The sequence below is a fragment of the Equus asinus genome, chromosome 2 (assembly GCF_041296235.1).
Source record: "Equus asinus isolate D_3611 breed Donkey chromosome 2, EquAss-T2T_v2, whole genome shotgun sequence".
NCBI classification, from domain to species: Eukaryota; Metazoa; Chordata; class Mammalia; order Perissodactyla; family Equidae; genus Equus; species Equus asinus.
This window is the reverse complement of record NC_091791.1, coordinates 169987773-170059435: the sequence shown is the minus strand read 5'-3', so window position 1 is coordinate 170059435 and position 71663 is coordinate 169987773. Positions and strand designations below refer to the sequence as shown.

Genomic DNA, 71663 nt, shown 5'->3' with positions numbered 1-71663 from the left:
CTGGCCCACATCTCACTCCCAGCCCCCAAACAGAGACCACTTAACCTCAGAGCATAAGGGAGAGGAGGAGCAGGAGAAGGCCCAGCCCAGCCCCTCCTCCCCTGCCCACAGGGGGAGGCTAGTGGCTCCCTCATGTATAACCAGGTGGCCCAGGACATTGTCTCCTTTGGAAAAAAGAATGGGAAACATCCATGTGTCTACACAAGGACCTCCAGCTTTCTACCCTGGGGAAAAATTGCCTCCAGGATTGATCCATCCATCTTCTCTGGGGCAGAAGCCAGAAATGCACTGGGTAGAGGAGGATGGAGGGGAGGCTGCCAGGGACTCACTAAACTTCCACCTTTAGAGTGGAAATCATTAATTCTTTCTGTATTCACCAAAATGTCCTACAGCCTATAGCGTATTGAGTAAATTTTTCAACAATTTATAAATCTTGTATATAAGAATGGATTCAGAAAAGTAAATTCATTTTTAAAATATCCACCTTAGAGAAGGCTGGACTAGAAAGACGTTGTCTGCTGAATGTTTGCCACTGATGAGTGTGCTTCAACTACGGGACAATGTTTACTGGGTAGAAAAGTAATACACGTTCATCATAGAAAGACAGTTAAAGGAAGAACAGACAAATAAGAATATTAAAATTCCCAAGAATTTCACCACCGCGAGATCATCATCATTGGTGCTTAAGCAGGTTGCCTTCCCCCTTTTTTATGTGTCTTCATAATATTCCATTCCTTTAACATAATTGGGATCAGGCTGTTTAGAATTTGTAATCTCTTCTTTTCCACTACTCCCTCATCTGTCATCATACTGGAGAGGATGTTGGGATAATCTGTTGGCAAATACTTATTATCGGTAGGCCCAGGGACATCAGAGCCATGATTCACTGGACCCGGGACAGAGAGTACTTAGTGGATAGTGATTATTAGGATGATCAGCACCCATTTCCCCATCATCTGTCACCAGTAACCAGCATTTCTCAAGGGCAACTCCCTCCTCAGAAAACAGATACTCTGATTGGGGTGGAACAATCCTCCCCTCAGGTCCAGGGGTGCTAAATGACTCAAGAATAAACCACTTAGGCATTCAATTCTGATGGACTCAATGAAGGTTTGTTTTGATCTAGTGAATATCAAGTCCAGGATTTTATTCAAAATTGTGGGATAAATGAATCTCTCTTTGTCACAGCATATTTGCATTTAAACAGTGGATTCTAAATATTCCAAAATACAATACTGGACTTGTGGTCAGAGAGGTAGTGAGGTTGCCATGGGGGATGTCAGCGTATGGCCAGCTCTACACGCTCCTAAGGCAGGTCCAGAATGGATGTCCCACCACAAGGCTGACCCCCACCACAGCCCCTACAGGCCTACACTCTAACCACAGATTCTCAGTCTACTCAAGGTGACCACCGTCTTCTCAAGGGCAGGAGCCATCTCACTCATCTCCTTGGAGAAAGCTTCCTAAATAGTTCTTCAGGACTTCATCAGGATGGAAAAAGAGCCAAGAGCTAAGAAATGGAGACATTCTAGATTCAGTCACCAAGGGCCTTCCGGGTCCAGCTTCTCTGCTGGCTGCAGCACAGGCTTCACTTTCTTGTTCTTTCTTCTTGCTTTCACGCTGTGACTCAGCACTGGGAGTGCAAGTGTGGTTGGTGACAGTGCTACTGTCACCTAAACCAATCCAGAGAACTTCTTTGACAAACCACATTGCAGATGACAGAAGAAAACCAGAGGACCAAAGGTCTAGGAGGTCTGCGATATCTTGAGCCACCACTCCTGCCTTCACCTTGGGGACTGTGTATCTGGAAAGAAGTAATACCAACAGCTCTGAAGGCAGAACTTCAGGAAGGATGCAGACACGCCTGCTTCTGTTAGTGTTTTTTCTGCCTCCTGAGGCTAAGACATGTGAGCGACCATCCCCATTCCACAAACTCCAGCCCATCTCACAAAACCCTCTGGACTCCTCACCCTTCTGCCCAGCACAGTCAGGGGTTTTCCTCAGTTTGAGCCCAAGAACTTTCTACACGCCAGCCTCTATCCCAAACCTACACTAATAATTCCGATGCTTCATAGACACTCAAAAGGATTGCAGGATGGAAGGGTGTTCACTAGAAGGTTTAGTGTGTAAGCCTGTCTCTTATCACCTGGGAAGATGGTTGTTCATAGAAAGTCATTTGGCAGAGGAAGGGAAGCTACAAATGACAAGTAATTAAAATCCTTCACTCCAACCCAAGAAATGGGGGCTCTGAAAAATCGGGTGTGGTAATAAGAGTTGTCCTGGACCCAGCTTAAGATTCAGTTTCATTTCCTGGTAACTTCATCCCCTCACCCCCGCCAAGGAGAGAAGTCCAGGGAGCAGCTGATCTCTGAAGGGGCTGGATCACTGCATGCACGGCGCCCCGTTGCCGTGGCTCTGCTGCCCTCCTGGGCAGCACATTTTCAGCCCCACCTCCCCCTGCTGTCTCAGGCCTTTGGCTGCTCCACACAGTGTCCCCTCTCCAGGCCAATGACCTTCAGTCCCACCAGCAAGATCCCCACCAAACCTAAGCCTAAATCTAAGTGAAGGACATTCATTCACTCAGCCAAAAAATGTCTACTGAGATCCTAGGCTGGGTTAGAGCCTGGGACATGAGGGTTGTAGAAAATCCAGCACCATAAACTCAAGGATAGATTATTAGATACGGGCACCAGTTGAGACATTAGCAGAGGCTCAGAGGGCTTAGGAGACTCACTGAGACAGAAGGCTTAGCTGAGCCCTGTCCACAATCCTCTTGGCTCCACCATCGTGAAGACAGCTTTTATCTCCTCCATGCATCCTCTGAAGTAGGGCAGGGACAGCAAGCACCATCCTCTCTTTTCTCACAGCGGGTTCTCAGGCTTGACATTCAGAAAAGCTTATTCTACTGCATGGAGAACCTGGGAGGACTCTCCCCCGATGTCCGCAGGGCACTGTAGACCCCACCTTCAATCACAGCCTTTCAGAGCCTTCCCTCCTGACCACAGCCACTCCCAGAAAGCCCATCTTCCAGTCTTTTCTATCAGAGGACACCATCAGTGGAGATGAGGCCAAGCCCCACTCCCACCCCTATATGGCATGGATTCAGATTATAGATGAGGAGATGCCCAGTAGATGTGGCAGTGTCTTCGTGTGACAGGACTTTGTTCTGATGGCTGCTCACTTCTGGGGAAGGTGAGGGGCCGCAGACAACTGACACCTCCTGAGACCGCTACAGGGACCCCTTTCCTCTGCCCAGGGGCTGCAGCCCAGTGGAGCTCCCCCAGCTCCTGGTAACTCAAGGCCATGAGAGCTCATGAGAGGAGCCATCTGAGAGCATGACTGGTCCATGTTGAAAATTTCATAATTTTTAACATAATATTTAACATTGTAGTGATTTAGATGTCACACAAGTTTATGAAGCAGGAGTTTTGCTCCTGGCATGAAGCTGGGAAGTTTTCCACGTGACTTGTGCCTGCATGATTGACCAGTTTGACAATATTTCCTGTTTCAGATAAACGCCCTAAACCTTAGATTACAATAAATGATGTTTTGGGGTAGGAAGGAGGGTAACAATTATCCTTTGGGTTAATGAGATGAAGAAGACTTGAAATAGAAGGCACTCCCTACCCCAGAGTGGTAAACTTAAGTTTTCTGTACCTCCCAGAAGAACGTTTTGGGGAGTTCAGTCACACAGCCACACTGTCATGCAGAGAGGAGGTGAGTCCCCCGCCTACGAGTAGAAGGTCTGAGAGCAAGCTGCTCTGCTGCCTCCTCTCTGCCATGTGTTCCCAGAGCAGCCACATCTGTCGTCTGCTGCTTCTGAGGCAGGTGCTGCCAACAGCGTGCTGCACGTGGACTTCCTTACATCACCTTTGAAGTGGAGGGAGAAAGCTACATTACCATGGGCCGTGGGGGCCACAGACCTGAGCAGGCCAGTCCTCCTTCCGGTTTCTTTGCTGTGCAGACTTTGTTTTTTCCACTTAGGCAAATAAATTAGTATTTTCCATTTTGTTTTGTGCCTTTTTCATCTCATTAAAGAAACGTCGCTACCTTATGAACAAAAATATAGTCTACATTTTCTTTTACACTTTTAAAAATTTGTTTCTTACATGCAGGTCTCTAATAATCTTTTATTTCTATTTAGTGATGGTATGAATTAGGGATGCAACTTAACTTTCCCCACATGAATAACTGCTTGTCCAGCACCATTGATCAGAGTCCATCTTTTCTCTACTAATTTTTTAGGCTTCTGTCATCTACGGAGTTGAAATGTGAGAATATTTTTTTCTGAACTTTCTGCTCTCTTCCACTGGTCTTTTTTATTTTTTCTTTATTATTATAAATTTTTTTTTGATGAATAAGATTGATCCTGAGCTAACATCCATTGCCAACCTTCCACTTTTCGCTTGAGGAAGATTGTATTTGAAGTAACATCTGTGCCAGTCTTCCTCTGTTCTGTAGGTGGGACACTGTCACAGCATGCTTTGATGAACCAAGTATAGGTCTGAGTCTGGGGTCTGAACCCGTGAATCCCTCCCAGTGGAAGCAGAGTGTGCAAACTTCACTGTGCCACTGGGCCAGCCCCCCATTTTTTTTAATCCTTGCATAAATACTGCATTGTCCTAATAACTATAGCCTTGTAACAAATATTGATATTTGGTAAGGTAAGCCCTCATCTTATTCTTATTCAATTTTTTCTTGGGTCTTCTAGGCATTTTAATTTTATATTTAAATTTTAAAAACAAGTTGTTAAGTTGCTTGAAACTCTCTTGGGCTTTTGATGAGAATGCTATTGCATCTGTGAGTTAATTCTGAGAGAAGTGACATCTTTAGGAATATCGAATCATGTCATCCAAAGGCAAAGTATATTTCACCATTTATTTTCCTTTCCTTTTTTAAAAATTATTTTCTCCAAAAAATTCTCACACCTATTATTTATTCCTAAATATCTTAGAGATTTTGTTTCTAATGTAAACAAAATCCTTTTTTATAAGTATATTTTATGATTATCTACTGTAGGTGCCTAGAACCTAATTGTTTTTTTTACACTTATTGTATATCCAGCAACATTGCTCAACTCTCTTATTAGTTTGCAGATCCTATTATATTGTCCAATGATTTTTTTCACTACTAAGTGTCACATTGATATAAAGCATACCTTGGCACTCAAAATTGAGTATAGGTATAAAGTTTAAAAACCCCAGCATTTGAAATATATCACCTCTCTTTGTTTCTATCAATTGATGTAATTTTGACTTGTGCCTGCCATACATTTGAGCTGGCAGGGAACTTAACCTTAGTTAGCCATTCTTGAGACTAACTTCACACCAGGGTCATGTCATATAGTTCCAGGGTCTGAAACATGGCTGAAGCCTGGAGGCTTGGAGACCTCTCTCTGGTCACATGTCTTCAGTACAGTCAGTTTACTGCTGACACACGGCTCTCTCTGTGCAGTCTCCTCCCATCCCCTGGGCCTCTACAGCATTCACGCACATTAAGTGACTTCCTCTGGAAGGTGTGATAGGAGGGTGAATCCAAGAGAGGGCTTCATCAGAGCATCAGTGGCTATTCTGCAGCCAGAAAATCAGATTGGAAATAAGACATTGTGATGGGAAGAAAGCAAACTAGTAAAAGGAAGATTGAGGGAGGGAGAAGTCTTCACTCTTATCATCCCATAGCCATACGTCATAAGTAGAACTCCTTCTCCAGGCATGAAAGGAAGGGACAAAAGGTGAAAGAGAAGTTGCCCTTTGAAAAATCTCTCCTAGAAACACTGGCAGTGACTTTCCTGGGCTAGAATTGTGTCATCTGTAAACCTCTACATACAAATGAGTGGGAGGGTGAGTATGTGTAGCTGGGTACATTACCGCTCTGAGCAAAACTGGAGTTCTTCAGTGAGGAAGAAGGGGAGATGGATATGGGGCAGGTGACCAGCAATGTCAGCGACAGAAAAACATTCTCCTTTTTAAAAGTGGGACACTGGGTTTCCCAGCCTTCTCCACAAACATGAGCCAGGAAGTCCTTGGGGCTGGTTGAGGGATCATAATAAAACTCATCTCCTAAGGCAGACGAGTATGGACTCTGGAGTGAAATTGCATGCTCAGATTTGCAACGTATATGTAACAGGACACTGCTAGAGCTTGGAGCTGTACGAGGTGTTTTGGTGTGGTGGTTTTGTCACCAGGGAGGAGACTCATGTGACTAGACCTGAGGTTGTGCACAGGAAGAAATCTGCCCACCCAACGCACCAAGTCCTCGGGTGGTGACAGCTGAAGAGTTAGTGGAAAAAGCCACAAGACTGTCATCTTACTTCTTCACCACAGTGTCTTAAACATCTCTAGTCTTATGGTGTCTCCCCAGCCAATGATAGACAGCCTGCTCTGAGACCACCAGGAGGTTGTTTTCATTGGGTGAGGGACATGGGGCAGAGATCTCTCTGGATTACTTGCAGGGGCAGAGTTGGCTCTCCACCTTGGACTTCAGCAGGAGCTTTCTCCCTCAGAATCTCAGGAAGTAGGTCCAAGCAGTGGCAAGTTTCCATGGCCCTCAGACCCACCACCTCACCACCTTCTCCTTCATTCCTTGACCTGATGTTTCTCGTTAATGGCCTGGCCACTTGTGGGGGCCCAGGTGAGCTATATAACCTTCTGTATGAGACTTTTCTTTCCCAATTTAACTCTGAAGGCTGCTCAAGGATACTCTCAATGCAAGAAAATCACTCAAGACGACTCCTTCTCACCACCTCCCTTAGGAGGTGCAGGAGATCTGAACTTGTCCTGAGTTGAGGGCAGCTCTAAGGGGACCAGAAGACAGTCACCATGTGGCTGGTGCAGAGAAGGGTCAGGGGGGCTTGTAATTCACAAGGATACATGCAATACATTACACTTTCCCCAAAGTAATTTTGACTTGGATGAAGATCTTCCATGTAGTGGGTGCACATTCTACAGTCAGGCAGCTAAGCTTGAATCCTGGTTCCACCAACAGCTAAAAGCAGCCATGGAAAAGTTCCTTAACCTGGCTGTGCCTTTGTGTTCTCAACTGTAAAAGAGTGATAAGAATGCTACAACTTCTGGGATTGTTATAGGATTGAACGAGTTCATATAAAGCACTTAAAACAGTACCTGATGAAGAATAGGTGCTCTATACACATCATCTGCTCATCATTATCCCATTCCTATGGCACAAGGCCCTCAATAGCTCACAGCTCCCACCTCACTGAGGTGCTGATTCCCCCAGAGTTTCTCTAAGAAGAGAAAGCTGGACTGGACCAAAAAACAGGAGGGAGAGCTTGTTTGCTTCAGAATGTAATACTCCCAATCCGTCAACCCACATCTCTTCTTCACACATTCAAGCACACTCCATATACAATCTCACGTACACAATCTCAATGGAGGTGTGAGAAAAAATGGAGAAAAGGAAAGGAAAAAGACAGGATTCAAAGGAAATGGCATCTGTTCATGTAGGAGGAGCGCAGAATTTCTTCAGGATCACATTCCAGGGGAGGTGATGGTTGTCTTCTTCTTTCATGTCCCCTTTTCTCCACCTTGCTTTGTCCTAAAAAGATATCAATTTCCTCTCATGTGGATTATCTCTGATTAATGCTGTATTTATTTTCTATTGCTGTGTAACAAATTACTACATATTTAGCAACTTAAAATAACATCCATTTGTTATCTCATAGTTCTGTAGATCAGAAGTCTGGGCAGGCTTAGCTGGGTTCCTGCTCAAGGTCTCTGGAGGCCAAAGTCAAGATGTCAGGCAGGCTGGGCTCTCATCTGGAGGATCTGGAGGAGAATCAGCTGCCAGGCTTATTCAGGATGTTGACAAGACTCAGTTCCTGGCAGTTGTAGCACTGAGAGTCCCATCTTTTGGCTGGCTCTTATCAGGGGGCAGCTCTCAGCTTCCAAAGGCTACCCTCAGTCCTTGCCACATGGGCCCCTCAATCTTCAAGCCAGGATCAAATCCTCCTCAGCCTTGGAGTTTCCAAAACTTCATCCTCTTTAACCAGCTAGAGACAATGCTATGTTGTTGAAGGTCTCATGTGATTAGGTTAGGCACACCAAGATCATCTCTTTTACCACACATAGTCATGGAAGTGATATCTCATTATATTCACCAATTCGAAACACGTTCAAAGGGGAGGAGACGACACAAGGGTGAGAGTCACTGGCACTAATTTTAGGATTCTGCCTACCACAAGTGCTATGAATTTCAAGAGTAACAGTGACAGCTTTTAAATGAAGTGAGGGAGAAAAATGGGGCAGGGATAGTTCAGGGTCACCTGAAGAGTATACATTAGGGAAATCTCCCTCCTGGGACATTAAACCTTTTCTATATCAAGTTCAAATTCACCTCAAGGGCTCAGACACTCAAGAAACGTGAACACTAACCCAATTAGAAGGCACATGGGCCTTGATAGAAGCAAGAGCAGGTTCCCGAGCAGGCAGAACTGTGAGCAGGCCCAGGGGGACATAAGCCAACACTCACCTGGTTCTGACCTGGGAGGTCATGACACAGAAGCCCCAGGCCTTAGAGATCATGAGATATCAGCAGAAGATCAGGACATCCAATAGACATTCAATGGGTTCAGAAAAGGAATATTTTCTTCTCCGTGGGCTTCGCTAAGAAATTTGAAGATTGGCTCAGCCTCCAACGGGAAGGAAAAGTCTAGGCCAGTGGGAGACAAAGAGGAGGGACTTAATAGTTAGAGAAGAGACTGAGCCCTGCGATCTGAGACTGTCAACTGAGCATTCCAGCTGAGACCTTATCCACCAGTTGGAGGGGCCCAAGAGAAGGGTCAGTTCCCCTTTAGTAGAGAGATGAATTCAGACACACCAGGACTTACAGATCTGAACTGCTTGCATTGTAGACATTAGCCAATTTATGTATTTATTATAATAATGAATACAACAGATTTCAGCAAAGTGCCTTGTTCTAACTCAGCCATCACATTGTGATAATTTTCTGACAGAAGGAAGTAAACGGTCTTGAAGAAGGAAGGAGAACAGATGTCAAGCTCAGCCAGAGGAGCTGGGCTTCCCCAGAATCCTGCCCAGGGCAGCAGCTGCTCCACAGGCCAGGTGTTTGCCCTTGGAGGCGGAAGGTGAGTCAGAACTCAGGGGCCCCAGACTCTCTCTGCTTGTGTAGAGTCTGCTATCTCACTGGTCCACCTATATTTTTCTTCCCCTGTTGTCTTTATTGTCAGAAGCAAATAATGGAAGAAAATCAAGAGCTTTTGTTCCCAGCCAGTGCAGTACTAAGGTTTAGAAACCTCGGGGGAAGTCTAGACTCCATCTGAGCTAAACTGTGAGCTGTCTGGGTTTTGAAACAATGAGGGGAGCAGGAGTAAGCTGGTCATTCTTAGTTTTGTCTGTTTTTAAACTTTAAAAAAGTAGTTTATCCTATACCAGCACTCTGCAAACTGTTTATTATTTAACATTTAAAAAATGAATTGCATTTTTTAAGAAAGAAATATATTTACTTGGTGTAAAATTTAGGTTTCAAAAGCATTAAAAAGTAAAACTACTCCTTTCACCTCTGACTCCTTAGTCATCCTGGTTCCCTCCCTGGGAGAAACAAATCAATGATATATTTTTTGGATTTTTCCATGTTGATACACGGAAGTATAATTCATTCATTTTAAGGGACGCATATATTCCAATGTATGCATTTAACACAATTTATTTATCCATTCTTAGGAAATTTAGGCTTTTTCCAATCTTTTGCTAATAGGAAAAGGTTGCAATGAGCATTCTGTGATGTGAATTTCTCTAGGGATATGAGGGTATATCCTCGAAGTTGAAAGGCTGGGTTAGAGACAGTATGTACCTTCACTCTTCTTGGAAATTGCTCAGTTGCTTCAAAAGTTATTGTTCCAGTTAACGCTGCCAACAATACTTAGTATTATACAGGTTAATAATTTGTGTTAGTCTACTAGGTGTGAAGCGGTGAATCACTGTGCTTTTTATTAGCACTCCCTGACCACCAAATCGTCTTTTCAAATATTTCTTAGCCATTCGAGTTTGCTCTTCTGTGAGTTGTTTGTTGTATCACTTTCACATTTACATTTCATTGTTTTCCTTAAGGAATTTCAAGACTTCTTGATATATTCTAGATGCTATTTTTCAACAGATCACTGTAAATATTGTCTCCCAATCCATAATTGTTTTATGCATTATGCTGTTGCCTTTGGTTAAGACTTAAGTTTCCAAATACTCCAATTTACTCATTTCTGTCTATTGCCTTTGAATTCCACATATTTTCTGGAAAATAGAAGAAATTAACTTTTGTCAAAAGGTTAATTTTCCTCATTATTTCTCATAATGCTCGGGTAACCCAGAACTCTAGGTGTGTGGTCATCTCAAGATAATTACTTGGACATATCAAAGAATACTTTCCATCTTCAACTGTACGTTTGCATGACTGGTAAATATGACTGCCTCAGGAAGGTCTTTCCTATCTCCTGAAAAGGGCAGGTTAACCTATCATGTTCTCTTATAGTTGTTTTTCTGTCAGATCACCTGCCGCTGTTCGTAATCATATTCATGTATGTATACTTGGCTAATGTATGACTCACTCTTTGAGATTAGAAACTAAATCTGTCAGTGCCACCGTCTGATTTCCTGGGCTTTGTAGAGTACCACACACAGAGAAAGTACCAAACATATCTTTTTGAATGAGAGAATTGCCTGGTCTTGGACACTCCATTTCCATCTCTATTATATAAAACCTTTCCCTTAGGGAGTTTTTCTCCAGTGGTCCTATGAGTTGGCTTCCCCATACCGGCTCAAACAATGGAAAGGTTCAGAATTTGCAGGAAGTCACATCTCTGTTTTTGCTCGAAGGCCCACTGTGGTTTTCTCTTTATGAGGTTACCTAGTGGCAAGTGTGAAGAATCAACAGCTCTTCCGACACAGAAGATCTTAGAAGGGTGATTTGTGGTGACAGCAGACAACTGCAAGTTTATGGTTATTGGCTAATCAAAAGGAGTTCTCAGCCTTAATTCATCCCCCCAGCATTTTGAATTTTCTCGATGACAGATTTTCAAGGGATAATTTTATTCTTATTAAATTTAGGGCATTGAAAGGAGTGTGAAGGTTACACTATGACTGATTAGGCCACGTTGGAATGTCTGCCTTCCATCTGGATGCCATGGCACAGGGTTAGCACATATGCACCCCACTCACAATGCTCCATTGTCTGCCTGTCGCAGGTTTTCCTGAGTATATCATATACCCTCCTCTCCTGAGTCAGGCTAGAGTTTGCTTCGGAATTGAGAATTCAGATGAGAATATTGACGTGGCGCATCAGGTGTGGGGCATACAGTCGATTTATATAATGAAGGAAAGATGAGAATGGAAATCACTTAGGAAAGAGGAAGTTCACTGGAATTCCTAAAGACAAAAATTCAGTCTTTATTTCAAAGGTCAATACTAAGATTACACAATTGGTCTTCACTTCTAGAATGCCATGTTCCTGGAAATGAAACTTAGTGGTGGAAGGTGGTGATTTACAAGAAGGGGGCTGCACATCACACCATCTAAAAGCCATCCAAAAAAGGCAAAGAAGATGAGAGCAAATGCCAGAAATGAAATATCTATAGAGAAACAGAAAAAGTCATGGATCATGTTTTTGTTGCACGGATTGAAAAAAATGTGAAAATGTGCTAATTTTTGACTAGTCAGTTTTAAGAGATACGTCCAAGGCTGGTACTCTGGAGATCCCAAGAAGCTCCTGGAAAGTCATTCTGCTTTCCAGCACTGATTCTTCAAGAGTCTTCTGAGTACCTACCAAATAACTTATAAACTATCAGTTTGTTTCTCACCACCTTCTCCTTACTACTCCACATCCATCCCATCTTAAAGTCCACATCTTCTCTGTTTTGCATCATGTCTTATCATCTCCATCATTTTTGACAACATTCAATAAAGCTCTCCATGTGCACTGCTCCCAAGGTTGTCATCCAGCAGCCACAGAGCACATCCAGTTATTCTTTGGTTGTTTTAGTCATTCTCTGGTTAGACAATCACACAACTGTAAAACAGGAAGAATGAAGTATGTGGAAGAGAGGAAGAAAATGCAACCTCTTTTGAGGCCAATAGTTTTTTTTCTGGTGACTTTGTGGGACTGAGCCCCAACTCTTCTTCTGTTACTAAAGTATTTGCTAATATAGACGTCTCATTTTCCCCACGAGATGCTTTGCGTTTGGAAGGAACAAGTAATGCATCCTTCCCTCAGTGTGGCTGAGGATCTCAGAATGCTTTTTGTAAGGCTGCCATGCTGGCTTTACTCTACCTAAATAGAAAGCAGGTAGGTGAAATTTCTGGTCCGTTTCCCAGAAACTCCTTGTAAAAGGAATAAGAAAAGGCCTTCCATTATAAACTGTGGTTAAACAGAGGGGAGAAATATCCCAAGACTGCCAGAGGGGAATCCCACGTGGAGAAAAGAGTGTAATGGAAGGATATCCAGGAGGATTATTTTGTTTGGAACTTATGAGAAGACTCCTTCTGAACTTGAACTTCCAGCCTGAGATACAAGGAAGAAATGCCAAAAATGGTACTTTCCCACTTTGTTCTGTTGTAACTCCTATAGAAAGCAGAGCCTGAAGCAAAGATTATGGTGGGAACAATTTATTTGGGAGGTGCAAGGCTGACAACGATTGTGAGGAAAAAGGATTAGGTCAAGGAAAGATGCAATGCAATGAGATATGTGACATTATGACAGTTGGCCACTACTTCACAGCAAGCTGCTAAGAAAAAAAGGCAAGCTTCTCAGCAAACTTAGTCAGCACACGGAACTTCTCCAGAACAATTGCAAAGTGTGTCACAGGAAGAGAGGAGCATTCAATGTCTGAAACAAAATCTGAATTGATTGCTTGCTAAGAGAGAGCTGCATTTGTAAAGAACAGTGTTTCTGAACCAAGCAAGAGCAAACCTTGTATAGGATTTGGAAGCGTGAAATCCACAAATTAGTGAGCTTTCAGCAGTGTGAATGTTTTGGCATTTGCTGTCTTTCATCTGTGGCACAACGGACATTGGGATGAGGTTGTAGCCTCTGGCTGATATGATCTGGCTCCTCAGTTGTCCCTCGGGGAACCAAGTTCCATGCCTCATGGAGCTTACTCTTTTATTCAAGACCAAAAATGAAGGGGCAACTAGTAGAGATGGGGCATCAAGTGAGAGGAAAAAAGAAGAGAGAGAGAAAGAGAGACAGAGAGAGAGAGTGCGTCCAGCTGGTTTAATCATGAAAGGAAAAGGGGCTTTATCAGTAAGTTAGAGAGTGACTGAGAGAGTCTGGTCCTGGCCAGTAAGGACTAAGGAACAAACTCTTCCTGGGGAGAGGGCCTAAAGGGGGTTATCCACAGGGAACAATATCCCAGAATAACTGGGAATATCAGTTCTTCCTTCTCAGTTTTTCTTAAAAATGAACAGGTCCTTTGAGCCCAAGCTGCTACCCCCATACTGTATCCAGCAGTTTCTGACTCTTGTTGCCCAAAACCTGGAGAAGCCAAAGCTTTTTCCGTGTCCAGCTCAGTGAGGGACCATCACAATGACCTCTCTCTCTCCTGGACCCACTACTTAGCAGTGGTTTGCAGGTGTGCCCTCTCAGGGCAGGAGAGGAGCTCGGCCTCTGTGCCCTGATGATCTCCCCTGAACAAGAGAACCCAGGGCTCCAAATACAGGAACAACCTCAGAGTCATAGCATCAGGCCCAGGGAAGGGGCATTAAAGGTAGAAAAAGAGCCAGCAGGGCTGCAAACCCTCCCCTTTGCAGCCCAGCCCTGCTCCCTCCCTCGGATCTACTCTTCATATTCTCCCCCTTGAATCTCCATACACTTCCTGAAAGGATCCACTTGGGGTCATTCTCAGACTCAAGCCTGCCCAAGGGAAAGAGCTGGAGAACACCAAGATCGCACACTGTGCGCAAAGCAGCCCAGAGGGAAGAGCTTTCTTGCAATCTTGTGGAAAAGATGGAAACCTTAGGTATCTTCCTAGAGTAGGGGTTGGATAAATGGTTTCTGTAGGTTTTACAGATACCATTTGTTAGATTCAGGAAATTTCTTTCTGTTTTGGTCTGATAAGTTATCTTTGTTATCATGAGTGGATATTGATTTTTATCAAATGCCCTTCTGTCTAGTGAGATGATATGATTTTTCTCTTAGATCTGTTTGTGTGGCAAATTGCATTGTCGATCTTTCTAAGTTTAAATGAGACCTACACTATTGGTGAAAACTTAACTTGCCTGTGATGCTTTAACCTTTCTATATTATTGGACTAGTTTTGAGAGTTGATATTGTTTAGGGTTTTGTGTCTATTAATTGTACATGAGGTTGACCTGCACATTTCCTTTCTTATCCTGTTATTTGTTTAAAGATTATGCCAGCCTTATAAAACGAGATGGTAGCGTGCCTTCTTTTTCTCTTTTCTGGAAGCATTTGTAGATTCACAGTTTTCCTTCCTTGCGTTTTGGTAGAAATTAACAGGGAAGCCATCTAGGTCAGTTCCCTATGTGGAAATTTCTTAGGGCTGATGCAATTTCTTTGATAGCTCCAGTATTACCTAAGGTGGCAATTCCTTCTCGAGAAAGTGTTAGGCAGTGATATTTCTATTTTGTCTAAAATTTAAAATGTGTTAGCATAAAGTTTTTCATAATATTCTTGTCTTATCATTCAATGGTCTGCAGCTTTGTAAAAATATTCCCTTTTTAGTTCCTGATCTTAAATATTTGCACTTCCTCTGATTTTTTCATGATTAGTTTCTCCAGAGGCTTGTCAATTTTATCAGCCTTTTCAAATAATTAATATTTGCTTTATTAAACCTCTCTGTTGTATCTTTGCCTACTATTTCATTAACTTTTGCTGCTTATTATTTCTTCGTCCCGCTTTATTGAATTTATTCACTTATCAATTCCTAATTCCTGGGGTTATATGATCACCTCAATAATTTCAGTTTTTTGTGATATGTGAGTTTTGAGACTATAAATTTTTCTCTACCTGCGTTAGCTGTGTTCTACAATTTTTAATAACTACTGTTATTGTTATTATTCAACCCCAAACATGTTCTGTTTCTTTTTAAATTTTATTTTGACTTGTGGGTTGTTTAAAAGTGTATTTCTTGTTTCTAATATTAAGAGGATTTTTCTATTTACCATTTTATTGATTTCTAGCTTAATTATGTTGTGGCCAGAAAACATTCCAAAGATTTACACTTTAGAGTTTCTCAAGATTTGCTTTATGGCCCAATATATGACCAATTTTGGCAAATGTTTTGTGTGTATTTTTAGAATATGTTAATATTGGATGCAATGTTCTAAATCTGCTATTAGATCCAGTTGGTTCCTTGTTCTCTTTACATCATCCATATCCTTATGGAATTTTTTTGTGGTCTACTTGCTGTACTAATTCTTGAGGTGATGGTAGGTTTATTTATCTCCTTGCCGTTCTTTCAATTTTCGTTTTATACAGTTTCTGGCCAGATAAAAGGTGCATTAAAGTGTAAAATCATTTTGTCCTCCTGATGAATTGATCTGTTTATCGTTGTGAAAGGACCCTATTTCTCTTCACAGACACTTTTGATTTGAAGTCACTTTTCTCTGGTATTTATACACCTACAATGGTTTTCTACGGTTACTGTCAATAATGGTAGATCCATTTCCTTTCTCTTACGTTCAGCTTTTTAGACCTGTCTATTGCACAGAGCACACATTTATGTTTGTTTTCACAGCTGCCTTGATATCCTTTGAATTGTACCTGGCGTATTCAGGATGCTTACATTTGACGTAGTTATGGATACATTTGCTTTTAAGTCTGCTCTGACTTTATGCTATGTATTTCTCCCAACTATTCTATGGGTTTTTTCCCTCTTCTTTCTTACTTTTTCTTGCATGGATTCCTTTTTACCTTTCCTTTTTTCCCTTCTACTATTTGGAGGTTATACATTGCTTATATTATTTTAGCGGTTACATAAAAGTACAGGATGTCTCCACAACTTATCAAAGAATAAATTTAATCAGTAGGATTACCCTTCTCCCTGAAAATGCAGGAAATGCAGGACATTTAATCTCATTTACCTTCTCTCAAAATTGTGGATTTTAATTCCAGCCTGTTTTGTTAACACTTTGGAAATTGTGATTATCATTTTACATAAACAATGTTCATTTTTCTTTAATAGTGTCTAGTTACTAGGCTAGTTTTGTTTTTGCTGTATCGTACTCTAATAATTTCTTCAGATATTTCTTCCTCTCAAGAATCCTCTTTTCTGTTGTCTTCAATGTGCAAGCAAATCCACCCACTTCGTTTTTAATGTTGTTATTTTGTCAGGACTGATTACCCTGAGAAATTCAAGGTGGGGGTTGAAAGCATGTAACTGTTTTTCCAAATCATTTTTCTTCCCTTTTGTTATGTTAAGGAGATGCAACCAATCACCCTGAACCAGATCAAACCTCACTAGGAGACCTATGCCTATGACTTTGGCCTTATTTTAAGTGCTAACATCTCTCCAGGAGGAGCTTAGGCCTTATTAACCTGCAGTATGTGGAAGCATGTTTCCCATCTGAGGCTGTGCAAGAAAATACCCTGTGCTCACTGTGCTTTTTTTCTTTTTGGAGGAACATTGGCCCTGAGCTAACATCTGCTGCCCATCCTCCTTCTTTTGCTGAGAAAGAGCTAACATCTGTGCCCATCTTCCTCTACTTTTTATGTGGGACGCCTGCCACACCATGGCTTGAGAAATGGTGCCATGTCTACACCCAGGATCGGAACCGGCAAAGCCCAGGCTGCCACGCACAACGTGTGAACTTAACCCCTGCACCACTGGGCCAGACCCATCCACCTCTCCCTTTTGGAACTCCCATTCTCCAACTGAAATACAAGTCCCTGCTTCCCTTTGTTCGGGGACGCCATGACTCCAGAAATGATTCCTCATGGTCTCCCATTTGCTGCAAATACACCTTAACATGTGAGTCAGCTCCTTCTGGTGGAGAGTCTGATTTCACTGGCCAGGAGGAAACCCACTTTGCTTTCGGTAACAATTTCATTTTTTATATTTGGAAATTCTGTCTAGTGTTTTATCCATTCAGTAATGACACTTCATATTTTCCTGTTCCCTCCAGTCATTTTTAAGATTGCATTATAATATGTGCAAGATAATTCCAAAATCTCAAGCACATGGTTGCTGATCTGTCCCTACTAAGAGTTATTTCTGCTGGCTCTCATTCACGGTGTCACGTTTTCATGTGTACTTTGGTATTTTGACTATGTGCAGCTTGATACTTTTTAAAAGATTTTGTATGTGTGGTGGGTACAGGCCAAGGGTGGCAGGCTTCCCAAGGCCTGGAATAAAGGTATCTTTTTCAGAGAGGATTTGCAATTTCTTCTGCCTGGCCCCGGGTGGCACTTCCCTTCTAATCCACCTGAAAATCAAGACCACTGCTGGAGACCCAATGAGAATCTCATCTGTAAATCTTCAGGAAGGCTGTCCCTGGTCACAGCTTTTCAGAATCCGGTTGCTTTTCCCTTTCCTCCATTTTCCTGCATTGTTCAGTACCAAGGCTCTCTTCTCTGTTGAGGGTAGATTTAGTTCTGCTCACCGTTATGCTAATGGACGGCCTGTGGGGCCCCAGATTAACATGAGGAGAGTTTCTTACTTGAGTCTCCATATTGATTGGACCCAGGGCCTTCACTTTTATCACTCTTTCCCCAAGAAATCACCAAAACCGAAGGCCCAATTGTTTACATGGCAAATACCTTCATGACAAAACCAGCTTAGGTTGTCTTGACTTCTGCTTATCGTTCCCGGTTTCAGAATTAAATCCAAAATTTAACCTGACAGTCCCTTGCTGTCTTGTCAGTTTGTCAACGGTTTAAAAAGGATGTTTCCCCCGTTTTTTCCCCTAAATTTTTTTCATTCAGTGCATTGGTTCAAATAACCTGGGCTGCTATCACTAAAGATGGAAGTCAGGGTGTTACTTTTGTATTTATTCAACCAACCTTGATTCGGTTTCTCATGTGAAGGACATAATTAGAACTATTTCACCTCGTCACTGCCCTATCATTTTGCCGGTTATTCTTTACCTCACAAAATCACAGAAAATAGTTCAATGACTACATTTTAGTGGAGTCTTGCCACTAAAAGAAAAGATAGTTTAACCTCAGTGAGCAATCTTCAAATTCATCCCAGGTTGGTTTTCTTCAGAGGAGGATTCCTACAAAAAGCTAATCCAATCTGGTGTGCAAACTCTTTCCTGACTTTGGGATCCTATCCTCTTCCTGAACTTCAAAAATTCCCTTTTCTGGATTGGGTGCATTCTTGTACCACTTAGAAAATCTATGGGTGTCCAAGGGGCTAACTCCACTTCAGATCACTGATGTTTGATGGTCAGGCCAACAAGCAATGGAAAAGGGAAGAGAAAGGCCTGAGAAACCTGCTGAGGGGAGTGTTCTGACCCAGTAGACGTGGGACCAAGCTTGGAGCAAGAGAGGGGAGAGAAATCCCCCACCCACCCCTTCGTCCTCATGAGGAGGGGTTTAGCCTCTTCTTCCTCCCCATAGATTGCTGGCACCTGATGGGAACCCTGGCCCCATCTACCTGTGTAAAGGTGAGATCCCAGGGATGAGAAGCACAGTGATGAAATGGTATTTCACTGTGGTAATGACTGTGGCAGGGCAAGAACCAGAGAGTGGTTAATGGGACAGTAGCCTGGATGTCTTCTTCTTTCCTTAGCAAGTTTCCCAGCAAAAAGGAGATACAGTTCAATAATTCAATGCCATTTGTTAAAATGTTTATATTATATTGATACCAGGTCAACACCAGGTTGACATAAGGGAAGCCACATTGTAGAAAAGAAACCATAGTGTAACTTTGAATGACCTCTGATTAACTAGTCCCGGCATACCCTGAAGATTTTGTGAAGCCTCCCAGCTACTTTAAGACGATAACTTTGTTCTTTTGAGTTCCTTAGTAATATGATGACCCCCGGGCAAGAGCCTATGCTGATAGCCACCATCAACAATAACTGAAAGATCAGAGTATAGTGCCTTGTTACATTCTCTAATGCATATCCAATAAAACAAAGGACTATCAGGAACTGGGACCAGATATCCACCCCCACCTGGAGGTCAGATGGAGGCCCCACCCAGACACCAGCCAGCATCCCCACCTGGAGACCAACCCCCTATATAACCAGCGTGTAGTCTTTGCTCTGTAAAAGACTCTTTTGGATGTGAGTCCACCATCATCCCTCTTGCTAGTAAGCTATAATAAAGAAATTCTTTCTCTCCTAGCACTTTGCCTCCTGACTGTTGGCATGTGTTGCAGTGAGCAACCTCCCTTGGCCGGTAACATTATGACTCAATAATTCTCCTACTGGGAATATATCCTGAAAACAGAGTGTCAAACACACAACACACTCACGTTCACACATGCCTACAATAAACAACAAACTTTGAGCATAAAGATGCTCATCTCAATATTATTTAAAATTGTCAAAATTTAGACACAACATAAATAACAAAGTGGAAAGCATTAACTATGGTATATCCACATAATGGAGTATGATATAAACATAAATATGATTTTTAGGAACATTACAGAAAACCAGGCAAAAAACCTTAATTGACTATTTGCATACTCTCACTCCCAAAAAAGAAAATTATTAAAACATCAAGTTAACATTTTAGCCTATTGGACTGGCAAAGATTTAAAAAAATGACAGTACTCAGTGTGGGCATAGGTGAGGAGAAACTGCCATAGAAATCTTTTGATATTGAGTACAAAAATTGGCACTATCCTTTTAGATAGCAATTTGCTAGTGTGTGCAATAAGTTAAAAAAATGCAAATATGCTTTGAACTAGCACACCCAGTTTATGTACTTATTCTCAGAAAATGAGACAAGTACTTAAAGGTTGTTCATTGCAGTGTGCTATATACTAGCAAAAAATTTAAAAATGAGAGCAACCTTGAAATAAAGCAAAAAGGCCATCAGTAAGTAAATTGTTGTAAGTTCATATATCACATGCAAATGACAAAATAGAAGCAGCCATTGAAATGATGACTAGGGTTTCCTGACATTCATATATGACCAAGTGACAATAGCAGGTTACAAAATCTCATGTGTGTGACAGTAACGTCACCAAGATGGCAACATAGGTCATTCCCGACTTTGCTCCCCCTCATGAGAAGAACAACTAACAACTATTCACGGACAAGACACCACTGAGAAAATCCTAGAACAGAGGACCGAGGCTGAAGCACCCCCTGCACTGCAGAGACCAAGACAAACCATGTTAGAAGGATGACGGATGTTAACTAAATTCATGTGATGACTGTTTCACAATATACGCAAATCAAATCATTGTGCTGTATACTTTAAACGTATGCAGTGCTATATGTCAATTATACCTCAATAAAACAAGGGAAAAATCTTATGTGTAGCATTATCCCTTTTTTATTTTATGAAGTATACAAATTTGCATAGTAAAAAGCCTATTAAAATGTACACAAAATGGTTGGTGGTGGTTGTAACTGGCTGGTGAATATTAGATAATGCTATTCTTTTCCTGTTATCTTGGCTTATTGGTATTTCCTTTAATTATATTTTTGTGTATTTTGAAGATGAAAGAAGAGGACATGGACCAAGAAATGCACTTCCTGAAGCTGGAAGAGGCAAGAAACAGATTCCCTGGGAAACTGATGTTGAATTTCCGGCCTCCAGAACTGTGAGGGAATAAATTTCCACCCTTTTAAGCCATCAGGTTGGTGAGAAATTTTTTCGGTGGCCATAGGAAACTAACACAGCGTCTCATCTGAAGGTTTGTCTTTGGAAATCATGTCCCCTGGGGTACCTGCCTCAGAATAGCCAACCCAACTGACAGCAGTAAGTACAGACAGGCACCCCCTCATGACTGTCGCTCACGTGGATACTGGGTATTACACTATGCCTTTGTGTGAAGAAAATGGTGGCCATTCCTCCAAGTCTCTGCAGCCCCAAGCCGGGGATTAGCCCCAGGGAGCCGAGTTCAGGCTCGCACCTGTGTGAGAGCACGGCCTGCGCAAAGCCAGGCAGCTACTCCAGAGGTACAGCCTCACAGAAGCTCAGTGGGCAGGGCCCAGGCCAGGGTCAAGCTGGGAGAACACTCGAGGCCAGGGCTGGACCCCAGGACTGCCCCTGATCTCCCACGCAGACCCAAACAGAAACCACCTACCCCAGGGAGATAGGGAGAGCAGGACCACATGGAGACCAGCTCAGTCCTCCTTTCCTCTGCATACAGGAGGCTCTGGGGACCCCTCCTGTGTAACAATGCCACGCAGCACATTGTCTCCTTTGGATGAAAAACGGAACCCTTCCAGGTCTTCACCAAGATCCAGAGCTTCCTGTCCTGGAGAAAGAGATCAATGAGAGCCCCCTCTTTGACTGACCAAATTCTTGGGGAAGACTACAGACCCCCCAGATTCTTGGGGAAGGCTGCCATGGCCTTAATAACTAGATGGAAATGATTGATTTCTCTTTTATTTATTGAACAATAGTCACTGGGTACCAGCTGTGGGAAGGCTAGCCTCTGCTTACATTTCTTCCCTGTTTTCTGCATCCTCTTCTCCTCACAAACCCTTGCTGTGTTATCACCCAGCTTGATGCTTTTCCACACCTCTTCCTGGCTGAGCTCTTAACATCCAGCACCACAGCCCCTGTGGGCTTGAATTGACTCATAGACCATTCACTCACAGCCTCGGCCCCTTTCAGCCTGTCTCTTGTTCACCTGTGGTAACCTGGCTTCTGCCCTAGGATGTTTGCTGCCCACCTGGGCTATAGCTGCCAGTCACGTAAGAGAGGGAGTCTTTGCAGAGGGACTGAGTAGCACTATTTTTGCAATCAATCAGCAAAGAAAGGAATATCGAGCACCTGCTATGTGCCAGGCACTGGAGGCTCAGAAGTGGGCGTGGCAGACACCAGTCCTACCCTCATGAATCTTACAGCCCAAAGGACTTTCATCAGAATTTCCCCAAGTCTCCTTCTTCGTCCAGGCTGGTGAGATTGTCCTGAATCTGCGGGGGAAATCCAAACAAATGAAAATCATCTTGTCGGAGAATAACAACATCCATCTGTCTTACCACTTCCAGTTTTCACATGCACTGTCACATTTGTCTCCAGAACAGCAGTGTTTGGGATTGGAAATGAAGATGCCAGTACTGTGGTCAGTGGAGCCCCACCTCCGGATGAAGGAGAGATACAAGGAGGAAAAACTCAACCAGGGCTGCCATTTCTTTATGGTTTACATCTAGGGTAACCTATGGGTAAAAAGTTCAGTACAAACTCTGACATGGAAGACATACCACACTTCCTCAGCTTCCTTAAATCATACCAGATCAGGGAGGCTCACATGGTGCCAGAAAAATGGGAAGAGCCTCCAACCCACAGGCCACCATGGTTACTGCTCCATGCTTAGCATTCAAGGCCACAGTGACCCTCAAAGTTGGCCAGCTCTTAGCTTAGAGGCCACATATGTGATAAGAGCCTCTGTGTTGACACTGGGCTCCCTGGGCCTGGTCAGTGGAGCTGGGCATGCAGGGCAGCCATCCCCTCCCAGATCTTAGTGCTTATCTGGGTGCCTTATCTTGATGCTTATCTGGCTGTAGAGTTCAGTCCAGTCACAGCAGTAGATGAATGTCCCCCGACCAAAACACACACACACCAAACTTATTTTCACATGTGGTAAAGGTTGCCTCTGTGTTCTCATCACCCTAGCAGGCGTGCCTTCTCACATCTTATCGCCACCAAGACCTCTGTAGCAGAATATCTTAATGATCTTGCCCACTTCCGTGACATGGGGAGAACAGTTGACTTCACACAGCTTTTGTTTGAGGGCTGAAAATCCGCCTGAAGCAAAGATATTCCAAGATCATGCTCAGAAAGAGAAAAAGAAGGGAACAAAACAAACAAAAATACAGGATTATACACACAAGCACACACAAATATATATGCACACAGACAGGCAGATATTTGAGTGTGTATCATATATGAAATATGCATATGTGTGTGTATGTACATATGGATAGATACAGGTATAGGTGTGGATAGATGATTTTGAAAAGCTACCTTGGCACACACATAACCCGTTTGAGGAGAGATTTCTATGGCTAACAATGTTTACAAAGCATCTGCTGTAGCCCGATGCTCTTCTGTTAGAGGAGGATAACGAGACCCAGAAATCGATATAACTGAGCAGGAGCTCAGGGCTCTTAAGCTCCAGGACAGGTCGCTCCCAACTGAGACATAAAGGCTCAGAGCTGCGAAGTCTTAAGTGATCTTATGTCTACACCCAAGATAACCTCCCTGGCCCCTGAGGAATCTGTGTGCCAGCCTCTCTCCCAACAATTCCGTGGAGAGAAAGCTCCTGGGCCACCTGAGCAGCCGTTCTAAGAGAACTCTGACTGTCAGAACACTCTCCTTTGCTGAGCTAAACCCTGCCCGCTGTGGCTTCCACCACCTCTTAGAGTGATACAAAAGAGAGTTTGCAGCTGGGCATGCATGCGTGCTGTGCATGTATGTGTGTGTACACAATTTCTGTAACCATGTGACCTTGAGCACATCACTTAATCTCTCTGGGTCTGTTTCATTTTACAATGTGATTCCTGAGAATGCCCATGCAGAGAGTGGAGAATTCAGTGAGATCACATATATGAATCACATATGCCTGGGAACATAGTGAGGTGTGGATTCATAGTAATGCCCTTTGCCTTCTCTCTTCCCTGATGTCCCCCAAACTGTATTTGTGTTAAAAAGCAACTATCAGATAACAGCCCATTTGAAGATAGCATGATGCACACCCCTCCCCCACCCATTTTTTTCCTACACAAGTCAGCTGGGAGTTGGTGTACCACTGGGGACCCTCCCTTTTGGGACACTCAGCAGAGCCCAGGGTGGGCACCCTCTTGGGACAAGGCTTTCCTCCTCTTATCTGTTATATCCTCTATGGGGTCAACAAAAATGTCTAACTTCCCTGCCCCCATGAGACTTCTGGAAAGATGAGATTTCTGGGAGGCAAGGGCCAAGCCAAAGACACAAGCCAATGCTAATCCCACTCATTCTGGTCCCCATTATCTTCTCAGGAGTTATCGAGTGTCCCTCATGAGTAGGTATATATGTGTAGGTATTTAAGATGCTCATAGCTGCACAACTAAAGTCTTAGCATTTGATGCCCAGAGGGCCAGAAAGCTGACTCCTAAAAACCTCAGTGGTGGAGTTCAATGCCTTCATGAATTAAGTGTGGTCCAGTAACAGATCCATCCTCCATTTTACAGGCATAGGAACCTGAGACAAGGCAACATTGAAAATGTTTAGAGTTTTGCAATCATATACTGGAGGTTCTGGCAAATTAAGCCAGAGAGAATACAGACAGAATAATAGTCTTTGGTATCTCAGTAAATTATCCAGTTGCAATTCCATTGGTCAAATGCTCTCAGTGGCCCAGCAGGATTCTGCAATGCCTGATTTCTCATGTGCAGCCTTTGAAGGGCTGGCTAGAATGGTCCAGATCTTCTGCTTTGTCCACATGTGGTTTCAGTGCTACTTCCTAGTACTTGGTCAGAAATAGAAGTTTAATAGCAGTGCAGGAGGTAGGTGCCCTACTACTAGGAGATGTCATATCAAGACTGGAGGAGAGAGAGAGGACGTGACACAAGAATTCTGATGTGTGAATTATATTTTGCAAACACAACACTTCATTATACCTACGCTGAGCTATGAGACAGAAATAATGAGAAATACCCATCAATTTTGCAGTCATACACTAGAGGTTCTCCTAAATGATTCAGCAGCACCCCCTTACCTACCCCAAACCAAATCATTTGCCACATCCCGTACAGACATGGTAAGAAAGCACACAGCACTAGCTTCTGAGAGATATGGGAGAAAAAAGAACTCATTTACTCCAGAAGGTTAAGGTGTAACCTTTAGGCCCTGTGGGAATGAATGCTTTGGGGAAAGGAAATGGCCACTCGGGGCAAAGTTCCTGGAAAGGTAAAGACCCTCAGATGGGGATTTGGGGGGGGGGGGGGACAGTCTTGAGTGTGATCCAAGGTCACATCAAAACTGACATCACAACCCAGAACATCACTCCCTTCCAACCTGCTCCCACCCAGAAGTGCGGTCAACACATGCCCCCAGTTGGGAGGAGGTGGGCACACTGTTCTCACCCAAGCCCACTTCTCCTCCCCCTTGCTCTATAGTCCTCTGTCTACTCTCACCCCAGACATTGACCCACACCAGAGCTTTACTAAATTATTCCCAACCCAACATCCACACGTTGCTCTTTGTTGATGGCTGGGCAATGATTAGAGTAGGCAACAAGCAGAAATTAAAGGGTGGTCTAGTGGTTACCAGAACTCTGGAAATCTCATAAATTTATATCTGTCTTATAAACATTTTTCTCTCCCCAGTCCTGCCCTCTCTCCCTTATCCTTACCACTACAGAGGCAAAAGGGAAGTACAATCTTCCCCACTCTCACTCATAACCTAGGTTCTCCTTCACTGACACGTCTTTCCCCGAAAACTCTTTTTGATGCCCTGTAAACACCCCTGAAATTCTGACTATCATCCCAGCTTCCTAATAGGAATGTAGAGACAACTCCTACCTAAGGCAGGAATCTCTTCTCAAGAGCATGGCTGAGTCTCATGGTCAAATTAAATAAGCTAGGGCCCTTTATGCCTGTAGCTTCGGATTTCAGGTCGAACTTAAGAGAATGATCAGACTCAGGGAAAGTGGTTTATAGCAGCAGACTCAAATGCCATGTATGAGTGCAGGAGTGTCATGTCATTGTGCCATTGTCCTTGCTGCAAGGAATGGTCCTGCCCACGTCCAATAAGTACTAGATGTGATTTGGTAAGAGGCAAAGGCCAAGGGGATTGCCACTCATGGGCCAAGCATGACGTTCTCTTACATGTCGGAGAAGAAAATCAGGAGAATGAAGAATAAAAGCAAAGGGAGTGTGTGATCCCAAGGACCTTTTCCATCACAATATGATGGAATTTCCATCACTGTATGGTGGACACTGAGGAATCTTTCTTTTCTAAGAGAACTAGAGTCACATATTAAAGATATAGATAGAAACTTTTACTCCTCAGCACCTGCTTAAATTTCCCCCGGATTCCTTGAACTCTATATGATAGGGTTAAGCTTGTAGAGGTGTGGGCAAGATCCCAGACTTTGGAATCAGATCCCTGCATTCTCATCCCAAGTCCCCCTCCATTCTCATGAGCTGAGTCATGTGGAACAAGTCCCTTAGCTCCTCAGGGTCTTAGCTTTCTCATTTGTGAAATGGAAGAAACATCGGTAGGAACTCAGATGGTGGGGTGAGGATCTGTGGTTGGTGTTCAATAAATATCAGCCGACATTATGACATTGGATATTATTGTCTCATTTGTTTGACAAACTGAAGAATCATATCTTCTTTTCTAGGTATATTTTTATTATCAACTTTCACTTCAATCCAGCTTCTTAAAATTACAAGTAACAAATGCTTTTCCCCATCTTTTAGTTGGTCTCTATTTGGTCAAATCTGAGAAGAAATTTAGTCTCTCCACTGAGGCTTCTTCCAGGTAGGATTCTTTCTAGGAAGGCACCTGTATTATACCCTTTTCCACTTGTCTGCCACCTCAGTAAGCATTCCACTCCCTTAAATCTGTATTACTCCTTCTGGATTTGGGAGGATGTTCCTCCGTGACCTTGGCCATTTGACTAGCCATTGAGGTTAAAAGAAAATTTTCCTTGAATTTCCCACTCTCTGCATTCTTAGGAAGATCAGTCTATCCTGTCAAGGTGGCTATGTTCAGGGCCCTAGCCTCACTGTTAAACAACCAACCCAAGTTGGGTGAGGGCCAGGAATGAGGGTGGTGGGAAAGGGCAGGTCCTGAGACTCAGAGGTTTCATGTCCTCCTCTAACCTCTCCTTCCTGTGTGAGGAGCTGGTGCTTTCCAAATATACTAAAGCAAGGGAGTGATTAATGAAATTATGGGAGCTCTAGCAATTCCGAGGAGAGGCATCTTGGACTGGAGTGGACATAAAGCCCTGAAGTTTTCTAGCTTCAAGTCAGGAGAATGACCCACAACAGCCCAGACACAGAGAACATCAAGGTTCCATAGTGTTGTGCTCTGTTGACACCGTCATGCCTTATCAAGGGACTGACTTGTTACTTGAGACTTCAAACACAACATGAAGCCATGAAGTGTATTCTGAAATATTTCTCTGCTTCTTGTCTTGACAGAGATTGAAGCAGCTTTCTCAGACACAACTACATAGAGATAAGGTAACAGAGACTCCAGTGACCACACAAGCAAGGAACATAGTCCTTGCAAAAAAATTTGGAAGGGTCACTAATCAAATGGATGACTGTACCAATTCACAAGCAATATAACCAATTCCAGGGGCAAGGGGACACCATTATTTCCAGAGCTATCACATTACAATATGCAAAATTCCCAGTTTTCATTGGAAAATTGCAAATACAAAGAAACAAAAGAATATGATCCATTCACAGGGGGATAAAAATAAAATGACAGAAAACATTTAGAGAAGCCCAGACATTGTTTACATAAGACAAAATGTAAATTGACTGTCTTTAAAATATTCAAAGAACTAAAGGAAACTATTAAAGGAACTTAAGTAATCAAGAACAATGTATGAAAAAGTAGATAATATCCATAGATATTTACAAATTGTAATTTTGAAGCTTAAAAGTACAATAGATTTAATGGAAATTCCACTAGAGAGATTCAACAATAGATTGACCAGGCAGAAGAAAGAATCAATGAACTTTCAGGGCAAAGGAAAGAATCCAGTCTGAGGAGCAGAAAGAAAAAAAGAATGAAGAAAATGAGCAGAGCCTAAGGGACCCATGCGAAACTATCCAGAATACTAACAGATGCATTATGGGAGTCCCAGAAGGAGAAAAAGGAAAGAATCAGAAAAAAAAAAAATATTTGAAGAAATAATGGCCCAAAACTTCCTAAATCTGATGAAACATAGAAGTATGCAAATCCAAGAAGCTCAACAAATTTCAAGGAGGATAAACTCAGAGATCCACACTAAGATACACTATAGTCAAACCGTCAAATGACAAAGACAAAGAGTAAATCCAGAAAGCAGCAAGAAGAAGTGACTTATCATGGACAGATGATTCACAGTAAGATTGTCAATGTCTCATCAGAAATCATGGAGGCCAGGAGGCAGTGGGATGATTTATTTAAAGTGATGAAAGGGAAAAAAAGCCTGTCAACCCAGAATTCTATATCTGTTGAAATTGCCCTGCAAAAAAATGGAGAAATACTGATATCCCCAGATAAACAAAAGCTAAGGGAATTCATCATTAGTAGACCTGCCCTACGAGAGATGCTAAAGGGAGTCCTCCAGCCTGAAACAAGGGCATTAGATGGCAACTTGAATCCAAATGAAGTAAAAAAGATCTCTGCTAAAAATAACTACAAAGATAAATATGAAAGGTAGTATTAGTCTATTCTGGTTTTGTAAATCTTCTTTTTGTTTCCTATATGGTTTAAAATACATAAATGCATAATAAATAGTTATCAAATAACAAGTGCATCAAGCAATAATTGTAAAACTTATGGGCACACATGTATAAAGATGGAATATGTGACATTAACAACATAAAAGGGAGTGGAACTGAATAGGAGTTAATAAATATATTAAAAATTGTGCAGGGTAGAAGATCACTTGCGTTTCTATATACCAGCAATGAACAATACAAAAAGGAAATTAAGAAAACTAATCCATTTACAATAGCATCTAAAAGAATAAAATATTTAGGAATAAATTTAACCAGGGAGGTGAACAAATCATATGTTGAAAACTACAAAACATTGCAGGAAAAAATTGAAGGACTAACTAAACAGAAAGACATCCCACGTTCATGGACTGGAAGACATACAGTGTTAAGACAGCAATACTCCTCAAAGCCATCTGCAGAGTCAATGTCATCTCTATCAAAATTCCAAAGGCCGTTTTTGCTGAACTGGAAAAGCCAATTCTAAAATACATATGGAATTTCAAGGGGCCCCAAATAGCCAAAACAACATTGAAAAAGAAAAACAAAGTTGGAGGACTCATACTTCTTGGTTTCAAAACTTACTACAAAGCTGGAGCCAGCCCAGTGGCGCGGTGGTTAAGTTTGCATGTTCTGCTTCTGTGTCCTGGGGTTTACCAATTCAGATCCCAGGTGCGGACCCACACACCACTTGTCAAGCCATGATGTGGTAGGCATCCCATGTATAAAGTAGAGGAAGATGGGCATGGATGTTAGCTCAGGGCCAGTCTTCCTCAGCAAAAAGGGGGAGGATTGGCAGCGGATGTTAGCTCAGGGCTAATCTTCCTCCAAAAAACAATCTTACTACAAAGTGACAGAAATCGAAAACAGTGTGGTACTGCATAAGGATAGACATGTAGACCAATAGAATAGAATTGCGAACCGAGTAACAAACCTGAACATCTATGGCCAACTGATTTTTGACAAGGGTGCCAAGACCATTCAGTGGGGAAAGAATAATATCTTCAATAAATGGCACTGGTACAACGTGATTACTACATGGAAAGAATGTTGTTGGATCCCTACCTGACTCCATATACAATAATTAATTCAAAATGGATCAACAGCCTAAATATAACAGCTTAAAACATAAAACTCTTATAAGAAAACATAGAGAAAATCTTCGTGACCTCTTATTTGATGCTAGATTCTTAGATTTGAAACCAAAAGTACAAGCAACAAAAGGTAAAATCGATAAATTGGATTGCATAAAAAATAGAAAGTTTTGTGTACTAAAGGTAGTATCACTAAAGTGAAAAGACAGTCTACAGAATGGGAGGAAATGTTTACGAATCATGCATCTGATAAGGGTTGAGTATCCAGGATATATAAAGAACTCTTACAGCGCAACAAGAAAAAGACAAAGAACTCAATTAAGAAATGAGCAAAGGACTTGAACTGACATTTTCCCAAGATATACAAATGACCAGCAAACAGAGGAAAAGATACAAACATCATTAATTATTAAGGAAATGTAAATCAAAACCACAGTGACATATCACTTCATAACAACCTGAATGGCAATAATCAAAAAGAAAGAAAGAAAAATCACAAGTGTTGGCGAAGATGTGGACAAATGGGAAGCCTTGTACATTGCTGGTGGGAATGTAAAATGGTGCAACCACTGAGGGAAAAAGTTTGGTGGCTCCTCAAAAATGTAAACATAGGATTACCATATGACCTAGAAGTGCCACTCCTAGGTGTGCATCCAAGAGAAAGGAAAACACATGATCCACATGGAAATTTATACACAAATATTGATAGCAGCATTAGTCATAATACCAAAAGGTGGGAAAAACCCATATGTCTACCCACAGATGAATGGATAAATTGTAGTATAAGCATACAAAGGAATATTATTTATCTATAAAAAGAATGAATACTGATACATGCCACAGCTGGATGGACCTCAAAAACATTATGCTGAGTGAAAGAACCCAGATACAACAGGTCAAATACCACTTGATTCCTTTTATATGAAGTATCCAGAATATGTAAATCCATAGCCGGGGCTGGGAGAGGGAGGAGGGAAAGTGATTCGGTACTCACTGTGCTGTGGAGCCACAGCTTACCCAGTATGGTTGGTTGTTCTTCTGGGTGATGAAAAAGTTTCAAAACTAGGGAGAGGTGGTAGTTGCACAATATTTTGAATGCACTAAATGCCACTGAGTTATACTTTAAAACAGTTAACTGTATGTTATGTGAATTTCACCTCTATTTTTAATAAAGGGTCATAGACTTATGTTTAGCATAACTCCCTTTGAGTTTTAAAAAATACGCATACACACGAGAGAAAAATATGTTAGATCATACTTCAAGACATTAAAGATGATTATCAATGAGTGATGGGAAATGAGGTAATTTTAATTGTTTCCTCTTTGCTTAAATTATTTTTAAAATTTTCCAACAATGTTAGGAAATAGTTGCATGTTGAATTCTTTAGTATGTGGGAAATAAATACTGTAGTGATATTGACTACCAGATTTTTAAGAGCATGAGGAACATGCTTAAATTGTAGAGTTAAATGAGGATAAAAGAAAACTGTACTGTGTATATAATATGATCCCAAGTATTTAAAACGCACTGCTCATAGTAACAGGCTGTCTGCTGGTGAGAGGAAAAGGAGTGGCATTGTTCCTTTCTACTTTCCAAATTTTCTTAACGAACATTTATCACCACTATAATCAGAAAAGTGATTTTATTTTTAAAATGTTTACTACTGGGTAAGCTAGGAACAAAGAGGTAGAGGTTTGATAAATGTATTTGGTATGATAAGAGGAATATTTACACTGGAATCATGTATTTTGATACAGAATATTCTTCATAGAAAAATTGTAAAGTACAGAAAATGTAAAGAGGGAAATTAAATCACCAGGCCCTAACCTCTCAGATATGCTTAGTTGTTCTCTGAACAGGATTGGGCTTGGGCTGTTTAGAAACAACAGTCCTTCACTTCCATCATAGCGAGCTCATCGGCAGAGTTTGTTGAGCAAATGTGAGTCTATGATGTGCCGGGCCGGCTCCATCAGAAGTGTGGCTCGCTCGATGGAGAACACAGAATACTGAAAGGATAATGATTGGTCTTTGGTTGCCTGGTAAGCTTTCTCACTTCACACGGTATCAGCAATTTAGTCATCTGAACTTCCTTTGGGGACTCAGCCCTTTCCCAGTCTTAGTCCATGTGGTTTGGGTGGGAATGACTCCAGCCTACCCAAAGGAAACTGACCTAGGCTTAACTCAATTAGTGGGTTCAATTCCTAGGGTCATAAAGATTTGTTAATTTAGGCCAATAAAGTTCAAGTGCAGCGCTTTTGTTAAAACATGGACAAGAGACGTGGACTCTATCACTCTGAGCATTTGTAATTTAAAAAGAGATGTTAAAAATCCCCTAAGAAGGAAGCTGTGCTGACGAATGGGTTGCTACGTGGATTTGGTAGATGGTGGCCGTGCTTTCTTCTCATCTTGTGCATCCCTCTGCTATGGCCCTTCCCATACTGTGCTCTGATGACTGATGCTTCCATCTCCTCCACCAGACAGACAGCTCTCTAAAGGAAGGAGACACATCTCCAATATGTTTGGTCATGGCACAGAGAAGGGCCCAAACACATATCTGCTGAAGAAATCATCCTGATGGACTTAGCAACATGGAAATGAGGCATTGGTGGTTCTATGACTGGGGACTCAGGTTTCTGGAGCTCTAATACCTGTACTGGTTGATACCACAGCCCACAGTCTCCACTTTGTACCCTTGGGTTCCTGCTCTAGGCTGGAACAATTGTTCCGCCCTGAGTCATCCACTGTGGGCTCTCATGTGGTCACTGCTTGATTATCACACAACCACCCAGAGGATGTCATCAGGCAGAAAGAGTGGGGGCGGGGAAGGTTTCATAGAAAGCCGTCTCTGATGAAGCACCACACACCACAGGGGGACTTGAGTTCACTGAGCCCACCTGTATCTCCTTCCTCTCCTCAGGGATAAAAGAGAGCAAGGAGGAAGCACCAGCCTCTCCAACCTGGGCAATCTTCCTGGAAAGATGCAGCCTCTCCTGCTCCTGCTGGCGTTTTTACTGTCCCCTGGGGCAGAGGCAGGTGAGTGACCATCCCCGCCCTCAGATGCCCAACCCCTGCCCCCAAACACAGTGGGCTCAGATCTCCTGCCCCTTCTGCACATCCCTGATCCATCCATCCACCAGCAACATTCTGAATCCCAGCTCCTGTCCCATCTCAGAATCCCAAGTATGACACTGAATAAGCTACCAGCAGGAATGGCAGGGCAGGAGGCTGTTCTCAAGAAGAGTCAGTGGGTGCTATTCCCTCCCTAGGCCCTACGTTTGCCATCTGCAAAGTGGAACTTAACTGGAAGTGCATGGCAGAGGAAGGGAAACTAGAAAAGAGAAAATAATCAATTCCCCTGCAGAGGGCAGAGTGGGCCTGGCTTCCAGGTCTGGGATGACAGATGCTCCCCTCAGTGTCTGCTTAGGAGAGAAGTCTAGAGCTCTGCAGACCCTGGAGTTGGTGGGACCACTGTCCCCAGAGGACTGCTGATGCCTTGCTCAGTCCCAAGGCCCCTCAGTCCCTTCTCCAGCTCTGCTTTTCTTCCCAGGTCTTTAGCAGCTCCCTTCTTTCCAGGATGGAGCCACTGTTTGAAGACCTGAACTTCTCTGCTTTCCAGAATCCCATAAGCACTGGCCCTACAAACTCTCCTTCAGGCCCATTGGGAGCCATTCCTTCATGCAGCCAACAAACAACTTTGGGCCCCCACTATGTGTCAGGCCATGGGAAACAGGCTATGACAACATCTAGATCCCTAAACTTAAGTCCTGGCCACTGGAAAGCAGCACCACCCCAGACATCACAGGACAACAGGGCCTTACAAAGGCTCTTGAAACAAAGCAAAGTCAGGAGAGGAATTTTCAGGAGCCTCTAGCACTTTGCTGTCCTTAAGACGCATATGTTTTCCTCAAATTATCTGTGGAAGACAGATTCACAGGCCAAGCCTGTCTTCTTCCTTTTTCTAGAGGGAGCCCCACTCTTGCCCCTCTCAACTCCAGGCCATCCCAGGCTCCCAGATGCCCAGCAGTACTGAGCAGTCAAGCTAATGCATGACTGATGGACTCACTGGGTGCACACAAGCAGATAAGATTTTTTCCTTCAGGGGAGATCATCGGAGGACATGAGGCCAGGCCACACTCCCGTCCCTACATGGCATTGGTTCAATTTCTGGTTGGAGAGAAAAAGCACAGGTGCGGCGGTGTCCTCGTGCGACAGGACTTTGTTCTGACGGCTGCTCACTGCCGGGGAAGGTGAGGGGCCACAGGTAACTGGCACCTCCTAAGATTCCTACAGGGACCCCTGTCCTCTGCCCAAGGGCTGCAACCTGGGGGAACTCACCCGGCTCCTGGGAACTCAAGGCCATGAGAGCTCATGAGAGGAGCCATCTGAGAGCATGACTGGGTGACTGCAAGTGAGAAATAGGACAGGTAAGCTTTGTGATCAGAGGATCAGAGATGAGAACAATAGGCCGAGTTGAGCAGAGAGGCCACACTGGCCAAATAAAGCCTCTGTTGAGGATGAAATCATGCATTAGGGTCAAAATGCAAACTCAGATTATTTTCACAATATTGCCAGAGTGCAAGAGAAAACTTCTAGGTGACCTACCCTCAATGTCATTGAGAAACACAAGGGACAGAGTCACTCAGTACACAGTCCTCTGGTTGTTTGGATTTCCCCAAGCTCCAGGCCTGCCCTGCCCTTCATGTCTCCTGGGCTGGATCTCCTTTCACTCCAGGTCCCCCTACATCTCCACTCTGCTTTCTGTGCAGCTCTTTCAAGGTGACTCTGGGGGCCCACGACATCGAGAAGCAGGAGACAACCCAGCAGAATTTCTCTGTGAAAGCAGCCATCCCACACCCAGACTATAACCCTAAGAACTACTCCAATGACATCATGTTACTAAAGGTAAGGGAACCTCCCCTCTGCTCTTACTCTCCTGGGTCCAGATTGTTTCCCCTCCCACTGGGACCTGTCCCTTCCCTCCTTCCCATCCCGGCCACCTGACTAGTCCCTGTGGCTCAGGGGAGAGGGAAGTCGGTGCAGCCTCATCGCGGTGTCCAGGCCCAGGAGGCCAGTGGCTTAGCTGGACTTTCTTGCCTCTGTCATCAGCTGGAGAGAAAGGCCAAGCTGACTGCAGCTGTGAGGACCATAAGCCTGCCCAGGGCCAAGGCCCAGGTGAGGCCGCGACAGGTGTGCAGAGTGGCCGGATGGGGGAGAGTCGCCCCGATGGGCAGCTTCTCAGACACGCTGCAGGAGGTGGAGCTGACTGTGCAGCAGGACCGGGAGTGTGAATCTTACTTACGCAATTATTACAATAGTACCACTCAGCTGTGCGTGGGGGACCCAAAGGAAAAGAAGTCTTCCTTTAAGGTGAGACTGGGCATCTGTCTAGCTCGGCTCTGGAGAGAGGGGTGTTTGGGGAAGATCCGGGAGCTGCAGATCCAAACAGTAGGAACACCTTCACCCCCTAGACTCTGATCTTTCTCCCGGGAAGAGAAGGGGGGAACAGCCAGAGTGGGGAGTCACAGGCCTTCTGGGAGCCTACCCGGGGCCTGAGATGCATCCAAACATGGTGCTCCATCCGGAAGATGAATTTGCAACACTCTGCCCCACGCTGGGCACACGTATTAGAAAACTGCTCCCTGGGTGTGCAGCAGTCAAACCAGGTACCTCCTCAGAGCTGGCTCCCATCTTGGTTAAATGGCTTACCCTGCATGCTGAGTGTCAGCCCCACCTTCCTGCTTCCATGTCCTTAAACGGTAGACCGAATAACAGTCCCACAGCGCCCTCATGGGAGAGGATCCGGGACCTGGTGGAGGAGAGGGAGCTGCCCCCTGAGTGAAATGAAGCTGGGACAATGTCCAGGGTCAGGACTGGGCAGCTGAGGAGCCCGCAGGGGCCTGCCCTGCTCTCTGATCTCCCACATGGAGGCCACGCCAGGCGGCCTTCACTGAGAGTGTGCTTGGGATGCAGGTAGGCAGGACCTGGGGGAGCACAGACTCAATCCTCCCTGCTCTCTGTCCACAGGGGGACTCTGGGGGCCCTCTCGTGTGTAAGAACGTGATCCAGGGCATTGTCTCCTATGGACGAAACAATGGGACACCTCCACGGGCCTTCACCAAAGTCTCGAGTTTCCTGCCCTGGATAAAGAAAACCATGAAAAGCCTCTAACTGGGAGAATCAGCCTATCTTCTCTGGAGCTGATCCACAACAACACCATAACTAAATAAATGTCTCTTAGCTGAGTGGGAAGAGCGGGTTTCTTGTTTGTTCACTGACCCTCAGTCACAGGCACCTACTCTGTGCTTAAAAGGCCGATGGCAAAAATCTGTTGATTTCTGCTTCTTCCTCTTCCCCCTCCCACCACCACCTCCCCCAAACATCAAGCTAAGCTGTTACCCAGCTACTTCTGACCCTCATCTTTCTCTGGGTCTGCCCTTCTGCTAGGGCTGACGCTGAGCACCATCAGGAGAAAACATGAACCTCTCTGGTCCTGGGGCTCAGGGTGAACTTCTTACCTCCTTCACTATGTTAGATGGCAGAGAGGAAGGGGGATGACACCATATGTCCCGGACACCAAGCAGGCAAGCCTGGGGCTGCAGCTCAACATCACAGCCACTCACACTGGGGAGGGGAGAAGCAAACTGAGCAGGACATTTCTCTCCCACAGCCAGAAGCTGGCACAGAGTCAGGGTGGGTCTCTGGAGAAGCTCCTCGTTCTCACCCAGCCTGAATCTCCTCCCTGTCCTCCTGTGACCTTGGGGCCCAGCTTGCCCTCCAGTCTTCTGGCTGCCCCTTCTTCTCCATCCCTGCTTTCTACGGAGAGTTCTCTGAGTCCACCAACTCCTGTCCACTCCAAACAAGCCTGATCTGAGCTGGCCCCTTCCTTATAGCCCTCCTGCCTAAGACACCCAGAGCTCTGTGTGGTTCCAGCAGGGCCTCTGCCCTGAGATGCCAGCCTAGCTCATGACCTAGCAGAGAGTGGAACAAGGACCGGGCTTGTCCTGGCAGAAGGCGGGGTCCATGGAGGACACAGCAGGCAGGCTGTCTCTCCAGAGCCCCTGCCCCATCTCTCACCTGGCAAGGTCAGCTCAACCCCTCACATCCAGCCCAGTGTCCCCCGAAGTGCTCAGGGTGCATTGGCCACCTGGTCACTTGATAGCCAGAGTCCCTTTCAGCCTGTCCCTCTTACTCACTGCTGGCCTCTAGGCTAAGACCCCTCACTGGCCACCTAGGGCTGTCTCAGCCTTTTGAGTTAGCCCTACCCTCTCTGCAGTAGGACTGGAAAGGACCACTTTTCCATCAATAAACAAACACACCCTGATTGAGCTCCTAAGTGCCCAGCACTGGGGATCCACAGTGGACCTAACACAGACTCTGTCATCTGAACCTGAGGGACACTGACAGTGGGAGTTTCACCCAAATCATGTAACCCTCTCTCCCTCCTCACGAGTGCACATGGCCTAGATCTCGTGGGAAATCCAGAGGAATAAAGTACTTGCATTCTGTTTCTTTGCTGGTCACGTGTGAGTGTGAGCACATGTGACTCTAGAACAGCAGGCATGGGATTTGGAAATGACAGCAGTCAGTAGTTTCTAGGGGTGAAGTCCCCACACTCTGTCCGCTGGAGCATCCTCTGCACCTAGAGGAGAGGACAGCCCGTAGGGAGGGAGAAGGGCAGCGAGGGCAGCCTTACCTTCATTTGCCTTTAAAGTCAGAGGTAGGAATGTCATTGTACAGCTTCAGATCATAGGAAAAACTGCATTACATACTTGCTTGAAGGCAACTAGAGTCAGACTTTAAACACCCATCCAACTGGACTGGCCGGAAACATGATCCCTGTGGTTACTGTACCTCCTGCCTGTGCAGAATCAAACCAGATTCAGGGAGGTTCACACGGTCTGGAAAACTGGAGAAAGGCCTCTCCTCTTAGGCAACCATTGTTACTGCTACATCCATAGTTTCCAGACCATCCTATTTTTCAATTTTAGGAGGTATTTGACTTGGAGCCCCCACGTAGAGTACGGGATCATTTGCTGAATGAGGATCTCCCTGTCTTGGGCTCAGCTCAGGAAACACTCCCAGCAGCCATCTCTCCAAGGGCTTGCTGCTCATATGGGGCAGGACCTGGGAACTGAGCATTGGTTCCAGCTCTGAGCTCCTGCTCCAAACCCACACAGCACTACCCTCTCACCGAAGGGGTACATATTCTGGCATCATGTAACCCTCACAGGCATGGCCTTTCCCACCTTGTTGTGCACAAACCAGGCAGCAACACAATCTCTTCATGACTGTGGGCACTTTGACAAGCGCAGAGCAGTGAGGACACACAGCTTCTGATCTGGAGCTGAAAAAATATCTCTGCTTCGAAGACATACTAAGAACCTGGCTCCTTGATGGAAAAAGACAGATAATAAAATGCTGAAAGCAAAAGAAAACTAGTATCTGAAAAGTTGCCCAGCTACATGCATATTTAGTTTCACTGTAACATGTACTTTGAGGAAATGGTTCTGTGGTTTTGACACAAGTTTGAGGACCGTGCTGCAGGTCTTCCTCCTGTGAGAGATGAGGGAGGGACACAGTCCCAGGAGGGGGCAGTGTCCCACTGAAGGGACCACAGAGTTAGAACAGAGCCTGGACTGAGCCCAGGCACCCTGACAGCCAGGCCAGCAAGAGCCCTGACATGTGGTCTAACCCCTGCCCTGTGATGACTTCCTGGCATCCCTGAACAAGAGCTGAGCTTCTGCTCAGACCCCTCCCTGGAGAGAAAACCTCTGGGCTGCTGTGCAGCCATTCTGTGACAAGGATTCCAACACCTCGCTTGGTGAGCTGAAGTCTGCTCAGGGGCACATTTGGATGGGGGTGGGTCAGCACCCTAATCATGGTGATTCCTTCAAATCTCCTTTGTCTGTGGAAGTGTCCCCTGCCCCACCCCTGCCTTTGAGGAAACAATCGTTCTGTTCCTCAAGTACCTCTGTAATGAAAATTTAAATAGAAATCAATAAAAGATCTCTGGAATGACCTCAAGGAAATGCCTCTACTCACCCAAACCCACCCCCATCTCCCTTCCTTCCCTCCAGACCCACCAGAAGAGCTGGGTCCCGGGATGGCAGGGAGAGAACCACCAGGCCAGCTCCTGGGGGAGAGAGGCCCAAAGAAATGTGAGATCTTGCTAATTTCTTTTGGGATCCTCTCTTGGGGTGGCTCTGCCTTCCTGCCCACCACCGTACTTCTGCCGGTTCCCCCTTTGTGGACTTACAGAACTCACAGGGTTGATTTACTGTCTTGCTATCCCACACAACACTGCTTTTGTCTGACAAACACATTTCACCATAAAAGAAGTGCATAAAAGAAGAAGTGGTTCCTTTTCATCACAGGCCTATTGCTAGACTACATTCCTCATCCACAGATTCAGGAAGCTCAGTGAACCTCGGGGAGGGCAAAGGAATCCACATGTAAGCATATAACAGTCAAACTGGTAAAAACCAAAGATATGGGGCCACCCGGCAGTGCAGTTGTTCAGTTTGTGCACTCTGCTTCAGTGGCACTGAGTTTGCTCGTTTGGAGCTCAGGCGCGGGCCTACACACTGCTTATGAAGGTGACAAATAGAAATGGTAAGCAATAGGATATATTGGAGCATATGAGGAAGCCATTTGGTATAAACCTAATTTGGCCTGACCTTGTTCCTCCTAAAGGGCCTGACTGTGGCCATTGAGCGTGCATTGTATACCTGCTTTAGACATTCCCTATGGCAAGAAAAAAGGCCCTTGAGATAAAGGTGTAACTTCCCTCCCCCTCTCAACATTGGCATTTCCTTAAGGCTTAAGCATCTTTCCTTAGGCTAGGAACTGATTCCTGTGCTCACCTGTGACCACCCAGCTTGAGACAATAGACTTGCTTCCTGCTGCGGCCACCAAGATGGCAGACCCACTACCTGCTGTGTCCATCAAGCTCTGTGCCACCAGTGCAATCTTGTGACTATTGTGGGAGGGACATTTCAATCATATGTGAAACATCCTGTTTGGGGGTATATAACCACTCTGTACACCTCACTTCTTTGGTGCCCTTTCTTCCTTCAGGAAGAAAGGCCCTGGGCCATGGTCCTCAGATTTCAGCTCAGAATAAACTCTCCCAAATTTTCATTTATAGATTGGTTATGGATTATTTTTGTTGACAAAGCCATGCTGTGGCAGGCATCCCACAGACACAAAATGGAGGAGAATGGACCCAGAAGTCAATACAGGGGCAACCTTCTTCAGAAAAAAAGAAAACAAACATGAAGAAAAAAGGCTGAAAGTAGACAGGGAGGAAAGCAATGTCCTTTATTTTAAGAGAAACAACAATAAGAGTAGCAATAAGCTCTCATCAGAAATGATGGAAGTCAGAAGACAGGGAGATGACATTTCTAAATGGTTGGAAAGAAAAAATAAATAATCAACCTCTTTCTGGAACTCTGTGTTCAGTGAACACATTGTTGAAAAATGAAGGCAAAGTAAAAACGTTTTCAGAACAACAAAGGTATGAGAATTTGTTGCCACTGGGCCTGCACTGCAAGAAAGAGTAAAAGCAATTCCTCAGGCTGAAGGGAAATGGTGCCCAGTGTAGGCAGGAAGGGCAAAAGAGTAATAAAAGTGTAAATGTGACCAAATATAGAAGACTTTATATAAATTTCTTTTGAAGATTAATGGCTAAGGCAAAAATGCTTTAGAATTTATGCAATATAGTAGCAAAATGTATGACAAAAATAATTCAAAGGGTGGGAGGGAGGATAAATGGAAATATTTTATTGCAATTATCTTATATGAAATGGTATAACATTAATTCAACGTAGACTGTGATATGTGAAGGAAACATATTGCAATCCTACAGTACCCACTAAAATACTATATAGAGATGTAACCAAAAGCCAATAAAGAAGGCAAAATCAGATACAACAAAAGCCAGGAAAAGAAGGACAGAAGAACAAAAAATTAATCACACAAATAGAAATCAAATAGCAATATGATATTCTTCAACCTAATCCTATCAGTGGTTGCATTAAATGTAAGCAGATTAAACACACCAACTGAAGAGCAGAGATTCTCAGTCTGAATTAAAAATGCAAGACCAATTTTGTTCTGTTAAGAGGAGAAACTCAAATATAAAGACATGGATAGGATGAGAGCAAAATTATGGAAGAAAAAATAAAGACATATCCTGCAACACCAATCCAAAGAAAACAGCCTTGCCAATGGAGTGTGCTCTTTAATTTTAGAATTTTGGGCCACTTGTGAGATGAAATAGAGTGTCTTGGTAGAACTTTTATTTCTATTTTTTCCATTCCATTTCTCTTAATGTAAGCTGAGTAAGCTGAGACTTCATTATGTTTTAATTATATTTTACTGTGAACTGTCTTGTCTTTTGCCTATTCATCTATCAGGTTCTGGATCTTTTTCTTATGAATTTTCAGATTTCTTTATATATTAGATAGATTAGCTCTTTAATTGTGGTATATGTTGCAACAGTTTTTTTTTTTTTTTACAAGTTGGCTGTCTGTATTTTGATTTTCCTATACTGCTTTTTGACATACAAATTAAAAAAGTTTTTTATTTATATATCAAAATTTATTTATCAATCTTAACTTTAATGTTTCTGGATTTAGAGTCATTGCTAGAAAGGCTTTCCTTTTTCTAAGTTTAAAAAGGAATTTACCCCTATTTATTTCTAGTGCATGTATGGTATTATTTTTGTATATTTGAATCTCTTATCTATTTGGAGTTTATTCTGGTGGTTTACGTGGAATGTGGCTCCAATTTCATCTCTTGACAAATCACTATCTAGTTGTTCCAGTATCATTTATTAAAAAGTCCATCAAACCGCCAGTGATTTGAAATCCCACCTTATGATAAACTACATTTGGTCTCTCTGTCTTTTCATGAGTCAGGCCACGCTATTTTCAGGAAAGAAGTTTTATAAGATGTTTATAATGTCAGACAAGTTTAATTCTCTCCTTACTAGTCTTTTTTCTTTTTGTCACAATTTTCCTAGCTAATCTTCCTTGTTTATTTTCCAGATAAATTTAGAAATTCTCTAGAACTTGTACAGCATTAGGAAAAAAATTGATATTTTTATAGGAATCACATTAACTGTACATATTACTTTGGGGGAAATTATACCTTTTTGGTACAGATCCATCCTATCTGAGAACTAAGGCTATCTTTCTACAACTCGTATATTTTTCTGCTTTTAGGACTATTTAAAAGTTTTCGTCGAATAGATTTTTCACAATTCTGGATGAGCTTTTCCTAGCATCTTGGTTTTTTAGTTGCGACTAATAGATTTTCTTTATGGTTATATCTTCAAACTGATGGTTGTTTGTGTACGTGAAAGCAATGGATTTCCTTCTAATTTTGAAACAATCTCAAGCTTACAGAGAAGCTGCAAGTACAGTACAAAGAACTTTTGTTTTCTTGAGTCATATGAGAGTAAAGTCACTGACAGGGCGCTCTGTCACTTCCCAGATACTTTAGTGTGTAATTCCTACAAACAAGGACACTCTTCTATAACCACAATCCAGCCATCAAACCCAGGAAACTAACACTGACACCATCAATACCATCTAATCTTTAGACATCTAATCATTAGCATTGACATGTTTACTTATTTGATTAATCCCCACAGAGATTTACATAACAAATCTCCCACATCCCCATCGTCCCCTATGTGGGTCCCCTCCTTGCTCCATGCAGGCTCAGACACTCCACATCAGCAGCCCCTTCATACCAAAGCCCACTTGACCCTAATCAGCCTGCTCTGACAAATTGCACCAGCCTGCCCCACTGTCTGTCTCCCCACTTGAGCTCTGATACCACCTACTAGGCCAGCCCCTACTGTGAACACCCTCCTCACCCCACTTGGGCATCCACTCCCTGCACTGGGCTGCCATCCTCACCTCACAAGTGGTCTAACACCCCAAGCTGTGTTGCCCAGTGCAGGGTGTCTGAGCCAACGTGAGGTGACGAGGGTGTCCACACAGGAGGGAGGCCTGACTTGAACACCTTCCCCACCCCACACAGGCATGACTTGAATGACTCGTTCTAGTTCACTGTGGCTCCCCTGCCAGACTCACCATTGGCATTGTGCTCTGTTTCTTTAACTAAGAATCTGTGGTTTTTTAAGAGAATTGGGATCAACATGTTAAGAATCAACACTATTTTCAATTCCATGACTCACTCCTCTCTTTCCATCATGGGGAGATAATCAAGATAACTCATTTAGAAAATGATACCAGGATATCAGAAATGTCGTTCTCTGGGCAGTGGTGTGAAAATACTGCTTTAGCTGCCTAGCATCCATTCTCATTTCACATGGTATCAGTAATTCATTAAGGACAATAACTTTGGGCAGAACCAACAATCATCCATGCTCAGAACACGAGATTCGGACAAGCAGACTCTAGCCGATCAAAGGCTGTGACCTGGTCTTATACAGATCAGAGTCTCTGACCAACTCTACAGACACATAAAGCAGCGTGACAGATGGTGCTTTGCTGGGACTGCCACTGTATATCTCCCATGCCACAGGCTTTTCCTACAGGACCGCAACCCTCCTCCCACTCACAGGCGGGGTCTGTGCCCTTTCCTATTTAATTGGGGCCAGGGGTGCCTTTTGATTGCCCCAAGCAGTGAAATAGGGTAGAATGGATGCATGATGACTTCAAAGTCTAGGAAAGAAAAAGAACACAGCTTCTGCCTGGCTCGCTTTTTAGGAGATGCTCACCCTGGGGAAGCCAAGCATCACATCGTGAGGAAGACCCGACAGTCCCATGCACAGAGACTACTTAAGAGGCCCTCATGAAGAGGAAGCGACGTGGCTTGTGGACAGCCAGGACCAATCACTGGGCATGTGTGAGCGAGCCTTCATGTGATTCTGGCCTCCGGGCATCAATCCTCTGCTGACACCAAGGGGAGCAGAGGGGAGCTGTCCACACTAAAAGCTGACCAAAAAGCAGATTTGTGGGCAAAAGCAATGTAGTTTGTTGTTTTGAACCACTCAATCTTCAGTAACTGGAACCAGCCCTCTTGAGCAATACTGCCACTCCATCTGTAAATGCCTCTGACCATGGCTTACACCAGCATTATCTGATCACTGATGGCTTTGGCTTCCTATCAGAAGCAAGGAATCTCATCTCAATGCCCCCATGTCTCACACAGAAAGGGGCTTCCATAATGATCATCCTCAATAATTATGTCCAAAGAAAGCCAAGGAAGTGAAGATAGTGTTGGATCTATCATCACAGGTTGCTGGGGCTCAGGGACCTGCTACTGGCTGATCAACATCCCCAACCATCCTGAGAGCAGCCAGCAGTTCCTGCTTTCTGTGGGTATGGTCAGCACTGAGACAAGAGCTACGAGTGCTTGTGTGGTGAGTGATAAGCTCTTGCTCCACTCAGGCTCGAGGACTTGATCAGACAGCAGTGTGAGGCATTCAAAGGGAAACTTATATGATAAAGGCCACAACACTGAGGAGATACTTGGAGTTAGATGACAAGGAGGAAGCACCAGCAGCTGTGACCTGGACAAACTTCCTGTGGACATGTCACCACTGCCATTCCTGGTGGTGTGTCTTCTGTTCCACAGGAGAGAGGCAGGTGAGTGACTGTTCCCACCAACAGATGCAGAGCATATCCCACACAGGCTCAGCCCTGCTCAGACACTGCACTCAGACACATCTTAGTGCTGGTCCATCCCAGGAAATTCTGAACTCCATGTCCAACCTCCAGCAAACACCAGCAAAGCTGATGCATGATGAAAACTCAGCAGGAATGGCAGGGCAGAACGCTGTTCTCCATGAGGTCCAGCAGGTGCTGTTCCTCCCCAGGCCCTACCCTTGTCATCTGCAAAGTGGGTTCTTTTACAAAGGCAACTGGAAGGGGGTTGGAAGAAGGGAATGAGAAATAATTAATTCTCAAGGAAAGGGAAGCTTGGAGAAAGGGTCTGACTTCTGAAATCAAAGTAGGACCCACTAGCTTTCTAACTCAATATCCTAAAATCTATCCTCCAGTTCCACTGCCTTCTCCAAGCTTTGTCACTCCAATGCTGCCCAGGAAAGAAGCTAAGGATCCAGTTGATCCCAGAGCTGGCAGGATCCCATTTCCCTTAACACTGATGTTCGGCTGGTTCACTCTCAAGGTCTCTCTGGTAAATTTTCAGTCAATGGGCACAGCAGCTTTGGCAGCTCCATCGTGCCTGCTGCTCAGAACCTACCAGGACTATCCCAACCTACCCTCCTCAGAGGCTAACTGGGAACCATTCCTTTGGGCAGACAAGACACTTACTGGGCACCTATGACCTGTCAGGCTCAAGCAGATACAGAGCAAACACAACCCAGGATCTTGAGCTCATGTTCCAAATATTACAGACCAGCAGCCCAGTGAGGTCTGGAAAAGAAGAGAGGGAGGAAAGGACCCAGAGAATGTAAGGAAAAAGGTTTTCCAGGATCCACTGGGCCTTCATCTTTTGTTCCAAACACCGTTCCTGTCTGCCACACATGTGTCTGCAGGAGGAATTAAGGAATGAGGACTGCTCTTCTCTTTGTCAGAGAGAGAATCTGAGTCTGGAGGGTCACTAGGCAAGCCAGGGTTGCCACCCCAGGAACCTGTAGGACCCCCGTCTTGGTTGCTTCTGGCTGCTACAGACCCCAGGATCTGCCCTCCAACTCCTTCCCACCCTGCTCTCCTTTGTCCTCAGTTCCCTGCTCCAGCCTGTGACTCCATGAGCACGGCAAGCAGGGTAGAATTCTTCTTTCAGGGAAAATCATCAGGGGCCATGAGGCCAATCCTTATTCTTGTCCGTATCTGGCATTTCCTCTGATCCAGACTCCAGAGAAAAGAAAAAGCTGCGGGGGGCGGGGGGTTCCTTGTGTGTGAGGACTTTGTGCTGACAGCAGCCACTCGCTGCTGAGGAAGGTGAGGAGCAGCGTGTGGCCCCACCCATCTGCCCACACTTCACAGAGAACTGCCTTCTCAGGGGCTGCAGAGCTGGGCCACCAGGTAACACAGAAGAGCCCTTCAGAGGACAGGGAAGCTTTGGGGAGAAAGGGACAGGTCAGTGCAAGGGGCCTGTTGAAGAGACAGGCTGGTCGAAAGGCGGCATTGGGAGGAGGCTGAGGTTGTGCTCCATGCCCAGAGTGCACAGGGGAGAAATTCAAGGTTTTGATTAGACACAGGCAACCTCTATACCTTGGTGAGCACCCAGAGTCTGCTCCAGGAACTGCCACCCAGCATGGAATGTCAAGAAGCAGAGGACACGGGGATGCTCAGCCCCAGGGCCCCACCCCTGTAATTCCTCCCCACTCCAGTCCTGCCGTGTCCCAAGTCGTCCTGCCTCCTTCATGGCTCCTGGGGTGCATCTCCTGTGACTGCACGTCCCACTTTGCTCTGTGAAGCTTAACCCACTTCACTCTGAGGCTCCACAACATCCAGGAGCAGAAGAGGACCCAGCAGGTCATCCCTGTGAGAGGAGCCATCCCCCACCCAGACTACAAGCCTAAGAATTTCTCCAAGGACATTGTGTTACTAATGGTAGGGCACATGGCCCCACTGGTTCTTGCATACTTTAATCCAGAGGTTATTGCATCCTCCACGACCTCCATCCCTCCCTCTTTCCCAGCATGACCCCTATACTTGTCTCCGTGCAGTGGAGAAGGCAACCCCATGATGGTCCCTGGAGTCTTTGTGAATTCCTTTCCTCTGCCTTCAGCTTGAAGAAGAAGGCCAACCTGACTGCCTTTGTGAGCCCCTTCAGGCTGCCCAGGAAGAGAGAACTGGCAAAGCCAAGGACGATGTGCAGTGTGGCTGACTGGGAGCACCTTGGTGGGAGTACTCCCTCGGCCATAAAACTGTGGGAAGTAGAGCTTGATATCCTCAGGGATAAGCAGTGCATCTCTCACTACGAAGGCCATTACAACACCGTCACCCAGATAGGTGTGGGGGATGCAACAAAGAGTAAGACTCTTTTTAAGGTGAGATCCCTGGCACTGTCCCCGCACAGCCTGGGGTACAGCCAAGCTTGAGGAGATCTGGGGCAGACAGAACTAGCTATCTCCTTATGTACTCAGCCTGGTCACCAAATCAATCTGTGGTCCTGTCACCCTGCAGGGATAGGAGCCGGTCACACAGCCAATTATAGGCAAAGTCTTCCTGGGGGAGAAAAAGAAGGGAATTGTCAGGGCCAGGCTGGGGCCCCAGAACCGAGGAAGGCCACAAAGGCTGTCCTGGCCCACATCTCACTCACAGCCCCCAAACAGAGACCACTCAACTGCAGGGCATAAGGGAGAGGAGGAGCAGGAGAAGCCCCAGCCCAGCCCCTCCTCCCCTGCCCACAGGGGGAGGCCAGTGGCTCCCTTGTGAGAAACAAGGTGGCCCAGGACATGGTCTCCTTTGGAAAAAAGAATGAGAAACACCCACCTGTCCACACCAGGACCTCGAGCTTTCTACTCTGAGGAAAAATTGCCTCCAGGATTCATCCATCCATCTTCTCTGGGACAGAAGCCAGAAACGCACTGGGTAGAGGAGGATGGAGGGGAGGCTGCCAGGGACTCACTAAACTTCCATCTTTAGAGTGGAAATCATTAATTCTTTCTTTATTCACCAACATGTCCTAGAGCCTATAGCGTATGGAGTAAATTTGTCAACAATCTCTGAATCTTGTATATAAGAATGGATTGAGAAAGGTAAACTCATTTTTAAATTATCCACCTTAGAGAAGGCTGGACTAGAAAGACGTCGTCTGCTGAATGTTTGCCATTGATGAGCGTGCTTCAACTACGGGACAATGTTTACTGGGTGGAAAAGTAACACATGTTCATCACAGAAGGACAGTTAAAGGAAGAACAGACAAACAAGAAGGTTAAAATTCCCAAGAATATCACCACCCCGAGATCATCATCATTAGTCCTTAAGCAGGCTGCCTTCCCCTCTTTTTCTGTGTCTTCATAACATTCTGTTGCTTTAACAGAATTGGGATCTAGCTGTTTAGAATTCATAATGTCTTCTTTTCCACTACTCCCTCATCTGTCATCATACTGGAGAGGATGTTGGGATAATCTGTTGGAAAATATTTATAATTTTTTGGCCCAGGCACATCAAAGCCAGGATTCACTGGACCCGGGACAGAGACTATTTAGTGAATAGTGATTATTAGGATGATCGGCATCCATTTTCCCATCTGACATCAGTAACCAGCATTTCTCTAGGGGAACTCTCTCCTCAGAAAACAGACACTCCGATTGGGGTGGAACAATCCCCCCCTCAGGTCTAGGGGTGCTCAATGACTCAAGAATAAACCACTTAGGCATTCAATTCTGATGGACGCAATGATGGTTTGTTTTAGTCCCATGAATATCAAGTCCAGGATTTTATTCAAAACTGTGAGATAAAGGAAGCTCTCTTTGTCACAGGATATTTACATTTAAAGAGGGGATTCTAAATATTCCAAAATAGGAAGCTGAACTTGTGGTCAGTGAGGCAGTGAGGTTACCACCACTGTGGGTGTCTGCGTGTGTCCAGCACTACATGCCCCTAAGGAAGGTCCAGAATCTATCTCCAACCACCAAGCAGACCCCCACCACAGCCCCTACTGGCCTACACACTAACCACAGATTCTCAGTCTACTCAAGGCGACCACCATATTCTCAAGGGCAGGAGACATCTCACTCATCTCCTTGGACCTAGCTTCCTAAATAGTTATTCATAACTTCATCAGGATGGAAAAAGAGCCAAGAGCTGAGAAATGGAGACATTCTAGATTCAGTCAGTGAGGGGCTTCTGGAGTCCAGCTCCTCTGCTGGCTGCAGCACAGGCTTCACTTTCTTGTTCTTTCTTCTTGCTTTCACGTTGTGACTCAGCACTGGGAGTGCAAGTGTGGTTGGTGACAGTGCTACTGTCACCTAAGCCAATCCAGAGAACTTTGACAAACCACATTGCAGATGACAGAAGAAAATCAGAGGAGCAAAGGTCTAGGAGGTCTGCGAGGTCTTGAGCCACCACTCCTGCCTTCACCTTGGGGACTGTGTGTCTGAAAAGAAGTAACACCGGCAGCTGTGACCCTGGCAGACCTTCGGGAAAGATGCGGCCACTCCTGCTTTTGTTAGCGTTTCTTCTGCCTCCTGAGGCTGGGACAGGTGAGTGACCATCCCCATTCCAGAAACCCCAGCCCATCTCACAAAACCCTCTGGACTCCTCACCCTTCTGCCCAGCACAGTCAGGGATTTTCCTCAGTTTGAGTCGAAGAACCTTCTAGACCTCAGCCTCCATCCCAAACCTACACTAACAAGTCTGATGCTGCATAGACACTCAGAAAGGATGGCAGGAAGGAAGGGTGTTCACTAGAAGGTTTAGTATGTGAGCCTCTCTCTTATCACCTGGGAAATGGATTGTTCACAGAAAGGCATTTGGCAGATGACGGGAAGCTACAAATGACAAGTAATTAAAATCCCTCACTCCAACCAAGAAAGGGCAGGTCAGAAAAATCGGTTGCAGTAATGAGAGTTGTCCTGGACCCAGCTTAAGATTCGGTTTCATTTCCTGGTAACTTCACCCACTCACCCCCGCCGAGGAGAGAAGCCCAGGGAGCAGCTGATCTCTGAAGGGGCTGGATCACTGCATGCAGGGCGCCCCGTTGGCGTGGCTCTGACGTGGTCCTGGGCAGTACATTTTCAGCCCCACCTCCCCCTGCCATCTCAGGCCTTTGGCTGCTCCACACAGTGTCCCCTCTCCAGGCCAATGGCCTTCAATTCCACCAGCACGATTTCCACCAAACTTCAGCCTAAAGCTAAGTGAAGGATGTTCATTCATGCAGGCAGAAAATGTCTACTGAGATCCTAGGATGGGTTAGACCCTCGGACATTAGGGTTGTAGAAAATCCAATGCCATAAGCTCACGGATAGATTATTAGATAGGGTACCAGTTGACACATTAGCAGAGGCTCAGCAGGCTTGGGAGACGCACTAAGACAGAAGGCATAGCAGAGGCCTGTCCACGATCCTCTGGGCTCCTCCATTGTGAAGACAGCTCTGATCTCCTCCATGTATGGTCTGAAGTAGTTCAGGGACAACAGATACTGTCCTCCCTTTTCTCACAAGAGGTTCTGAGGCTTGACATTCAGAAAAGGTTATTCTCCTACTAGGAGAACCTGGGAGGACTCTCCCCGGTGTCCGCACGGCACTGTAGACACTACCCTCAATCATCACCTTCCAGAACCTTCCCTCCTGACCACAGCCGCTCCCAGAAAGCCCATCTTCCAGTCTTTTCTTTCAGAGGACATCATCGGAGGACATGAGGCCAAGCCCCACTCCCGCCCCTACATGGCATTTGTTCAGTTTCTGCTTGAGAACAAAAGGAGGTGTGGCGGTGTCCTCGTGCGAGAGGACTTTGTTCTGACGGCTGCTCACTGCCAGGGAAGGTGAGGGCCACAGACAACTGACACCTCCTGAGACCCCTATAGGGAGCCCTGTCCTCTGCCCAGGGCCCGCAGCCCAGGGGAGCTCCCCTGACTCCTGTTAACTCAAGGCCGTGAGATCCTATGAGAGGAGCCATCTGAGAGCATGACTGGGTGATGGAAAGTGAGAAACAGGACGGGTAAGCTTTGGGGTCAGAGGGTCTGAGGTAAGAGCAAGTGGTCCTGTTGAGGAGAGACACCACACTGGCCAAATAAAGCAGATGGGGAGGATGAAATCATGCATCAGGGTCAAAATGCGAATTCAGAGAATTTTCACAATATGACTTGAGGGCTAGAGAAAGCATCCAGGTGACCTACCCTCAACGTCATTGAGAAGCACAGGGGACACAGTCACTCAGTGCCCAGTCCTCCTCCTGTTTCGATTTCCACTGGCTGCAGCCCTGCCCTGCCCCACGTCACCCGCCCTTCATGGCTCCAGGAATCGATCTCTTTTGATTCCATGCACCCCACCACCTCACTCTACTTTCTATGCAGATTAATGAATGTCACTCTTGGGGCCCACAACATCCGGAAGCAGGAGAAGACCCAGCAAGTCATCACTGTGAGACAAGCCATACGCCACCCAGACTATAATTCTAAGAACTTCGCCAACGACATCATGTTACTAAAGGTAAGGGAACCTCCCCGCTGCTCTTGCTGTCCTGGGTCAAGATTGCTTCCCCTCCCACTGGGACCTGTCCCTCCCCTCCTTCCCATCCCGGTCACCTGCCTAGTCCCAGTGGCTCAGGGGAGGGGGAAGTCAGTGCAGCCCCATTGTGGTGTCCAGGCCCAGGAGGCCAGAAACTGAGCTGGACTATCTTGCCTCTTCCCATCAGCTGGAGAGAAGGGCCAAGCTGACTTCAGCTGTGCGGCCCCTCAGCCTGCGCAGGGGCAAGGCCCAGGTGAAGCCTAGACAGGTGTGCAGTGTGGCCGGCTGGGGGAAAGTCTCCCCAGTAGACAGAGTGTCCGACACACTGCAGGATGTGGAGCTGACTGTGCAGAAGGATGATGATTGTTACTTCCACTTCCCCAACCATTACAACCAGTCCACCCAGATTTGTGTAGGGGACCCAAAGAAGAAGAAGAACAGCTTCAAGGTAAGGTTTCCGGCATCCACCGAGACAGACCCGGGGAGAGAGGAAATGGGGAGCTCTGGGGGATGGGAGTGGCCATATCTTCTTGCCTCAGCCTGAGAGCTTGGGCAGCCTGGGTCCATGAATGCAGTCTTTAGTTTTTTTCCCCACAGCAGATCATGGCTGCAGGGTGAGGAAGGATCAGTCACCCCACAGCAGGGTTCTCACCCAAATTTCCCTGAGGATTGAAGAGAAAGTCTTGGCCTGGGTGGAGCTGCAAAGAAAAGTCAGAGCCAGGCTGGAGTCCGGGATGAGGGAGTTGACAAGGCTGCCCTGGTCCTGCTCTCCCACAGACCACTGACCCCTGGGCTGGAGGGTAGGGCAGGACAACAGGGAGGCCAACTCAGTCCTTCCTCTCTCTGCCCCCAGGGGGACTCCGGAGGACCCCTCATGTGTAACAAGCTGATCCAGGGTATTTTCTCCTATGGACAAAACAACGGGACCCCTCCAGGTGTCTTCATGAAGGTCTCACACTTTCTGCCCTGGATAAAGTCAACAATGAAGCGCTGCTCATAGCAGCTGTGATGCTGACCTTCCTGTGTGCCTGACCACCTTTTCTGGGGCAGAGGCAGGAATCCCATGGGGCAGGCAGTGGGACTGAGGAGCCATAATAAATGGATCTCTAGCGAGTGTGACTGAAGTCTCACTGACTCACTGAACCACTTTCAACACGCAGCAGCATGCTCCAGGCAGCCCTCTGCTGTCAGTTGTGGCTGTCATTCCTCCTTCCTCCTCCAGCTCTCCTTCCCCCTAAACCCCATGCTGTATCCTTTCTGAGTCACAGCTCTGTGGTGCTGAGCCCTGTGCAAGGGCTGAGTCTGAAGGCTGCCCATTATAATAGCACAAACTTCTTCCCCAAAGTATGTTCCTCCCTGGGCTTTAGAAAGTTCTTACCTTCTCTAACCCAACTACCATCACCGACACCCTGACAATTTGGCAGAGAGAGGAGCAGGGCAGTGGAAGGAGAATAACTCCAGGGAGACAGGAGGCCAGGGGGCCAGGCCGTGGGCACTGAGTTTCCTGTTTCCAGGGCTTCTGTCTCCAGTGGGGCAGCCTCTCCCACAGCCAGGACCACCTGCAGCTTCTGACGCTCAGATGCTGCCATGATGGCCTCCAGCCTCACTCGGGTCCCATTTCCTGCCCTACCCTGGGCCCAGAACTGAGCTCGCTCAACCTTCCTCCCTGGCTGACTGTCCCACACCAGCGTCTGTTTTTCTTCTGCCTGCCCTGACCACCAGCTTCCTTCCCTTCTAGCCCACGCTGTTTTGAGCCAGCTTCTCTCTCATCTCCCTAACCAAGTTCCCAAACTCCAATGTGAATTCTCCTCTATGGCTTGTCCCTGTCATGCCTGAGCTGCTGGCCCACCTGATGCCTATCAGAGGACCCAGTACCCACTTCCCACCTGAGCAGAGACAGTTCAGGTCTTCCATCCAGCCTAGCATTCCCAGGGCCATATCCACAATGTCCTTTGGAGTCTCTCAGCAGCCTCAGCCCCTTTCAGCCTGGCCTGTCTCCCCCTGCTGGCAACCTGGGGTATAGCAGCTCAGTGTGCCTGAGGGCTCCAGGGCTGTTGGGCCAGAAAGTACCACTTGGCTGTCCATCAATAAGTCAATTGCTGATCTCTCTCTTTGTGACAGACACATAACAGGCTTTGTCCCTGATACTGGGAAACTTACATGGAGGGGAATTTCCTCTAAATTCCCCTGGCTCCTCCCCTTCCCCCAGGCAGGTCAGTTTTACAGATGGATCGGTATTTGGATTCCACAAAAGCTCTTGCCTTGAAAATAATGAAATTCTCTGTATTTTATCTGTATTGCACATTAGAGTTTCATATGAGTGATCTTGTTTGATTCAAGAAGGGCAGTGTGAAATTGGAAGAGACTTCGAGACCCACAGGTCCTGAGGTTCCCAATCTGTGCTCAGGGGATCCCATGACCAGACAGGATGGAGGGAGAGAGGAAAGAGCCACCTGGGCAGCCTTGTTTTTATTTATTGACATGTAGAAGGCATGAGCCCAGGGCACAAATGCACAAAATGCCACATTTCAAGTCAAGATCCTTCACTGTGGTGAAAATAATAAGAATAACAAGAAGCTTTCACATCTTGAGGTAAGTGGACAAACTGTTCTCGTTTAACAGTGATTCAACCTAAAACTTGCTTTCCCTAGAGCAGCCTGACTTATGACCCACCAGACACTGTACATCTGCTTCAAACATCTTCCCAAAGCAAAGAATGCATTCTTTATTTTATTTATTTATTTATTTATTGAGGAATATTAGCCCTGAGCTAACATCCGGTGCCAATCCTGCTCTTTTTGCTGAGGAAGATTGGCCCTGAGCTAACATTCATGCCCATCTTCCTCTGGTTTATATGTGAGACGCCTGCCACAGCATGGCTTGATAAGCAATGCGTAGGTCCACACTTGGCATCCAAACTGCGCTCCTGACGCATAATGTGCGAACTTAACCACTGCACCCACTGGCTGGACCTAAGAATGCAGTCTTTAAAGACAGGGATGAATGTCTCTCTTTCTCTGACTCCAATACCAGCAGTTCTTTGAAGATAATCTCTTCTTCTCGGAGCACGAAGGTCAAGTTGACCTATTAATGTATATGCTAAACTACAGAAAAACATATCCTTGTGACTTGGAAAAAAATTGCATTCCCATGCTGCTTCATGTATGTTCTTGGTTGTGAAATGGTCCATAGCCATGCTGTGACCACACTTCTCAGGCGAGTTTTCCTCCCTGATGGAGACAGCACTTTCGGGCTAGTCTTCAGCAACGGCTTGATAAACATCACTCTATCTCTCTTATCTAAAGATTAGTCATTGATTATTTTTGTCACCAAGTATGACCCAGATGACCTTATTTTAAGATTCCGTATCCTGCAAACAGCACCACCGATAAATTGCATGTGACAGAATGAAACAAATTCATGATAGCTGGACAAACACTGAGTCAGTTGGGACCAACACCAAAAAGACAAGAACCGTCATGGAGAAGAATAACAAAAAAAATCACACAGATATGAAAAGTAAAATCCAGCACATTGAAAACTAAGATGAAAAGCAAAAGAAAGCTTATTTTTCCTTCAAGACAGTCCCCATGTTCATCCACCAAGCATTCTGTGGGACCCACAGCACCGGCAGAAGCACCAGCAGAGGCACGAAGGAAGAGCTGAATGCACGTGCGGAGATGAGCCAGTGAATAGTAGAAGGGGCAGGAGCCAGGGGACAACTTCGGCTCACAGCGATAAAAAGAACACTCTTGGGAGAAGCCGTCACAAGAAAGAAATGGACCCCAGAACGTCAGCCATGAGGACCTCCATGGAGCCCCAGGGTGTAAGCCAGAGCCAGCAAGAGAGTAGCCAGGGATACTCGCCACCAGGGACTTGGGTGTGTGGCCTTGAAGGACAATGCCTGGTGGGTCAATTCCCCCTCTCACCTGATAAGAGCACTTAACATTGTATGACGCACGTTAGGAAGGAAAATGATGACCTTCTGATGCCTGTAGTATCAGGAAGACTGGGATGTTCTTGATGGTACCTGTTTCCTTAAAATGGATTCTAAGTCAGTTTATATCTATTTCTCCTTTTGATCTAGTCATTTTTCTTCTAGGACTTATTCTTACACAAGGTCTAAAGTACAGGAGTGTGTGTGCATGTGTTATCAATAAATATGTTCATCACACCATTATTTAATAATAAATCCAAAACTGGAATCAGTATTAATCTCCAAAATAGGAAAATGGTACAATATGGCACCTGCTCATTATGGATTCCTCAGCCCTTACCATCTACAGTATCCACTGCTGTAGATAACTAGGCTAAGAACATAAATAGGTAAGTTATAAAAGAACTAATCAACATTTGGAAAAAAGAAGAAGCTCACTTATTAATCAATGCTAATTAAAATGTTAATAAATTTTTGTTTGGCTAATCAGGAGGGATTTACAAAAATAATGATGCCTACATTCAGTATGGACATTGAGAAAATGACATTTTCGGACCTTGTGCACAAAGGTTCATAAGAATAAACGGAACAAAGGAGTCTTTCACCTGGCCTTCAAGCACAATGAGAGAAGTGGACAAGGTTATTCCTTACAGATTTGTTACAAAAGTCAAACCTTCGAAACAATGCCAACGTTCAGCACCAATTTGGGTATGAGCTTTTGAAAAGTTTCACAGCAGTGAACACTATGGGACCTTGAAAGTTTTGAGACTGAATTACGTTTTTTTGCAGAGAAGAATGTTCACCAGGTATGTTTAAGCCAAATAAGTTAGAGATCCGTATATACTACAATCGTATCTTTGTTTATACTTATATTTTCCTTGTAGGTTTTTTTAGTCCAACATATTCATTTTCAGAATTTTTCTGCATTATTTAGATAACTTAAAAGCCTATCAATTAAATATCCATGATATCATTAAATGATTTTCAGCGATAGATTTTTAATAAAATGAGGGAAATATTTATGCTGAATCATTTAAGCGACAGGTTGAAAAACTAAACATATTGTGATCAAACTGAAGTAAAAATACACATAGAAAAAATCTACGTGGAAAAACTTCTGTTAACAGTGGTCAGTTGGGTGGTGAGATCAAGGATGACATTTTTCTTCTTTCTGTTGTTTAATTTATTCTATATTTTAAACTGTATACTGATTAAAATAATTTTATTTGTATCAATATTACAATTCAGAAAAAGGTAGGCTTCAGGAAGATGGCCCATGTGCTAGTTAAGATAACTTTAATTATTCTAACTGATAAACTTGAGCATTTCAGTGACTAACACAACAGAAGTCTATTTCTTGCTCACACACAGTCCAAAATGAGTTTCCTGGTGCGTGGTGCCCCTTCTTTCTCTCAAGTGTCCCATTTTGGACAATCATTACATGGTCAACCCATGATAAAGGGACTAGACTCAGTCCCCTGAAGGTGGCATCCGTGTTCCCCGTGTTCACCTGCATCAAACCCTGGAAGGGGAGGAGTCTACACGGTCAGCACAGGACTGTGTTAGGGGCCTGGTCTGGAATGTGCCCACAGCACTTCCACTCACATCCCATTTGTGGCGACAGTCACACAGCCACACCCGACCTCAAGTGAGGCTGCACAGTGTGGCTGACCTGTGTCCCCTGGAAGAAAAGGAAATTGTTTTATTAAACTGCTAGCTCATCTCAACTGTGATGCCTAATAGTGTTTGCTGCTTATAGCGATCATGAGAGCTGAATTTTTTTCTGCCTATAAAACTAATACATTTCAATTATAGAAAAAAACTAGATAACATAACGGTGAAAATAAGAGTCACATAAAATGGTTGTTCTAGTTCTTATCTTTTTCTTTAACAGAATTAGTATCAAATTGAGTACACCGTTCTACAGTCTACTTTTCCACCTGATGTTAGATGATACAAACTGCTCCATGCCACTAAGCAGTCTCTAAAACATGGTGCTTTTGAACAGCTGTACAGCATTCAACCCCATGAATGTATCACAATGTGTATCACCACTCTCCTATCTTGAATATTTGGATTGTCTGAGCATTTGTGGAAGAGGGTTTCAGGGACTATGTCCACCTCCACCTCTTCCTATATTTACTCAGGGCCCTAGGATCAGCTGCTCAGTCTCAGAAGTGAGCTTTTCTGCCAGGAAACACTGAGGGTCTTGCAACGTTTTCAAATCTCTGCCACATCCAGAGTCTAGTTCGCTCTTTCCCACTAATTTCTCTGAGGGGAAGACTGTATGCTGATGTCACTGAATGTCCTGTGTCCCCTACTTTTTCTACAAGGGCAACAGCACAGGTCACTTCTTGGAAAGAGAGTTTCTCACTTCCAGCAGACACATGTCGGGGGAAGACAATGGCGCGGGCACAGCCTTCTCCCAGCACTGACACTCCATGAAACATCACAGGCTCATCAGTAGAACCTTCTCAAAGAGCTTCCAAAACTTCCTTCTGAGAGTGACATTAAGGCAGCCCTGAGGATGTCTGGAATGGCTCGGTAGTACACTGCTCTCCTCCAAAGCCAAGAGCGACAAGATTGGTTTCTGACCACAGCAGCATATGAGGGATGAAGGAGAAGTGACCCAGCATAACCCTTCACAGAAGACTTGCATTGTTGGTGGCCTAGGGGGCCCAGGGAGGAGGTGGGATGCAGAAGACTTTAATGCCCCAACATCTCAGAGAAGAAAAATGTTGTAACTGACGGAAATGTAATAAAACAGTCCAAAGTAGATGCAACCAACTATGGATGTTTTGAAACATTTCACACTCATATTCGATCTAATATTACAATGTTTTAGTAAACTAGAAATAAAAACATTTAAAAAACATAAGTATCCCTATCTACTCTCATACATTCCACTCTCCATGGACAACTCATTGAAAGAAATGGGAGGACAGCTAATTTTTGACAAAGGAGCCAAGAACATACAACAGAGAAATGAAAGTCTCTTCACTAAACACTGCTGGGAAAATGGAACAGCCACAGGCAAAAGAATGAAAGTAGATGATTACCTTTACCACATACACAAATTAACTCAAAATAGATTAAAGACTAGAATGGGAGACCTGAAACCATAAACCCCCTAGAAGAAAACATAGGCAGTACTCTCTTTGACCTGGGTCTTAGCAGTATCTTTTTGAATAGCATGTCTCCTCAGACAAGGGCAACAAAAGAAAAAATAAACAAATGAGACTACACCAAACTAAAAAGCTTCTGCTTGGCAAAGGAAGCCATCGACTAAACAAAAGGATAACCTAGCAACTGTGAGAAGATATTTGCAAATAATACATGCCATGGGGATTAATTTCCAAAATACATAAAGAACTCATGCAACTCAACAACAAAACAATGAACAACTCAGTCAAAAAATGTGCAGAGGATATGAACAGACAGTTTTCCAAAGAAGATACACACATGGCCATCAGGCCATGAAAAAGTCTTCAACATCACTAGTAATTAGGGAAATGCAAATCAAAGGTACAATTACATCTCACCTCACACACTTCAGAATGGTTATCATCGAAATGACAGAAAACAGCAAGTGTTGGAGAGGATAGGGATTAAAGGACACCCTAATACACTGTTGGTGGGAAGGCAAACTGGTGCAGCCTCTATGGAAAACGGTATGGAGATTCCTCAAAACTTAAAAATAGAAATATCATATGATCCAGCTATTCCACTTCTGGGTATTATTGCAAAGCACATAAAAATGTCAATTCAAAGAGATGTGGACCCCTATGTTCTTTGCAGCATTATTCACAATAAACAAGACGTGGAAGCAACCTACGTGCCCATCATGGAGGAATGGATAAAGAAGACATGGTGTATATATACCGTGGGATACAGCTCAGCCTCCAAAGCAATGACATCTTGCCATTTGCAATAACGTGTGTGGACCTCGAGGGTATTCTACAAAGTGAAATAACTCAGACAGAGAAAAACAAAAACAACGTGATTTCACTCATATGTGGAAGATAAAAAACAAACACATAGATACCAAGAACAGATTGGTGGTCGCCAGAGGGTAAGCAGATGGGCTGAGGTGAAAAGGGGTAAAGGGGCACATATGTATGGTGACAGATGAAAACTAGACTTTTAATGGTGAATACAATGCAGTCTATACAGAAGCTGAAATCTAATGATGTTCTCCTGAAATTTACATAATCTTATAAACAAATGTGACCTCAATAAAATAAAAAGGAATGAATAAACAAATAAATATGAAGTGGGAGCACCCAGGGTCTCAGCAGGGTGGCCAGGGTTCAGAGGGAAGGCGGGCAGGCTTCCCCATTGCTCCTTCATCTCCTTCAGCTTATTCCTGGTGTCCTCACCACATCCCACCAACACCACGACTGTGTTTCTTTCACCTTTCTCCATGCATTACTAAGTATAAACGAATAAGGAATCCAGGAAATGTATATTATTCAGAGAAAGTAAAATTCCAAATGACTGAGCTCTAATCCCAGAGAAACAGGAAACAAAGGAAATGGGCAGCCACCAGCTTTCACATGTTGTTGGGAAATTATTGAATTTCATGGGTTTAGCATTCTGAGACACAAGCTCCAAGCACCCCTCCGTAACCCTGGGTTCCCGTTTGAGCGGCCAGCAATGAGTCAGCAGTAGGAGGGGGGATGGCAGTGTTGTCTGGGATGACTCTCTTCCCCAGATCACTGGCAGTTAGGGGGCAAGCCTCCTGGGCAGCTGGGAGATGAAACCTATCACACCAGCAGGTGAAGGAGACTGAATTCTGACTCCCAGCCCCAGGCTTCCTTCCTGTCTTGGAGGATGAAAGACTGGCAGGAAGAAGCACCAGCAGCAAATCACTGGGCAGCCTTCCTAGGAAGATGCACCCCCTCCTGCTCCTCATGGCCTTTCTCAAGCCCCCAGCTCTGGGGCAGGTGAGTGACCATCCCTAACCTCAGAGATCTTATCCCTCTCGTATACCCTGGATCCAGCCTGCCTAGGCACTGCCTACCTCTGCATCATGGGGTAAGTTATTTGAATTCACAGTTCCTCGGGATCCTCACCCTAAAATAGGAATCATTGCATGCCTACCTCATAGAGTTCCTATAAGAGTTAAATTAGTTGGTGTGCATAAAACTCTTGGAATTGACCCTGGCACCTAGAATGTACTATATAAATGTGCTCTCTAAATTCACTTTGACATCTATGTGTCAGAGCCTGGGAGACAAGGAGACAGCAATAACAGTCCCATCAGCTCACATCGAGAATTTTAAAGCCAGTTCCATACCGGTCATGAGCTGACCCTGAGCTGGACTCAGTGGGATCCGGGAAGCTCCCCGAGGAAGAAAGCACCATGTACTTCAGGAAGACGCCACTCCAGTGGGCTCCCATCCAACAGCAGAGCATCTCTCCTCAACAGGGCAGGCTGAAGCTGGCCATGCCTGGACCAAGGGTTCTTTTCCTCCTTTGGGGGAGGTGGGAGGGAGCTGAGTCTGGGATGGGGAGTCAGCAGTGTTTCCTGAAGAACCCTGGAGTGCCCACCCACTGTGTGGAGAAGACCCTTGCAGGCCCAAGCTCTGCTGTACTCTGCATCATGTCTCCTGCCTCCCATCTTCTAGTCTTTGTGGAGCACCACACTGTTCCCCACATCGAGGGTTCTGAGAGAACAGAGATAAGTACTGAATCCTTCCTTTCAGGGGAGACCTTCTCAGTCCAAGAGGCCAGGCCCCATTCCCATCCCTACATGGCATATCTTCAAACCCAGACTCCAGTGGGTCTGGCCACTTGCAGGATTCCTGGTGCGAGAAGACTTTGTGCAGATGGCAGCTCTCTGCTCAAGAACATGAGGCACTAAGGAGCTTCCTGGGTGACCAATCACACAGGCCAAAAAGAGTTCAAGAGAGAGGTCATCTGAAAGCAGGGTCCTAACAATGAAGGGGTGACAAGGACACCAGGGAGGTCTGGGGCTAGAGAATGGGCCAATGTAAATGAGGAAAAAAGAAGGACATAATCAAAAAGAGCAACAGGGGAAATGCAAGGCACACATTGGGGCTGAAAATATGAATTCAAGCTACTTATCAATTTATTCTACAGAAAGTAAAACTCGAAGTCCCACTGTCCGCCAGCATCCCCAGCTCAGGGTTTTAGAGAAGTAGAGGGCACAGACAGCTCAGCCCCACAACCCTCCTGTCTCATCAATTCCTTCAGCTACAATCACATCACCCTGGGCTGTCCTCCTGCCCTGCAGAGCTGGGGGACCCAGCCCCTATGGCTCACACCTACATCTAAGCCACCTTTCCTTTGCAGTCATAGAAATGTCATCCTGGGGGCCCACAACATGGGGAGGCTGGAAAGCACCCAGCAGCGCATATCCGTGCTCAGAGTGATCCGCCACCCTGGATATGATCAGCAGAACAATCTGAATGACCTCATGTTACTGCAGGTACCACCTACTCGACCCTCTGGCTCCCCAGACCAGCTGGCTTTCTCCCATCATGGGGACTCCACCCTGTCTTGGGACCATGGAGGAGAAAGCAGCCACAGTGTCCTGGTAGTGGTGGAGGCAAGGGTTGAGCTCTGCCCAGGAGTCCCTGAGGGCCTGCACTCTTCCTGCCAGCTGGAGAATAGAGCCAGACTGAAGGGGGTCTTGAGTGCTCTGCCTTGGACCCAGGCCAGGCCTAGTCCTGGGGCCAAATGCATTGTGGTGCGATGGGGCCTGGTTGGCCTGTACGCTAGAGCAGACATAGTCCAGGATGTTGGCTGAGAGTGCAGAGGGATCGGGAGTGCAGTGATCACTTCAATTTCTACACCCACCCCATGTAGATCAGTGTGAGATACCTGAGGAAGAGGAAGTCCACCTTCCTGGTAAGGCCCAGGGCATCTGCCAACACTGCCTAAAGCAGATGGGCCTGGGCGGTACTGACCAGTCGGAACTGACTACATCCCCGCAGTCTCAGTCTGGGGCCCAGACCTGAGTGACACGGGGCTTTTCCCTATCAATCTGGTCTCTGGGGGATTGGAGGAGCACCGGACACACAACCTACACATGTGCAGCCTTGTTCTCTAGCAGGAGAAGGTACCCTGACTTGGGGTGAGCCACAGACAATAACCACAGTCAGAACGGAGGTCAGTGATGGAAAGATCCAGAAGCTTGTCTTCTCCATCTCAACAACCTCACACCTCAAATACATCTTGCATTGAAGGAGGTCACCAGTCCCTATCTTCTCTGAGGCCCGTGCCTTAGGATAGCAGGAGTTGGTAGGCCATACTTCATGTCCCTTCCTCTCATCTCCCACAGAGGGATACCACAGGCCCCCTGGTGTGTCACCATGAGGCCCAGGGCCTCATCTCCTATGGAAATAGAATGCAGACTCCTCCAGCAGTCTTCACCAGTGTTTCCAGCTTCCTGCTCTGGATGTGGAGAACAATGAGACGCTTCAAACAGCGGGGTCAGACTGAGACACCACCTGTGACCCACTCTTCTTTGTGGCAGAGGACAGCTCCAGAGGGGTTGCTAGAGCCTTAATAAATGACCACGTCTAAGGCAGAAATAGCTGATTTCTCATTTGCTCAGTCAACATCATTCAGTACACAACAAATGCATGACACGTCTGAGTCTGAGCAAATCCAGGAAAATAGGGTCTCTTCCTCAGGACAAACGAATGTCTCTCAATGTCTTGGAGATCAGGATGAACTTCTTCCCTTCTCCAAAGTATGCGTTGCCTCTGTCTTTGGGGAGGGATGGAAGGACATCTCTCTCCCAGGGCAAGGCTCTCTCCTCCCCGCCCTACCAGAGACCCTCTAGTAGATATTAAAGAACAATGCACCTTTCAAATCCCCTGAGGACTCAACCAACAGGGATCAACCAGCCAATGATGGTTGCATCCTACTGAACATGCACAGACTCTTTCTTGTCATTATTCCCTAAACAACAGCTATAGTATTAACAACCATAGCATTTGCACTGTATGAAGTATTACATGTAATAGAGATAATTTAAAATTTGCAATAGAAAGGACGTGCATTGGTTATATGCACGTTATATGCATATATATATAGGTAGTGATTTGAGGAAAAAGAGCAAACTGGGTCCGTTCCTCATAACATAATGTAAAATAACCCTCAAATGGATTAGGCGCCTAAAGGCAAAAAATTAAACCATACAAGAATTAGAAGAAAAGAAAAATTTGCTTGCTGAAAAAGCCTAAAAAACACCTATGTTCACAGCAGTACTATTCACAATGTCCAAGAGATGGAAGCAACCCACGGGTCCATCACAGCCAGAGTCCTTCCCCTAAACACTTCACCACACCAATCCCCACTGTACTATGGACCAATGTTCTCATTTTCAATGTGAGCAGGGTCCACTTATTCTTTTGATACTCTGAAGATATACAAAATTCCACACAAAATGTTGACTGGAATAACATGAGTTTTCTTTTGTTGGTTTTTTTTTGAGGGAGATAGGCCTGAGCTAACATCTGCCACCAATCCTCCTCTTTTTTGCCAATGAAGACTGGCCCTGAGCTAACATCTGTGCCCCATCTTCCTCTAGTTTATCTGTGGGATGCCTATGACAGCGTGGCTTGACTAGTCATGCGTAGATCCGCACCTGGGATCTCAACTGGTGAACAATGTGCTGCCGAGCATAACATGTGAACTTAGCCGCTATGCCACCAGCCTGGCCCCTAAAATAACATGAGTTTTACTCTAAAGATTGGCCCATGTTCAAAGAAAAGATGACTGAAGTCACTTAATTTAAAATCGTGCTTTAAATACTTTCTGAAGGTAACTATACAGAATGAGCTGACAGATTTGTCTACCTCCAGGAAAATGTAAATTACTCTTGCAGTGTATACAGAAACTGATAAATAATAATGCACACCTGAAATTACACAATGTTATAAACCATTATGTCCTCAATAAAACAATTGAAAAAAATGAAGCTTTTACTCATTGCAGTGTGATATATACCATCTGAACTTTTGCAATTTCCATGATCTTAAATGCAATAATTACAGAGGATATATTTTGTAAAATCAAAGAGACTATACACAGGAATGCTATGGTAAATGTTAACATTACTTTATGGGGTTTTCTTATCAAAAAGTCATTATATTCAGTGTAAGCCATTTATCAACAAAATTTTAATCAAGAATACATCTTTGACAATACTCAGTCACTCTCCATATTTGCTACCATCTGCCCATAAGAACTCTCCTTTACTAGCATGCCTGGGAGAATAACAGTCTGATTATTAACTGTTTGCATTGGAAAATGGAAAGAATACTTGATAGTGGGGAGGTGGAGGAGAAAGCAGTGGAAGAGTCCCCCATTCAGCCCTTCTTCACTGAGTCAATTACTTAGAGCCCAGCGCACAGCCCAGTCTCAGGACTCAGTCCCCAGGAAACACCCAGGGCAGACATGTCCCACTCCCATGTCTTTCTGTGCCTGTCAGCACTTCCCAGGCAGCTCTCTGCCTCCAGCTAGCCTGCTGAAAAGATTTCCACCCCTCACAGCGCTCTCCTCCAGGAGACAATTCCTTCCTGACCACCCTGGCAGCCAGGCCCACCACCTTCCACTGCTCTGCACTCTTCTCTATTAAGGAAACCTTGGCAGCAGAGCTGCAGCAAGAAAGTGTTTTGCACAATGAACTCTAGTGCAAAAGGACATAATTCCTCCCACTTTCTCTCTCCAGGTGCAGACTCTGTGCATTTAAGGACCTAATGAGTGACTGGGAGCTGGTAAAATCATGACAAGCTCATGCCTAGTAACCTCACCCAGAGCTAAAGTGGTCTTCAGGGAGCGCAGACTGAACTCAAGGGCATTCGTCCTCAACCCTCCTCTAAGGCTCCCCTTCTGGCCTCTCCTTACCTTCCTCCCACTCTCCTTAACACCCAATCTCCATGCTGCACATGCACACCCAAGATTCTGCCTTTGTCTGAAACTACCAAGAAGTTGATGGATGACTGGGCTCTTGGCTAGTGTCTTTCAGGTGAGACCAGCAGTAGGCATTGTTTTCTTTTTTTAAAGTATGCTTTTTGGTGAGGAACATTGGCCCTGAGCTGACATCTGTGGCCAATCTTCCTCTTTCTGTTTTGCCTCCCCATAGTCCCAGTACATAGTTGTTTAGCCTAGCTGTAGGTCCTTCTAGTCCTTCTACGTGGGATGCTACCACAGTGTGGCTTGATGAGCAGTGTGTAGTTCTACGCCCAAGATACAAACTGGTGAACCCCGGGCAGCAAAAGAGGAGCCTGTGAACTTAAACATTAGACTACGGGGCAGACCGCAAGGGCACTTCTGCATGAATATGGAAAAAGGGTTCAGGCTTCAAACAGCAAAAGACTAAAAGGGAAAGGATTGGGTCAAGTGATGATATTTTAGGAAGTAGGCTGATGCTAATCACACATGTAAGGCATTGTGGGGTGATATTCAGGCTCTTTGACCACCCAGAATTCAACCAGGTTAGGGAACATCACTTCTGACTCAGGCCAGAATCCCCCACAGCCCTATTCATTCCTTCTCACAGCACAGTATTCACTAATGGTAAAAGTTGTCAGTCTGACTCAGCAACTGCCTTAGAATGTTGTTCTCACAATACCTTCAGCTGTTGCAGAGAGCCCCAGCCAGGCTATCTCCGTGACCCATCCTTGTCTCCAGTCCAACCCGGGTATTTGTTGAACCCCAGCACTATTGTTGGAAACAATTCACTGAAAGAACAGAAATGAAATCTTCTCCAAAGGGCAATAGTGGACCTCTACCTTTCATGGCCTGCTCACTTGTAACCAGGACTCTGATCAAGCATTAGGATGGCACATGATTCTGGTGGAGGGAAAACTGAAAATGGGGGATATAACTTTCCATTCTCCAAAGCTAAGTGTGGTTCTGTATCTCAAGAGCTGCTGTCTGGATCAAAAACAGAAGAGCTTACTAATAATGTCCTAGGTGTCACCTTCACCTTGTCCCACTACTGCTGAGCCACTCCGTTGTACCAGGGTAGACACCCAGAACCTACAGATCCATAGAATGTTGTCTCACCTTTGTGCCCAAAGCTCTAGTGGAGACTGGCTCCCGCCCAGGCCTCTCTTCCCCGTTTCCCCATCTCACTCTGAGGTCCCTACTTTGTATCTGCCCTCATTATTCTGAGAGCTAAATGCCTTAGGAAGATAAAGCCTGGCAGGACTTCAGATGTGGACATCTCCCACACACAGTCAAACCAAAGTAAATTTGTGTATTATTCACTCCTGCATCAAACAAACTTGTATGGGTATTTCGGATGTGTCTGACTCAAGACGGAAGAGAAAGATACTAGGGTATTCTGCCTGATCAGCTCAAAAGATTCAGGTCTTATGGACTAGCCTCATCCTGGAAAGGAGCAGGACACAAGCGTCTGAGATGCTCAGGGACAAAGAAGTAACCAACATAGGCAAAAGAAAGTCTTTTCCAGGTCTTCTGGACCCAAGCTTTCCACCTAAGACATATCTGAAGCATGCTTGATACAGACTAGAGCTGAGCAACTCATCACATTAGGAAGAACCTGAGAACTAAGGAAGCAGCCAGGCCATGCTATGTGGCCACCATGCTGCCAACAGAAGCCAGGAGCCCCAACTCAGTGTGTAGCAGTCCTGACAATGAGCTCCTTTCCCCACCATGTCCACCTCCACAAACTGTACAGGTCTGGTAACCAGAACTGTCCTCTGGTGCCTAGAATTCTCCTCAGAGCCTAAGACCAGGACCTCCTAGACTCAGCCTCAAGTTGAGCTTTCTCACACCTCATGCCAAGCTAACCTGTCAGTCGTGAAGGAGATCAGACTTGTGGCGGAAGATCTCACCCTCCACCCTACTGAGCAGCTACAGTGAGGATCAGGACTAGGGATGTTGTTTCTGGAGGTAATGCCGCTTATATTCCTACTTCTCGGGACAGTGGGTTTTGTAGAAAGAGCAGAGAAGCAGAGCCCAGATGGAGACAGTCACTCTTCACTGGGGCTGTTCTTTCCTTGGAAACAAGAACGGAAGCCTTTACGAGGCTTCAAGCACCCTCAGTTGTCCCTGACAACATCAATACCCCATTCAGATAAAGAATTGTCCTTCTCGTCTCTCTCTTTCTCTTCCAAAATATCCCAGAGTGTGGAGATCCAGGCCTCTCTGTCCAACCTGAACACATTCATGAGAAGTTGGGAGGACTCTCCACTTCCTCCTGGTGGTCGGGGGCAGAAGGATGAGTTCAGGCAAACTTTGTGCCATGCCTTGCTCCCTCCCCAGCTCTTCTTCTGTACTGTCTACTTTCCTTCAAATCTCTGCTGGCTTAGAGTTGGCCTACTGCCTAAAAAGGTCTAATTGATAAATAAGGAGTAAGGCTTAAGAAGAGAACATGCTCAGCACTCTTGTATTTACATAAGAATCTCTTGCAAATTTGTGAAGACAAGAAGTAGAATGGTGATTTCCCGAGAATAAGGGGACAGGGGAAAGGGAAGTTACTGTTTAATGGGTTCAGAGTTTCCATCTGGGAAGAAAAAAGTTCTGGAGATGGATAGCCATGATGGTTGCACACAATGTGAATATACTTAATGTCACTGAACTGTACACATACTCATGGTTAATAGCTACATTTTATGTTATGTATATTTTACCACAATTTAAAAAGTAATAGTGAAAAAGAATCTCCTGTAAGACAAAAAGGAGCAAAGCTCTGTTTGTAGAAGAAGCTATTTGGAGAAAGTGGGCAGAGGCCTCCTCTGCACATGCATGGCATTGTTAGAGTTTCATTTTCCTCTGAGCTCCCTGGGTTCTAGGTCAAGACGAAGAGGCATCGTGTCTGGGTGATGTCACAGACTCAGAAGCATCTCCCTCCCAGCATTTCTCCCCTCTAACATGACATAGAAGCAGCAGCTATGGGGAAAATTAGCCATAGGTGCTGTCTGAAGAGAGGGCTGGGCTGGAAATGAGACCATGAGACTGTCGACAAAAATAATCCATAACCAATCTATAAATGAAAATTTGGGAGAGTTTATTCTGAGCTAAAATGTGAGGACCATGCCCCGGGCCCTTTCTTCCCGAAGGATGAAAGGGCACCGAAGAAGTGGGGTGCACAGAGTGGTTATAAACCCCCAAAAAGGATGTTTCACATATGATTGAACTGTCCCTTTTACAACAGTCATGAGACTGCTCTGTCAGCACAGCAATTGATGGACACAGCAGGTAGGTCTGCTGTCTCAGTGGACACAGCAGGGTGGCAGGTCTGTTGTCTCGAGCTGGGTGGTCACAGGTGAGCTGGGTGTTCAAAGGCGAGTACAGCAATCAGTTCCTAGCATAAGGAAAGATGCTTAACCTTAAGGAAAGGCCAATCCGGGGGGAGGTTGCACCTTTATCTTAAGGCCACTTGTTCTTGCCATGGGAAATGTTTAAAGCAGATATACAATGTGTGCTCAACAGCCACAGTCAGGCCCTTTTGGAAAAACAAAGTCAGGCTGAATTAGCTTTACACCAATGGCTTCCTCATATACTCCAATATATCCTGTCGCTTGCCATTTCTACTTGTCAGATCTAGGGTAGAAGGGAAGGAGGAATGGGGGGAAATGTTACCCATTTTTCTATGATCCTTTATCCTCCTTGGACTTCACTGAGTTTCTTGGGTGTGTCCATTAATAGTTTTGGTTTGTTTGGTGTTTTTTCCACCAAAATTGAGAAAGTTTCAGCCATTATTTCTTCCCATATCTTTTTCTTCTCCTTTCTCTCTCTCCTCTCCTTGTGGGACTCCCATGACACGTATATTGAATGCAGTGTCCCAAACATCTCTGACACTCTGTTCATTTCCCTTCTTCATTTTCTCTTTCTGTTCACTGAAAACTTCTAAAGCAATTACAAATTTAGTAATAAGAGCCTCAGGAGAGCAGCCAAGCTTCTCTCCAGACATGATGGCTAAGCACAGGCACAGGTGCCTTTTGTCCTGGGTCAGAGCAGCAGAGTCATGATCAGCTGGGTATGGGTCAGATGAGACAGGGGGCAAAGAGGGGCAGAAGGAGAGAAGAAAGGAGCAAGTGCCTGCTGATATGATCTGGATGCACAGGTCAGGCTGAGAGAATGGGGCTCTGAGTCATTTGTAGGGTGGATGTGTTGCCCCAAATAGTGTGCCAATAGCTCAGAGGAAAGTTATGTATAAGAAAATTGTGCTAGAACAGCCAAATGTACATGAAACTGCCACCACCAAATAGCACAAGGATGTCAAGAGTGGGTTTGGATATTTTAACTGTTGTCCAAATTGTTCATTTTCCTTTTCTCATGTTAAGGAGATGCAATCACCAACCATCCTGAACCAGACCAAACCACACCAGAGAGCTATGCCTGTGACCTTTGCCTTATTTTTAATGCTAAGAGCCCTCCAGGAGGGCCTTAGGCCTTATCACCAAAACCTGCAGTGTGTGTGGAAGCATGTTTTCCATGTGACCCAGCAGAAGAGAATACCCACCTCTCCCTTTTGAATATTCATTCCCTGGCTGAAATGCATGCTCCTGCTTCCCTGTTTTCGGGGACCCCATGACTTGGGAAATGATTCCCCATGGTCTCTTATTTAATATACATTATAACACAACTACTTCTGATGAAGAGTCTAATTTAACTTGCCAGGAGGGAACATTCTTCAGTTTTGGTAATGAAATCAGCTACAGAAATTGTGAAAACTCTCATGGTTTTAAGTGATGAAATGCACTCAAATGAGAAACACCTGCTTTGGGCAAAAATTACATTCTATCATCTCTGATTTTCTAGACTTCCAAAACTTCATAGACATTACTTAATAGGCACTTCATAACCCAATGGGTTAACAAACATTTGATTAATAAATCACGACAACATTGTTGAACATACTTTTGGATTCCAAATCAGGGCTGGGGAGGAGGCATCAGTCATCAGAGGCAGGAGAACAGTGATGTCCCCTGTGAGCAACAACCATATCTGGGACAGACAATATAAATGAGAAGTCACGTGACATGTTCCACCGTCTGGGCAATGACTGATCCAACAGATGCAAAAGCAGCATGAGCATTATGCCCAGTTAGATATAAGACTTCAGAAGTCTTCTGATATCTATATTAAATTATATTGTTAGTAGCATGATGCCTGGTGACTTCTTCTATCCAAAAGCTGACAGCCCTCCAGCTCCTGTGTGAAGAGAACTCTGAGAGCAATGATGCCAGGTTCCTCATCAGGGACAGGGAGCCTTGGGGGCAGAATCTTTGACTCCATCACCTTCTTCACTGTCACAAAAGATTACGTATCCCAGGTGGGACAAGAATGACCAGAGAAACTCAGAATGAGAGGCAAAGCTTTGTTTCTCCCCTTTCAGTCTCTACCTGCATGTCCAAAACTACTTTAACACTGGGTCTTTTAAAACTTTGAAATATCAAGAAGTTGAGAACAACATTAGCTTTATCAGGGCAACCTGGGACCACAGAGTGAACTCACGTGCATTTCTCTGTCAAATCCTCCTCTCAAACTCTCCTACTCTGTCATTGCCTTCTCTTCCTAGCGCTCTCATCAGCCTTCCATCAGCACTTCATCCCCAACCCCTGCTTTCACCCCACCTCAACAGTTTGCAGCTGCCTAAAACTACCAAGAAGCTGAGGGAAGACTTGGCTCTTGGCTGGGGTGCTTTAGGAGAGACCAGTGCTGGTACTTTGGCATTTATGCCAAAAATAAAAATAAAACCTCTTGGGCCAGCAAAAAGATGGAGCTCTGCAAAGATTAGGATTGCATAGATTCATGCTACTTTAGGAAGTAGACAGTTTCCTAATCTCAAATTTAAGGCATACTGGGGCCTTATTCGTGTTCTTGGAGGATCTCACTTAGGGAAAGGGGACACCATGTCTGGCTAATGCCAAATCCCCCCAAAGTACCTTCTCCATTCCAAGTGTCCAGTACTTTCTAGGTGAACGTGGTCATGTGATCAACAGCCTAAGAATGTGGTTCTTGCAAAACCATCACCACACAAACCCCTCTCTCTAAGGGGAAGAGCAATCTTATGAAAGCTCTAATCTTGGGAATCTACAGAGCTGGGAGGAAATTGGTGGTCACTGAGCCGGCTCCTTCTTGCTTCACCTCTACAATTGAAAAGCCTGGGAGGAAAAAGCACGTACAACTTCAGTCCTGATCAGCCTGTTAAAGAAGATGCTTCTGAAAGCCAGTTAGGAGTGACATCAGCAAAACGGCAGGGTGACCTGACCCGGGACTCTCTTCCCTCCAAACTACAACCAAAGAAGCTGAACAACTGAATTTCAACCAATATCCCTAATACGGAGACTGTCAGAGACCTACAGCAGCAAGACAACAGAAGACGGAGAGGCTGCAGCTGGCCTTGGAGGAGCTGTAACAGGGTAAGAGAGAACTTCACTCCCTCTCCTAGAGACTGGGATAGCTGCTGCAGGTGAGGGGCCATGCATCTGGGGATTCTCCAGGACTCCCACCACTGATGCAGTGGAAACCCACTGACGGGGGAAAGCTTCCGTGTGAGGGGACCCCATCAAGCAGGGCCCCAGGAGACCAGAGAACGAGAGCTGATTGGAATCCAGATCAGCACGTGAGAGAAAGTGCCCCTCCTCCCCCAACCCTCACTGCATGCCCGCCATAGGGGCTGAAGTCGGAGGGCTCAGAAACTGTGGCTCTCGACCCCCATCTAGTGGCGACAGGCTGTAACTGCAACCGAATACTACCATCGTGCAAAAACCGCTCCTATACCTTTCAGCAATTTATAAAAGCTCCAGACCAGAAGGAAAACAATAAAAGCACAGAATTAAGTCCTGAGGACTTGGAAGTAGGTAAACTAAGTGAAAATGAGTTCAGAGTAGCTATCATCCAAAAACTCAATGAGGTAAAGGGAAATATAGGGAAACAAGTCAACAAGTTCTGGAGTTACTTCACAAAAGCGATTGACACTTTAAAGAAGAATCAATCA

The 71663-nt window shown here is 45.1% G+C and overlaps 2 protein-coding genes across 3 annotated transcripts; both read left to right on the top strand.

The window, feature by feature from the left end:
* Positions 1–32357: 32357 nt before the first annotated feature.
* Positions 32358–37154, top strand: LOC139044541 (granzyme B-like). Of its 2 annotated transcripts, none has more exons than XM_070504167.1 (5): positions 32358–32678; positions 33745–33892; positions 34412–34547; positions 34752–35012; positions 35670–37154. In XM_070504167.1, exons 1-5 carry the CDS (start codon positions 32624–32626, stop codon positions 35811–35813), a joined length of 744 nt encoding a protein of 247 aa, XP_070360268.1. In that variant the 5' UTR covers positions 32358–32623; the 3' UTR covers positions 35814–37154. The 2 variants fall into 2 exon arrangements, with proteins under 2 accessions (XP_070360268.1, XP_070360269.1); XM_070504168.1 differs by having other exon boundaries at positions 32459–32678; positions 33745–33832; positions 35670–35887.
* Positions 37155–48495: 11341 nt separating this feature from the next.
* LOC139044540 (granzyme H-like) lies at positions 48496–51888 on the top strand. The gene is made up of 5 exons (XM_070504166.1): positions 48496–48804; positions 49940–50084; positions 50616–50751; positions 50957–51217; positions 51623–51888. Exons 1-5 carry the CDS (start codon positions 48750–48752, stop codon positions 51767–51769), a joined length of 744 nt encoding a protein of 247 aa, XP_070360267.1. The 5' UTR covers positions 48496–48749; the 3' UTR covers positions 51770–51888.
* Positions 51889–71663: the final 19775 nt, after the last annotated feature.

Excerpts from the sequence above, each read along its gene's own strand:
- LOC139044541 (XM_070504167.1), top strand. The coding sequence starts at position 32,624 with ATGCAGCCTCTCCTGCTCCTGCTGGCGTTTTTACTGTCCCCTGGGGCA. Across the intron at positions 32,679-33,744 it reads GTCCCCTGGGGCAGAGGCAG|GGGAGATCATCGGAGGACAT; the intron begins GTGAGTGACCAT and ends TTTTTCCTTCAG. Across the intron at positions 34,548-34,751 it reads ATGACATCATGTTACTAAAG|CTGGAGAGAAAGGCCAAGCT; the intron begins GTAAGGGAACCT and ends CTCTGTCATCAG.
- LOC139044540 (XM_070504166.1), top strand. The coding sequence starts at position 48,750 with ATGCGGCCACTCCTGCTTTTGTTAGCGTTTCTTCTGCCTCCTGAGGCT. Across the intron at positions 50,085-50,615 it reads GCTGCTCACTGCCAGGGAAG|ATTAATGAATGTCACTCTTG; the intron begins GTGAGGGCCACA and ends CTTTCTATGCAG. Across the intron at positions 50,752-50,956 it reads ACGACATCATGTTACTAAAG|CTGGAGAGAAGGGCCAAGCT; the intron begins GTAAGGGAACCT and ends TCTTCCCATCAG.